Here is a 60,948-nt window from a genome sequence, read left to right on the forward strand (position 1 = left end):
CTCCAGATTTTCTTTATGATATCCTTGGATAACTCGAGAAAGGGCTGCATTTTGCAGTCACACGTGAAATTGGCATTCGTGAAATCGAATCCAAAATTAAATACCTTACCCAGTTCCCGAAGATCACTGAATCCCAAGTTTTCAAAATTTGGAAACGACATAAAATCGTTGTGCGATAGATCGACGAAACCGCCGTCACCGTAGTCCTTTGCTGTGTCGACGATCCATCCAATATCGTTCACAAGTTCCTTGATAGCATTATTCGAAAAATCCGCTGTACAGAACGGGGTATCGATGACGACATTAGTGATATCAACACTGGTCAGCGAGTTATCCTTAAAAATGATATGAAGCATCCCCAGGGACGGGTCAGAGATCGTGTTGGGTTCGATGACAGTCAGGAAGTTATAGGACAGATCCAGAATCCGAAGTTCTGTCATACCCAGCAGTGTCGAGTTACTAAGGTACGTCACAAGGTTGTTCCGAAGAATCAGCGTGTCTAAACGTTCCATACAATTTATGTTTTCCAAAGCCATTATCTTGTTCCAACTTAAATCCACTTCCACCAGGTCCCTGATCTGGCACAAGTTTCCAGGGATCTGGGTGAGAAAGCCCCTCGTGTGGACCAGCTTTGAGATATTCTGACCGAGGTCGTGGGGATCGTACACCGCCATCCCCCGGCCTCGGCGATACACATACTCTATCTCCACTCGCCGGTACGGCCATTTTGGAGAGCAGTTCCAGATCGGTTGGGCATAGCAGCTGCAGCAGTGTGTTTGTTGGTTCTTCTCTTTCTCCAGACAGGAGTTAGGACACATTAAGATTGTCGATCTGTTGTGGTTAGGCTGTTGCCAAGGAAAGCAATTACCGAACAAGCATGGATCTTGAGAAAGAAACCCATTAACCGTTTCGCCACAGAAAATGATGCAGAATACAGACCAAAATAAGTGAAGCACTGCCATGGCAAAAGTTTAGGTCTGTGATCGATCAGGAAGTGTTTTATGTCTTTATCTAGTGCATGTTTTAGTCACGTGCATGCACGGAATTGCCAAAGACACGATCTGTGCCAATTTAGACCCACCTGTAACTGTTTTATATATGATTGACAGATTTATTTGTGTACACAGTGTTGAAACACTGGCAGGTCTTAAAATTTAAATCATTTTATGTCCAAAATGAATGCTTTTATGTGATAAAATTATTTTATATCACCATGCAAGCATCTATATTTTACCTGTATATCGGATTATATAGGTATAGGAGCTTTCGTAATGTCTTGGAGGACCTAATTGTGAATTATAAATTGGTTCAGAATAAAATGTACTTAAGGGAAAGCTGGCCCTCTCCGTATACATTCATGTGGTGGGAAAATAGATGTGTGATTTAGACTGTGGAAACAAGTCCTCGCGTCACACTGTATTTCACTTTTTACTTCTTCTATAGGCCTAATCATGATTGAAGATAAAATACGACTATAACTTGCCTACTTGTTTCTTTCAACGAATCCTTATAAAGCAAAATGATACTCGCATTGTAAAGCTTAAAGTATGATTTATTTGTACTATGGATATAATTATATTACTTTATTTTGTAAAATGTAAATGTATATGTAACACCATTATTTTTGGTACAAAATTACCGATCGGGGGGGGGGGGGGGGGGGGGGGTTGTTACACCGCAGGTGAGGTATATATGTATGTAATGAGGGCCTCTGCGCAGGTAATTCCTCAAACGAATGTTGTATGTTACTTTAGATAGAGGAATAAAAACTCGTAGAACCTAGATGTGATTGATGTATAAAAAATATTGATTTGAGAATAACAAGAATTATCAGTTAATTATCATTAACTACAATGTATATATCTGCAGTTTTCTCTACCTTTAAGTCCAGTAGGAACATATTAACATATCATTCTTTGTTTCGTTTTGGTTATGCTGATAAACAATTTTTATGATAAGCTTAATTATCTCTTAAGAAACATTGTCCACGACAATAGTATTGATTTTGTCTGAAATTGGATTTTCCCCAACACAAATCTGTGCCCTCTAAACCTTTATTTTGGAAAGTATACACATTCATTCTCTGTGCAGGAACTGCGATGATAAGAAAAGAGATATATTCAACAAAATCTAATGCATGGAGAATATCATGTGTCAACATTAAAAAATAAATGTGCTAAAAATTATGGGTGTCTTATCAAAAGATTTTTGTAGGCCAATTCGACTTGTTTCTTTATCCCTTGATTATGAGAAATATCTGTGTAAATTGATTCTGTACCCCTTTAATTTAAACATTTGTTTAAAGCTATTTTAAAACCGTTTCTGTTAAATATATCCCTTGGTTATCCCTATTAAATGTCTCTCTATCCCTTACCCATGGGATAGCAGTGTATATCTGTATCCCTTTCCCATGAAATATCTGTGTTAAATATCTCTGTATCCCATATCCATCGGATATCCATGTTAAATGTCTTTGTATTCATCAACCACAATATTTGTCTTAAATAACTTTCAATCCCCTATCTATAGGCTTATTTAACTGTGTTAAATGCATCTGTATCCCTGATCAATTTTAGATATTTGTGTTAAATTCATTATGACATATGTAAGTTAATTGTGTCTGTATCTCTCATCCAAAGAATATCTTTATTTCAACCATTTCATCTATACTGCTTATCCCTGTGATATCTGTGATTAATGTCTATGCATCCGTTATCCATGAGATATCTGTGTTAAATGGCTCTGTATCCCTTATTATCAATGTGATATCTGCTTTAAATGTCTCTGTATCCCTTATCCATGAAATATCTGTGTTAATGCCTCTGTATCCCTTTTCATCAATGTGATACTGCTTTAAATGTCTCTGTATCCCTTATCCATGAGATATCTGTGTTGAATGTCTCTGTATCCCTTATCATCAATGTGATATCTGCTTTAAATGTCATTGTATCCCTTATCCCTGTGGTATCTGTGTTAAATGTCTATGCATCCGTTATCTATGAGATATCTGTGTTGAATGTCTCTGTATCCCTTATCAATGAGATATATGTGTTAAATGGCTCTGTATCCCTTATCCATGAGATATCTGTGTTAAATGTCTCTGTATCCCTTATCATCAATGTGATATCAGCTTTAAATGTCTCTGAATCCTTTATCCCTGTGATATCTGTGTTAAATGTCCCTGTATCCCTTATCGTCAATGTGATGTCTGCTTTAAATATCTCTGTATCCTTTATCCATGAAATATCTGTGTTGAATGTCTCAGTATCCCTTTCCATGAGATATTTGTGTTGAATGTCTCTGTATCACTTATCCATGAGATATCTGTGTTAAAAACCTCTGTATCCTTTATCTAAAAGATATCTGTATAAAATAAATTTTTAACCATTATCCAAGAGATATCTGCGTTAAATGTCTCAGAATCCCTTATCCATAAGATATCTTTTTTGAATGTCTCTGTGTCCCTTATCTATTGGACAGCTGTGTTGAATGGTTCTTTATCCCATATCCATGAGATCTGTGTTGTATGACTCTGTATCCCTTATTCATGAGATATCTGTGTTGAATGGTTTTGTATCCCTTATCCGTGAGATATCTGTGTAAATTATCTCTGTATTCTTTATCCGTGAGATATTTGTGTTGAATGGTTCTACATGTATATCCCATATCTATGAGATATCTGTGTTGCATTGTTCTGTATTCCTTATCCATGAGATATCTGTGTTGAATATTTCTGTATCACTTATCAATGAGATTTCTGTGTTGAATTGTTCTGTATCCCATATCAATGAGATATCTGTGTTGAATGCCTCTGTATTCCTTATCAATGAGATATCTGTGTTGAATTGTTCTGTATCCCATATTCATGAGATATCTGTGTTGAATGTCTCTGTATTCCTTATCAATGAGATATCTGTGTTGAATGGTTCTATATCCCCTATCCATGAGATATCTGTGTTGAATGCCTCTGTATATGTATTCCTTATCAATGAGATTTCTGTGCTGAATGTCTCTGTATCCCTTATCAATGAGATATCTGTGTTGAATGGTTCTATATCCCATATCAATTAGATATCTGTGTTGAATGCCTCCGTATTCCTTATCCATGAGATATCTGTGTTGAATGTCTCTGTATCCATTATTTATGAGATATCTGTGCTGAATATCTCTGTATCCCTTATCAATGAGATATCTGTGTTGAATGCCTCCGTATTCCTTTACACTGAGATATCTGTGTAAAACGCCTCCGTATTCCTTATCCATGAGATATCTGTGTTGAATTGTTCTGTATCCCTTATCCATAAGATATCTGTGTTGAATGCCTCTGTATTCCTTATCCAATAATTCTGTGAATCTCCAGTACTGATAATTACACATTTTCAATGTAGTGTATGTATGCTCTATACAGAAATACCAATGACAACGTTACTCGAGTTGAGACCCATCTTGATATATGTTTGTGACTTTTTTAAAATTATTGGATTTTTTAAAATTGTTTTTGAGGTTTTTTCTGTTTTGTCTGTTTGTTTTTGCTTCTTTTTTCCAATCTAGAACAGTTTCCCAGGTAATATGAACAACAAAGCCAAGGTCATAGAAAATGTACTTAAGGGAGAGCTGGCCCTCTCCGTATACATTCATGCGTTGGGAAAATAGATGTGTGATTTAGACTGTGGAAACAAGTCCTAGCGTTACACTGTATTTCGCTTTTTACTTCTTCTATAGGCCTAATAATGATTGAAGATAAAATACGACTATAACTTGCCTACATGTTTATTTCAACGAATCCTTACATAAGCAAAACGATACTCGCATTGTAAAGCTTAAAGTATGATTTATTTGTACTATGGATATAATTATATTTCTTTTTTTTTGGTAAAATATAAATGTATATGTAACATCATTATTTTTGGTACAAAATTACCGAATGGGGTGGGGGGGGGGGGGGGGGGTGGGGGGGGGTGACACCGCAGGTGAGGTATATATGTATGTAATGAGGGCCTCTGCGGAGGTGATTCCTCAAACAAATGCTGTATGTTACTTCAAATAGAATTTAAAAAAAAAAAAAAAAACTTGGAGAACCTAGGTAAAATTTATGTCTAAAAAATATTTATTTGAGAATAACAAGAATTATCAGTTATTTATCATTAACTACAATGTATATATCTGCAGTTTTCTTTACCGTTAAGTCTAGTAGGAACACGTTATCAAAGCTTCATTCTTCGTTTCTTTTTTGGTTTATATGCTGATAAACAATTTTTATGATAAGCTTATCTCTTGAGAAACATGTACATGCCAATAGTATTGATTTTGTCTGAAATTGGACTTTCCCCAACACAAATCTGTGCCCTCTAAACCTTCTCTGTGTAGGAACCGCGATGATAAGAAAAGAGATATATTCAACAAAATCTAATGCGTGGACAATATCATGTGTCAACATTTTAAAAAAAATTTAAAAATAAATGTGCTTAAAATTATGGGTGTCTTATCAAAAGAATTTTGTAGGCCAATTCGACTTTTTTCTTTATCCCTTGATTATGAGAAATATCTGTGTAAATTGATTCTGTACCCCTTTGATTTAAACATTTGTTTAAAGCTGTTTTAAAACCCTTTATGTGAATATACCCCTTGGTTATCCCTTTTAAATGTCTCTCTATCCCTTACCCATGGAATAGCTGTGTATATCTGTATCCCTTACCCATGAAATATCTGTGTTAAATATCTCTGTATCCCATATCCATCGGATATCCGTGTTAAATGTCATTGTATTCATTTACCATAATATATGTCTTAAAAAACTTTCAATCCCCTATCTATAAGCGTATTTAACTGTGTTAAATGCATCTGTATCCCTGATCAATGTTAGATATATGTGTTAAATTCATCATGAGCTATGTAAGTAAATTGTGTCTGTATCTCTCATCCAAAGGACATCTTTATTTCAACCATTTCATCTATACTGCTTATCCCTGTGATATCTGTGTTAAATGGCTCTGTATCCGTTATCATCAATGTGATATCTGCTTTAAATGTCATTGTATCCCTTATCCCTGTGATATCTGTATTAAATGTCTCTGTACATACCTTATAATCAATGTGATATCTGCTTTAAATGTCTCTGTATCTCTTAGCCATGAGATATCTGTGTTAAATAGCTCTGTGTCACTTATCATCAATGTGATATCTGCTTTTAATGTATCTGTATCCTTTATCCATGTGATATCTGTGTTCAATGTCTATGCATCCGTTATCCATGAGATATTTGTGTTGAATGTCTCTGTATCCCTTATCATCAATGTGGTATCTGCTTTAAATGCTTTTGTATCTCTTTTCCCTGTGGTATCTGTGTTAAATGACTATGTATACCTTATCATCAATGTGATATCTGTTTTAAATGTCTCTGTATCCCTTATCCCTGTGATATCTGTGTTAAATGTCTATGTATCTCTTATCATCAATGTGATATCTGCTTTAAATGTCTCTGTATCCATGAGATATCTGTGTTAAATGGCTCTGTATCCCTTATTATCAATGTGATATCTGCTTTAAATGTCTCTGTATCCCTTATTCATGAGATATCTGTGTTGAATGTCTCTGTATCTCTTATCCTTTATCCGTGAAATATCTGTGTTGAATGTCTCAGTATCCCTTTCCTTGAGATATTTGTGTTGAATGTCTCTGTATCACTTATCCATGAGATATCTGTGTAAAAAACCTCTGTATCCCTTATCCAAAAGATATCTGTATTAAATAAATTTTTATCCCTTATCCATGAGATATCTGAGTTAAATGTCCCTGTGTCCCTTATCTATTGGACACCTGTGTTGAATGGTTCTATATCCGATATCCATGAGATATCTGTGTTGAATGACTCTGTATCCCTTAATCATGATATATTTGTGTTGAATGGTTCTGTATCCCTTATCCGTGAGATATCTGTGTAAATTATCTCTGTATCCCTTATCCATTAGATATCTGTGTTGAATGGTTCTATATCCCATATCTATGAGATATCTGTGTTGAATGCCTCTGTATTCCTTATCTATGAGATATCTGTGTTGAATTGTTTCGTATCCCTTATCCATGAGATATCCGTGTTGAATTGTTCTGTATCCATTATCCATGAGATATCTGTGTTGAATGCCTCTGTATCCATTATCTATGAGATATCTGTGTTGAATGCCTCTGTATCCATTATCCATGATATATCTGTGTTGAATTGTTCTGTATCCTTTATCCATGAGATATCTGTGTTGAATTGTTCTGTATCCCTTATCCATGAGATATCTGTGTTGAATTGTTATGTATCCATTATCCATGAGATATCTGTGTTGAATACCTCTGTATTCCTTATCCAATAATTCTGTGAATTTCCAATACTGATAATTACACGTTTTAAATGTACTGTATGTATGCTCTCTCAGGGATGTGTATATATATATATATATATATATATATATATATATATATATATATATATATATATATATATATATATATATATATATATATATATATATATATATATATATATATATATATATATACCAATAACGACGTCTCTCGAGTTGAGACCCGTCTTGATATATATGTGTGACTTTTTAAAAATTATTGGTTTTTTATTGTTTTGGGTTTTTATTGGTTTTGTCTGTTTGTTTTTGCTTCTTTTTTTTTGGTTGCTGTTTTTTTTCAATCTAGAACAGATTCCCAGGTAATGTGAACTACAAAGCCAAGGTAATAGAAATGGTCAATGTCAGACTTTTATGACGCAGTTCATTTTCCAATGCGCTTAGTATAGCGAAATTTATATATTGGTTGTAATTCATCACCTGGCGAAGAGCTAGGAGGCGGGGGGGGGGGGGGGGGGCTTAAACTTATACATAATTAACCTTATGATCTTTCTTTTATTACCTTTTCTCAAGGTGTTTGTCGAGATCAATATTAATATTTCCTCATTCTCCGATCCATTGTAGTAAAAGAGTTAAATGAAATGGTCAAGTGTGTTTCGATGAATTACAAGAGGAATACAATCGTTCACTAGCTGTACTTGAGAGAAACATTATCTGTGATTTATATATGTTTATAGCCGTGAGACTTGTAACCTGGGTCCACTTGTGTTGTAAAACCCGCACCGTTAGTTTACCGTCTATCAACTTCCGCGTTTACGGTTATAAATTGTTTACACAAACAATTTGAATTTGAAAACCCTGAGAAAGGGTAAATTTAATATCAACAACTCTAGTTAAGGAATCTCTTTCAGAATTTAAAAAACAAAGTTTGTATGTAAAGAATATTCAAATGTATCACAGTCTAGGAAATTTAGAATTATTCTTAAACCAAGCAATCGCCATTTTCAGACCATTAGAATTAAGTCGGTCAGTTTGCATCGTCAAGAAGAAGTTTTGTTGTAGATTTATGTAACAATAATCAAACTGGGGACGAGTTTCAGTGACTACCCGTTAATGTAACGTATTATCGTCGCGATCGATTCGAAGAAAAGACTTTTAGCAACAACAAAAAGCCTCTATAATTTATCATCAAATATATCAACTCTGTATCTCTTAAAAAACTTTCATTTTGTATTTTCCTGTTCTCTAAAATCTATTAAGCTATCTTTGCTCATTAAGACTGTATACAGTGCATTTATAATTAAATTTGTTTATTTGACTTGTACATCTTATACCATTTATACCAGTGGGGTTTTTACTATAATAAACGAATGAATTCAATAGAATCGAATAAAATTTGAGTGGAGTGATACATGTACATGTAATTAGTTTTGATTTTATTTTTTTGAAGAAGGATTATGGTTACATCGATATGTATAAACATGGGTTTTGCTTATTTTTTAAAAATTCATTTGTATTAATTTTAAAATGCAGCTGCTGTTGTGTACATGCATATGCTGTTGTGTTCATATGCGAATTATATATAGTTTACACGTATAATTTTACATGTACCTTAATTCCCTATAACATTTTTGCATTAGAAAGTTATTGATTATTATTAGTTGCATGGGGTCCTAAAATTTTACTATGTGAATTTAATAAGTTTCACTCTTAAATCCGCGTATGATGTTAAAAATCAAGTTTGGTTTAGGCAGCCGCATGGTAATATTATATCTAAAAAAATATATATTGACATTTCAAAATTGCCATTAAAAAGCAAATCCAACTAAATGTTTATAAACTGATAAACTAAATTTTAAAGTTATCCAAGGTCTCTATAAAATTAAAATGTCCTAAAGTTAAAAGATGTTATCATTTTTTTCGGTTGAATGATTTCCAATTATTGCGGATTTGACCTATAATTCCTTTCCGAACTACTTCCGCGTACGTCACATTCGAGATCTCGTCTAAAGTCACGTGAACGTGTCCTTTTTCGAGAAAGTGGAAGTTGGCATCCCGGTGTAAAGCCCGACCAACTGAATCCCAAGCTAGCGAAGAAAACACAGACGGGTCGTTATATTGGGAACGACCAAGATGGGAAGTAAGTAACGTTATTCTATCAGCATCAATAATTTTTTGTTGAAATAGAATTTGAACAAGAATCGCATTGATGACAGATTTCACGTGTCGACGTGGACACTTTTTAACAATGTTTACATCAAACATAAATCGCCAATAACATCGTCTTTTTTTTTCTTTCAGTCAAATTTCTTGAGTTCGTGAAGCCGTTTTGTGCGGTTTTACCCGAAATATCTAAACCAGATCGTAAGGTAGGTTTTCAATTTTGAGTTTTGATTTTGTTGAAAATCCATATGGTGTTGCCACATTTCACAAATTTAGTGGAATTTTGTATTAGGAAAATATTACTTTACAATATGGTTTCATTTATAACAATAACCTAAAACTCATAAAATCTATCTATACACTTGACTTTTGATAACATATTTGAATACTTGTTTGATATTTTCAAAGTATACTGTATATCGGTTTATTTTTAGCATTTTGGTAATTCTATTCACTGTTCACATTACGGAGTATACAATTCTTATTACTCAATATGTCAATGATTCATATAAAATTTGTAAATTTGATTAATTAGAAGCTGTTTTAGTTTAGCAATTTTAAACTGCGTCATATGATTCAGAAATATCCCAACATAATCTCCTTTAATAGATTATAAGAGTAAGGGCATCAAATAATTTTTGTTTCATTTCAATATGAGACCCTGAAGCTGTCAATTTATGGATAACATGAAACTTGATTTCCAACATTTATTCCTCAGGGCTTAGAATTGATAAGTTCACATTTTGCCCTAGTCCTTGTAATTGGTGTAGTTGCTTGTTCTGTCAAGGTTTGAACCCTGAAGACATGCTTCATCAGGAAGTGAACACAGTCCTTCAACTCAAAGAAAATTAATTTTTTCCAGTTTAAATTAAGAAATACTTCCTACCACCTCTTCAATTAAAAGATGTCTGGAAACCTTCAGCTATTGCAATACTTTCTATCTTTCTATAAAAAAATTATTAATAACTGTTTGCACATTTATCAACTTGGAATTTAAGTCAGGAACTCTATTAGCAAAGGTTTTCATTTGGTTCAATTGAATTTCAAAACCCAATTCATACATGTGAAAGTCATTGGGATTGTTTAATTATTTAAGAATAAAGTCTTTGAAACAGACTGAAACATCTCTTTTTTTCACAGATCCAATTTAGAGAAAAAGTGCTATGGACTGCCATCACCCTCTTTATCTTTTTGGTGTGCTGTCAGGTAACAAAGTCATTTACAACCCACATCATTCAACTTGTTTTATTCATTTTCTTGTATAACATGTACAGCTTGAATTTCACAAAGTTTATTATTGTTTATATCTGTTGACAGATTCCCCTGTTTGGTATTATGTCCTCAGACTCGGCAGATCCCTTCTATTGGATGAGAGTCATCATGGCCTCAAATAGAGGTAAACTCCAAAATAATGAGCTACTTTTATTTTATGAAAGTCTTTAAATTTGTCATAAGTATTTAAATAGCACAGACCTCTATTCATAAATAATTTAAGATTTTCTTGCATTTCTTTTGTGTTTTAAATCTTGCAACTCTTGACAGACCTAATGTGAAACATCTCTAAATCTGGAAGTTCCTCTTTACATCAGACATCCTTCCTAACTATTTACCCTAAACATTCTCTCTTGTTTTGTTTTAGGAACTTTGATGGAGTTGGGAATCTCACCCATTGTTACATCCGGTCTCATCATGCAGCTTTTGGCTGGTGCCAAAATCATTGAAGTAGGTGACACCCCTAAGGACCGCGCCCTCTTCAACGGAGCCCAGAAATGTAAGCACCAGAACAGGCATTAAAATGTCTGTCCTTGGTTTTATGAAAAAGATCAGCATTTAAAGTTTAGCCATTTGATGGAACTGACTTGTAATTGAAATGTGTTTTCATTTGACAGTGTTTGCCATGGTGATGACAGTGACACAAGCCATTGTTTACGTCATGACAGGAATGTACGGCGAACCAGCAGAAATCGGAGCTGGAGTCTGTCTTCTTATCATCATCCAGGTACACATTCCTTCCATCATCTCTATTGTTATTGGCTACACACACCTTCCATTGTCTCTATTGTAATAGAGGTTTCCAATTTATACACAACTTTTCCTATTTTATATTTCTGATTGTTTGTGTACACTTTCATGCTTCACTTTACACACGTTTGTCCAATAACTGCAATTCACAGTGGTTTCACTATGTGCATATGTAATTGACAGTTGTTTGTGGCGGGTCTGATTGTCTCCCTGCTGGACGAGCTGCTACAGAAGGGATATGGTCTGGGCTCAGGAATCTCCCTCTTCATCGCCACCAACATCTGTGAGACCATCGTGTGGAAGGCCTTCAGCCCAGCCACTGTCAACACTGGACGAGGTCAGTCTGAATAATGATAGTCATAACTTACTCTCAGGGAATTTTAGCATATATCCCTGTGTTGTAGAGAATTTTATCTTTCAGTAATGCCACTTGCTTACTTGATCACAAGCTACTTTGGGACTTTATCTGGTGCATTTCATTTGTGTTGCTGTCAAATTTTTTGTTTGTCATCAAGAAAGGATTTACTCAACTAGAGAAAACCTTACTTGTAGAAATAAAACAAGAATTGACCAAATAAAATGATAAATGTTGTGCTGTCTTCTATATATCTGTATCTGTATGTCTCTAACAGGAACTGAATTTGAGGGAGCCATCATTGCCCTGTTCCATCTGTTGGCCACCAAGAATGACAAGGTCCGAGCCCTGAGAGAAGCCTTCTACCGACAGAACCTCCCCAACCTGATGAACCTGCTGGCCACCATCCTCGTGTTTGGCATCGTCATCTACTTCCAGGTAAGACTGAGACAGTATCTGAATATTCTGAGGATCTGGATATCAGGATCTGAAATAGTGTTAGGGTTCAGATCTGGATATTGTGAAAGTTACAATATGCAGCAGGGTTGTCTCTAAAAATTGAAGTAGAAGGGAGAAATAAGAAAGTAGAAGGGGATCTGAAGGTCTAGCTTATAACTAGATTGTGTTTGAAATGCAATAATAGCCGGGTAATTACGTCACTTTAGGCGGGGGAATTCCCCGCCTCCCGGGTCTTAGAGACAACCCTGATGCAGTATGTATAAAGATTGTTCTCATTCCTGATAATGTATTCTGCTGACTAGTAAATTGGTTTCAATTAACTTGGTTGGACTACGAATGTCTACGATGCATTAAATATTATCAGACTGAGAAGTGGAAAAGTACTGTAGTAAATGATTGGTTACAACAGCACTGTTTTGTTTTTCAGGGATTCCGTGTGGACCTGCCAATCAAATCTGCTCGTTACAGGGGACAGTACAGCTCATACCCAATCAAACTCTTCTACACCTCAAATATCCCAATTATCCTGCAGTCAGCTCTTGTATCAAATCTTTACCTTATTTCACAGGTATGTAAAACATAATTTAAGTGTGAATGTGACTTATTTGTTGTATGTAATCATCAAGTGGACCAATTGGACAGAAAGACATCCATCTTGTTTCCTTTAAAAGCATTTAGTAACAATCGTAAATCTTAATACTTTTCAGAATTAAATAATCAGTAATTTATTAACATTGTTTTTGTGTTACAGATTTTGGCAACGAAATTCAGTGGAAATTTCTTGATCAACTTGCTTGGAGTTTGGGCTGTAAGTAGCTAAAATAAAGGAAGAAAGTATTTCTCTGTGATTTTTGCTTTGTATTGCTGAAGATGAAAAATTTGAAAGCATTATGGCAAGATGTCAAGTGAATTCAAAATTTTTTTCTATTGTGTAACAGGATGTTGGAGGCGGCGGACCCGCTCGCTCTTACCCCATTGGAGGCCTCTGTTACTACCTGTCTCCCCCGGAGACCCTCGGCCACGTGGCAGAGGACCCGATTCATGCCGTGCTGTACATGTTCTTCATGCTCGGATCGTGTGCTTTCTTCTCCAAGACGTGGATTGATGTGTCTGGCTCTAGCGCTAAAGACGTAAGTCATATGTTCAATGGAATATGCGTCATAAGTCATATGTTCAATGGAATATGCGTCATGCGAGTTTCTTGAAAATTCTTTACAACAGATTGAAGTTAAGCATTTTACAAAACTAAGAATATTCTCAAGAAATTTATGCATATACTTAAATTCTCAGAATTTTATGCCTGTAATGCGGAGATGTTAATCAGTCATAGAGAATTTTTCAAAAACCAGAAATATTAATGAATGATAATATAGTCTTCCATCTCTGTTTAATGTAGGTTGCTAAACAACTGAAGGATCAGCAGATGGTGATGAGAGGACACAGAGAACAGTCTATGATCCACGAGTTGAACCGATACATCCCCACGGCCGCCGCCTTCGGTGGTCTCTGTATCGGAGCTCTCTCTGTTCTAGCCGATTTCTTAGGTAAGTGGAATGCGTCAAAGAAGATTCCTAAATTAGCAAAAATCTTTGTTGTTCAGTGTCATTGCATTAAAAAATCATATGAAATTGCCTCGACTATCATAATACTGTGAAGTTATTTTGGGTAAAATGGGCAACAACTTTATGAATGCCTTATAGGAGATAGAAACTGTTCATTAATTTGATGTTTTCTCTTTTCAGGCGCTATTGGAAGCGGTACTGGTATCTTATTAGCTGTAACCATTATCTACCAGTATTTTGAAATTTTCGTCAAAGAGCAGAGCGAGATGGGTGGAATGAGCACGCTATTGTTTTAGACAAACACTAGTGTTTACAGACATTAAATCATTTCTCCATCAGTGTTTTCATGCAACAATTAAAACATTTCATTTTAAGGATTTTAAAATACATTACTTGCATCACTTACTTTTATTCCTGAGTGAAGTGAATGTGAATTATTGTACAAGTTTACAAAAATTGAATTTGAATTATTCATGGAATGGTGAATATTTTTTAACAGCTGTATTTATTTTTGAATTGTACATAGTTATTCCTAGTGTTTAAGTATTTATGACATAATTTATGAGTTAAATTTGACAACAATGCTATGAAAACAGGTTTTTGTTACAAATCTCAGTTGCAAAATGAAATGGTTGTTTAAGGACATGTCGTTGTGTGAAAGCTTTATCCAGGTCAAAATAAAACTTCGTCATCAGGCCAAGGAATATTATTTCTCACCGAGCTGCGAGTCAGGCTGACAGCACAATATTGGTTATGGTGTATACGTGGTCATGAGTTAGATTTATGACTGGAAGAATGATTGTGTTTCATTACAGAATTTTTTATGTTATATGTGAGAAAGAAAATTAATAAAAATGGAGAAAAAAGGAACGATATCTTGTTTACATTTTTGCTAGAGTATTGGTTACTACTTTGTATATAAAGTTTTGATTAATACAAGGCTATAAATAACTTGCACGTAACTGCACATTTGAAAGAGTAGAAATAAATATAATACTAGGGTAATATGTGGATTAAAACAATGCCTCAAGTTGGCATTCCTAGAATAAGAAAACAAGGCATATTAAATTATTTCAAAACATTCCATCGTAAAACTAGTTCGAATGGTAACACAGCACATTGCCAACAAAATCTGATGGTTCGGTTTTTAAAACAACAAATATTTAGGTCTTTTCATGTGAATGAAATTTTAATGTTAGTATACATGTATGTACAAATCATGGAAAACAAATAAATTCTGTAGAACAAAAGCAACAGAACTGTCAGATGAGATTTCTCAGAAAGTGGTCTGTCACACAGGATGTTGTCAACAGAACCTCCCACAATGTCTTTTTACACAATGAAACATTGTCATTGCATATGGTCCTCAAAAGTTAACGCCATGAACACAGCTCCTCACTTCATGAACTTGTCCTCCTGTTCTGCCAGGATCTTGGCCGAGGACTTGGCATCGTAGAACAGTTTGTTGATTTCATCGATTTCCTCAGAGGTAATGGCGTCCTTTCCATTGATCTTGGCCAGGATGTTGCTAGGGGTCAGCAGCTGTACTGAATACCTATAATAAAAAACAGTACCGGTAAGTACCGGTATAAAGTACCTCATTGGGCATGTACAGAGTACCAGTATAAATACTGTATACATAGTTATTTTCGCCTCTTGTTATTTTTGCCCAAACTTTTCAAGTAAAAGTTTCACCCCATCTTGAATTCACCAAGACACAGTTGTGTTTAATTAAATAGAGATAATTTAAGATCAGAATTCGCCCAGTCTTTGCCCACTGACAATGAGGGCAAAAAGGTGAAAATAAAACGGGCAAATATGTCACTGTATACATTAAATAAGAGCAGGTGTATGGAACTTGTAAAGACATAAGGTAAATTTGTTCTTATAGATCATATGATACAGAGTAATAGCAAGGAGCAATAACTACAGTAGTGTTAATGTACAAGAATACAGTAAGAGGTGAAGCCTGTACACACACATTTACTGGTCTCCCAATATATTTGTAAGGTCTTAAATCTTGCATACATTGTTTTTATGTGTATTCAAAGTACATGTATTGATTTTTCATTCAAAACTCAGTATAATAATCTTGGTCTCAAATTTTAAAGGATTAAAGACATCTATTAATTACTACTACAAATATGTAATAAATATGAAGACCACAGAAAAGTTTGGGCTTCTTACCTTAGTGTAGTCTTGACTCCCACTTGACCAAGCTGAGCGAGCGAGTCGTCGTCTATCTGAATTCCCTCTGTCTGGGATCGGATTTTCAGGATCTACAAAATGGTAAAATTATCATGAAAGTATCGTAGCAGCTGAATTTTATGGGTGTAGGTAATTTTAAACATTTTCTTGGATTTCTCAAAACAAATAACCAAGTCTCAGAGAGAGAGAGAGAGAGGGAGAGAGAGAGAGAGTACATGTATAATCTTCTCCTGATTTCAACTTAAATGTCAATTCAGAGGGAGGATAAAACTGTTTTTTTGTTTGTACGCACATACTCCTTTCTTTTTGTTATTCACAGGACCATAGCCAAGATTTTATATAAACGTCTTTACCTGCACCATTTCTTCCTGGGAGTAAGGGAGAGTTCTGATGATCATGACACGGTCCAGTAAATCCAAGGGGATTCCGTGCGGGGCCACAATGTCCTCTGTACCTCTGACAAAGGAAATAAACAAACTTATGCAAAACTGTGCAGCATTAAAGGTGAGAAAGTCAAATTTCTTATCATTCAGCTTAATTTTAAATTCAGTCTGAATTCATCTACCAATATATCTTAATGAATAAAATGTTTTAAATTTACCGGTATTGGAAAAATAATCAGTGGCATAAAAATTAATTACATGTATCATCTTATCTTAAATTAATGTATAGAGAGAGAGCAATCTAGTAAATAATTCATATGATAATAATAAATATTTATTGTGTGATTCTCAAGTGTAAAATAAACTAAGTTCCTATCTAGGATGTCAATTTACCTGATGGTGCATTTTCCACGGTTGGTGGCAAATATCACAATAGGAGCGATTGTCGACTCTAAAGCACGGTGGAGGTATGTGAAACACTCGATGTCCAACATGTGAACCTCGTCTATGAACAGAACTCCTGGCACCAGTTCAGCTATACCCTGATCAATGTACTTGTTCACAACTTTGTTAATCTCCTTCCGTAATTTGTCTACAAGAAGAGAAAGTGAAATGTTCTTCCAATACAGTTTCTCCTAGTTTAAAAAGTGCTGTTCATTTTAAAGGTCAAAAAGAGGACAAGGTTTGTCCAATTTAAATCTTCAGTAAATGAGGGTGGTATTCTTGGATTACCTGTGATTTCTGTTTTCTTTGGTTTCATTAGCTGTCCCATCATAGACATGATGTCTTGTCCTCCCTAAAACCCCAATCCAAAATTCAGTTTTTATTTTACATTGTCACATATCCATACAACAATAAGTTAATATGTTGTGTAATATATTTTACTTAAGTATATGATTTTTGACTAAAAAATGAATTTTCAGGAGAAAACCCCTGCTATTTTTATTCATTTTTTCCTCACCTGTGGTCTGGCATTTGCAATGTCTAAATCATGGAGTGTGACGTCTTGAATGACCTCTTTCTTTTTGTGGACATCCCCCTTTGGGAGGGGCACATATTCCTCTGCCTCCAGATCGAATTCTGTAGCATAGCTGTCAGATCTACCTTGTCTCTGTAATAGAACCAGGACAATTGTACATGCAGGAGAATCCTGTTTTAATTTCATCATCGCAATAATGAATGTACACCATTCACAGCAAGTACCACATTGTTTTCCGTAATGTGAAAAATGGAGCAAGAGTTGATTCCCTTTTCCCACTCTTTCAGTAGTCATCATGCTCATATTCATTAATTTAAATTTGCCATACTGACCACTGAAGTCTATATATTTAAGACTCTTTTTATTCATCATTCTTATATTAAATCAAAGGTATTTTACCACATTTTTGCCTTACAGAATTCTTGGTGTTACTTCTAATATTGGAGCAAAGAGAAATAGAATTTACATGTATAACATCTGAAAACTTTCTAAATATGGGTTGCTTCAAGAATATGCAGAAGCTAACATGCATTGTCTTAAATGGCATTCACAGTATATCAATATCATTTTTAAGTCAGTTTCATTTTCCAGCATCCTATAACATACTGAAAGTGAAAAAACAAATGCAATTTTTTCCACCTACAAAAGTATCAACGTTTAAATTTATAATGTAGAGTAATACACATTTGGTCAATAATCACCTTTACTGCTCCACTGTTGGCTTCAATGTAGATTACATCTCCTACTTCTACTTTCTCTTTCTGCAGACTCTCGTATATAGATGGATCAAGCTTCAGCTGCTTCGTTCCCTTGGCAGTTTTTAAACCAATCACAACATGGCTGACTGTCTTACCATATCCTTTGGAAAAAGGAAACCAAATGTGATATAAAGGTAAAATAATATATAATTTTACATTTAATTTTTTAGGAGTATTGCCTGATATGGTTACACCAACTCATCAAGTAAAGAGTAAATATCATAGTATGTATCTATTCAAGTTGATGCCTAAAGCAGAGTTCTGAAGGTCATTGACCAATTAGCTGTCCAAATTTCTACGAACAATATCCCTTATGATCTGACAACATGGAGGCAAATTTTCCAATTACCTCCCATGGGGTTCTCTGTTTCCACTGGAGTCAGTTCTGTGACTTCTCCCTCGTACACTTCTTTGGTTTCCTTGATTCGGAGTCCGATGGCGCGGCGGAAATTCTCCATCAGAACTTCCGTCTTTTTAATTTCAGTGGAGTACACTTCACTTCCTACCATTGGACAGAAGGGCACCTTGCTCCCCAGCTCCTGAGCAATGGCCAAGGCCAGGGCAGTCTAAAAAGAATTTATGTACTAAAAACAGCGATTTTCACACTATCAGAATACAATCAATCTAACAATCAAAGTTTTAATATTTCAGCCTCAAAGTCCAGGAAACAACGCTTAAAAAATAAGCAGTTTAACAAATACATGATACATGTATTGCAGATATCCATGTTTGAGATATCAAGGTTCAACTCTATTTGCTGTATCAAAAAAGAACACAAAGACTGAATACTGGCCAGTAAAATACTAAAAACCAGCTTGATTGACAGACTTCTTCATTCTGATTGACTACTTTATATATGTTCTCTACCTTTCCTGTCCCTGGGGGTCCAGCTAAGAGCATGGCTCGGCCGGCCATCTTCTTGGATTTGATCAACTCCACCACAACACCAGCTGCCTAAAAAATAGAGTATACCATACAGTGTTTAGAGTTTACGTGTAGTATTGGTGGAGGAGCAATCTGATTAAAATTAGATTGTATGACATTGCTACGAGATCAGAGATAATTTTTCTTGATATATTAGGTTGTATTCGTTGATAAATACACTGGTGACGTAATGATTTATAGTGGAATGTTGTGCAAATTTGATCGGAAAGCTTACACATTATACTTTTATAGTTAATTTTCAGTAAAGTACCCAGTATTCAAAAAGTCAGCCAACAACAACTGGAGATAGACCTCATGGAAATCACCAAAATTGTCTTAACATCAAGCAATTCTTACAATGAGAGCATTTTAAATTATTCATTATTCAGAGTTAGAAAGGAAACATTAATATGTAAACAGTGTGATCGTTAGGCTGAGCACAGTTTTGGGTTTTGAAATGTACACAATGCATTCACCAAAATGTACACATCCACCAAAATGTACACATCCACCAAATCGAGTCATACTCTAATCATGCCCAGTCTACGATTATCACGATTATGATGTCGTACTTTATGTAAACAAGTTTTTGAATGATCTTTATTAAGGAATATCCAAGCCAAGAAAGAAAATTCTGAGATTTTGCCTTTCTTCTTTCAATACTTATTCATTTCATATGCCAGTGAATTGAAATGTTGCTACTGAATTCAGTAACTAAACAAGAGAAAAATTGTTAATATGACAGCTAGCAAACTGAGTTTTATTTTGTGTGAATAGATTCCATAATCCATTTGTTGACTCTAAATTGATAAAGACTGCGTATCCAGAGAAATGGGGTATTCTAAATGCAACATTTTCCAAAAAAAATGCTGTTTTCAACAGCTGGTATTTTTTCATAAATTATCAAAAATCAAAATTTAATAAATATGACTGCATATTTCTATTATATGTACAAAATGTCCTATTATGAAAACTGTATGAGGAGTTATCTGTACAAAAGGGGTACCTTTTGCAGTGTTTTAAACTCATCAGAAAACTAGCTAAACACTAAGGGCTGACAGCTAGTATAAGTTGTCAGCCATGTTAAAATTCATCAAACCAGGAGAAAATAGTAACTGAGTTGACATTAGTTTTTTCATTTGCATGTAAAACATTCAAAAACCTGTTCTTTGTTATCGTTTAGTCATAAACTTTGTTTTTTTTTCTTTAGTTGTTTTGTTATCGTCCACCTTTCTTTTTATAGGGCTGATAGTCCTTAATTATTCCATAGCATGTATGGGGAATTTACCTCGCCATGCTCATATGTCGCTTCAAAGCGTAGTCTAGATAAATTAAAGGCTTGTATTGGCTGTTGTTTAATGACAATACAAGAAAAGCTATAATGGAACTAGGATTTAATCACTTAAAAATATTAAAACCCCGATCCCAATAATATATCAACTTCGCTAAAAAATATCTGCATGTTCAGTCAGGTACTCAAACAAACAAATTTGTTCGTCTGTGAGATAAGTTATGTGCCTTGGGTAGTCAGGTGGACTGTTATTTCAAACACTGCCTTTTGGCAGCTGCCCGGTCGTTGGCCTACTTTTATCACCACTTAAATAACCGGATTTATCCTATAAAAACCCAGTAAAAAAACAGTTATATGATGTTATTACAGTTAATCATGATTTCTTTTCCCAAAACATACGTAAAATGGAACCATCTCCTGAGTTTGAAACCTTGGAAAGTTTTAATAGAGTTTAGAGGTTATACATTGGGAAATGCCACCCACTTAATGTTATAATTAATGTTGTCGAACAAAATAGCGGCCAATATGTTGGTGCTCAGGGGCTGGAAATATTTTTTTAGCTTTAAGTACATGTACCCGATTCAGTTCATTTTTCACTGATTTTCTAAATAATATAGATTTGTTACCATTAAGCCTTGCTTTGTTAGGCAGGTTAAAATTGTCCGCCTTTCACTGCAATGAGGATTTCTGAGGTTTTTTGTGACATATTTCATTATAAGCTAGGCACACCTGAACAATTGCACTGTAAAACATACTAGATGCTGTGAATGAAGAGCTAAGGATGACATAGAAAATTAATGCACATTTTAGCTCTGTCAGAAACTTCATATCAATGACTTCATTTGCCTGTCTCTTGCTGAGCTCAATATTGAGCATAACTTTCATTGAATTAAATGCTAACATTTGATATAATTTGCTGATTTTGAGGGGATTCTAATGATTTCCACAGATCTATTTTGGTTCTTTGGTTCTTTGTGACACTCATTTAATTGTAAGCTGTGCTCGCCCAAACGGTCGCACCGTAAAACATATAAGTCACAGTATTTTACATAGAAAATTGATGCACAATTTAGCTCTGTCAGAAACTTCATGTTGTGGACATTACAGTGCATCAGCATGTACATATGTATTTTCACCAAATAAAATGTAGTTTAGAAAATAGTTAGAGTAAAGATAATTTATTGCTCCTTGTCATTGTTCAAACTGTCTAATGTCGTTTTACTTCGCCAATTCTATTAACAAATATCTGAAATTTTCAAAAATTCTGAATTACTTTACTATTTGTAATGTAAGAAACTTCTGGAATAAACAAAGTTTGATTGGATACCTCACGAGCAAGTTCTTGTCCGACCAAACCGGCGGCGGATTGAATGGCATACCCACTTTCGTCAAGTCCTAAGCCTTTAATGTGACTATGAGAGGCTATCCTCTGTGTCTTTGTGGTACTTTTTACCTCCTCGATCTTCATTTTTCACTGTTACCGGCCAAACAAAATAAAACAAGACGAAACACACCACGCTGAATAAATCAGATCTCACAAACTCTTCATACAGTGAAAATCAACATTGGCTTTCAAACATATTGATAACATGGATAAACGATTACCACAAATTGTATCAAAATTATTACGACAATAAATATTCAAACAATTTTTTATAGGATAAACATTCAGAAATTTTCAAGATAATAAAAACACGTTTTACATTATTTTAATTCTTCCAATTACGTTTGGAATAAATACATTGGTTTCCAGCATGTTACCAGAAACTAGCTGCTCATGCGCAGAAGCCATAGAAACAATCGTGTTTATTTCCGCTAAGCGGAATTTCATGCATATTTTATGTTATGGCTCGAATTTAACGCCTAGGCTGGCCATTTACACGCAATATCTGCATAGGGAATAACTTCTATTAGGAGAGAACAAAGGTATAGTCTTTCATGGGTCATTAATGAAAAGGAAGTTGCTATAGATAAACGTTTTATCGACAAATCATTGAAGCGGGTCAGGCTATCTGTGTCAAATTTTAGAAAGATGCACTGGCTGCACGAAATACGATGCATGTTTTAAAATGGGTCCTGAGGGACATTAGATTATATGATACATGTGTCGTTATGGTCCCATCATTGACATGTCTTTGAATTATTCAATCTTCATGGCATATATATGCATTTTGGTCGTTCATGCACATTAAGTTTGCATTTTGGTTTTCATTTTACATAGGTTTGTGGTTCTACAAATCAAATATTGATAAAAATATAATTAGAGTTATAAAAATAGCAAATGATTGCAATTGTCACAGATATATGATACCAATATATATATATAAGTATTCTAACTCTAACAGGATTTACTAGCTAGGTTATCAATGAGGTGTTTTAGAAACATCGAGAAACTACTTTGAGACACAATCAAGCAGTAAAACATGTTCTGGTGTCACATCAATAATGTGAATTGCAAACCATTACTTTGAATTTTCATATAAGCTTTGACATCATTATTTTATTAACATGCATTTGTACATGTATGGTACAAAAGACATCCCTGAATCTTTCAATCCACAGACAAAGCTTTGGTAAAATTATTTTACCCTTAATTACATATAATAAAGTCTCTGATTTATATATACCTTACAGTCAAACATTATCAGACAAACTATGCAAAATGAAAAATTAATAAACTCAATACATGTATTGGATTCCTATCCTCATCAGGAAATTTGAATTTTGTATGATGTCAATATCATATTGGGTTTTTAATTATGATTATTTGATTCAAATATGAATTATTCATTTGTGATAGTTGCATGAGGTAAAAAAAATCTGAATAAGAGCCAGGAGAAACAGTTATTGGTATATATGAAAAATCAAAATAATTTTACAGATGAGTGACAAGGAGAGTGAAGATGGAAGGGATAAGGAGGAAGAGGAAGAAGATGAAGAGCCATTGAAGTATGCTCCCGCCATCAGCGCTCTTCCCCCACGGGTCATTCAGCAGGAGGAGAGTCAGGTGGAGGTGTCTGCTAGCCCCGCCTTTCAGTGTCTGGAGGAGGTGGGTACAACTTTGTGCTGAATTAAATCTGTTTTCTTCGTGTATATTATGTTATCACTTAATTCATTTTATATCTGATTCATTATCTACTGTAACATCTGTTAAAATTGTTACCTTGTATTTGACAAGTTTCTGCTGTTTACTGTAAATGCTTTTTTAGTGTGGTACACATATGCTTATATATGATAGAAACAATATTATACAACCGATGTGATAACGTGCACATGTATATATTAATAATATTTTTTCCCTTTTCTTGTTTTCCAAGCATAGAATGCATGTGTGCCTCCATAGATGATTTCAGTGATTAATATGCATTCTCCATATCTATAGACAGTGCTGTAATAAATTGATGCATCCAAATGGTGTGCTAATTTGGTAATAAAAACATCTTATGTTTCATATTACAGCTTTTCCAAGAGGGGAAACTGACAGGAACTAAAGTGGCTCTTTTGAAGTCAAAGTATACAGAATTACATGATACACTAAAAAGGTATTTCAAAAAGTTTGAATGTTTTTCAAAATGTTTAGTAATGTATTATCTTACATATTCACAGCTCTAGAAGAATCTTTTCAATCTTCTTATGTTTTTCATTTTTTTCAGAACAAGAGAAAATGAAACAAGTTTATTGAAAAAGGCCAAAGAGTTTACAGTGACTCTTGAGAAACAGAGGAGTGAACTAGAAAAGGGAGACAACTTCCCTGCGGGCTCTAATGCTAATGAAGTGACAAAACTCAGAGAGCAATACCTCAAGTTCAGGAATGAGACAGAGAAGGCTGAGGATAGGAAATACCAGGTGGAATATAGGCTGGAAATGTAAGTAATGATTAGTCAAACATAGACATGAGGGAATTTATCTATCAAATGACGAGGAGATGCAATGAAAAGGGACTTGGAATAATTCTTACACAATGCATGTACCGGTATATGCATGTATTTATATAAAACAGCATAAATTTATTAACTGTAGCTTCAGGATTTTATAGTTTGGAATATGCACATGATGAATAAATTATTCACTACCTATGAAATACTGTCTAAAAATTGTTATAGAATATATTTATCTTTATCTGTGTCCATTTCAGTCTCACTGAAGAGAAGAAGATCATGGAAAGAGAATATGCCAGGATGCCCAAGCAAGGGGTAAATTTCAAATGACAATACAATGTATATACAGATACATTGATAATTTATGTATACAGACATCTGTTACCTTCAATTAAAATTCATAACTTCATTGAATTCATCCATCACCACATTAAATATTGATTACTGGTTTAAAACTATTTAGTCATCTATTGCCTTAAATTCAAATTCATGAATTATCCATCACCACATTTTGATATTCTCAGATCTTTTGTTGCAGGAAATAGAAAAGAAGATCAAGGAGCTACAGGCCGCTTGCGAGGAGATGAAGAAGGAGATCAACAACCGTCAGCTGGAGTCGAAGACTCTGAAGGAGGATGTAGAGAACACGAAGCGAGAGAACCTCCTCGAGGCGAAGGAGGTAGAGAAGTCTCAGGACGAGATGGAGAAACTTAAGGTCAGGGATAGAGACAGGCATTAGTATAATAACAGTACACTATGTACATTATGTGTATAAAGACTGTTATCTATTAATAAAGTATACCTGTACATGTGTATGATATTGCTATAGATAAGGATTACATGCAATTTTACAGGCTGAGCTAGTTCAAGTCAACACACTTCCAAACCAACTGGCCAAAGAGGCAGACAAACTAGCCCGGCAGAAAAAGTGAGTTATGTAACCATTTTCTTAATTTAGTTTAATATATAGTATTATTAAACAAGGTGTTCATGGAATAATAAATTTGTAATTAAAAGAGAAAGCATGAATATGCCTGATTTTTAGATATTTGAATAAATTCAACATTCCTTTTGTTACAATAGTGAGATAGACAACAGAATTCGAGCCATGGACTCCGAGTACCAGGAGGCGTTAGAGATGGTCCAGACATTGGAGAAGAAGCATAACGAGATGGACGAGGAGCGTTACGAGATCACCAACGAGCTGAAGAAGCAGCAGGACTTGCTGACTCAGCGAGAACGCGAGCTCGCCGAGCTGATGAAGGATTATGAGTATGCCAAGGATAAGGAGGCTGTGCTGAATGCTGACAGGTAATCATGGGGGTGGAATACTATAGATTCTTATTTTACACATGGGGTGGAAAAGTTAGTACAGGGTTCAGGGTAAACAGAGTTAAAAACAGTCAAACCATACCAGTGATCTAGATACTGCATTCATTTTCTGTTTTAGATTTACATGTATATAGTATTACAAAAAATCAAAAACGGTACATCCAGCAATTGTTTATAGTGGCGATAAAAAAGGGATTTCAGCGATAACTAATTTAACACAGCATATTATTAAAAAAAATGGGAAGTATGAAAAATTTTGTTTGTGTAGAAGTCTGTTCACTTATTCTCAATTTTCTTTCAAAACAGAGCTACCTTGGACATGAATTTGAGACACATACAACTGGAGAAGAAAAATACCCATGATGTGTTATCACGTAAAACTCGTGAAAAAGAGAGGGACTTACGAGCCCTGAAAAAACTAGAGCTTCAGATGAGAGTGGCAGAGGAAAATCTCGCTCACACAAAAACAATCCATGAAAAAGTGTTATCACAAGTGGGAGGAATGCCTAAAGATGATGGCAGTTTGCAGAAAAAGAAAGACGATTTAGCCAAAGAAGTGGAACAAACCAAGAGGGCATTAGCCACACAGGTAAGCCACAGACTTAAAAAGTGTCATTCAGTAAGAGATGATTTTTCATCTGTAGGTGTTGAATTTTAATTGACATGTAATATCCTGATTGTAACCACTGATGTATCAATTTCAGAACAATTTGACAGCTGTAGAACACGTGAAGCTAGAGAAGAGTGCGGCAGATGAACAGAATCTGCTGTACGAACAGAGTGACCTCCGCATAGAAGTGGTGGAGCTCACTCGGCTCGCTGCCATTAAGGTGAGCAGTAGATCTACAGGCTCTCTAGCCTCGTGATTCAGAAATCTTGTTTTACATGAAATTTTTCAGATTTATCTCCCTTTGATTGCATTAAGATTAAGTGAAATAATAGTACTTTAGAGTTTTTTGTTTCAATCAACTGGATGAAAATATTATAGGTAAAGAAGCTCAAGTAGGGTGTTTTCATATTTTATGTACTTATTATAGGCTGATGAAAGAGAACAGAAGGCTCGAGATTTCATGAGGGCAGAGATGAGGTACCACAAAGCCCGGGAGGATAAGAAGACCAAGGAATTACAGATAGTGGACCACAAGAAGAAATACCAGGAAATGATGATCAAGTGAGTGACTCAATAGTGAAACATCAGTCAGTGATTAAATGATGAATTAGTTTAATATAAACCAGCTTTTGTTCATGTCCAAGAAAAGTTTGCATTGCCAAGTTTAAGGTTTGCAATTATTTCTCACAGCAAATGACTTAATATTTACCGGTATTTATGATAGATTATTCTCTTACTTTGGTGTCTATGCAAAAATTATTCACTGTGAACCAGTTTGTTGCTTAAAAATTGTAAAATAAGGTCATTGACAATAAAAGTTGTGTATTGTATCACAAAATATCACTGACATTAAAATAATACATTGTACAAATTATATGCTTTATCTTTGGGATTTTTTTACTCCAGATTAAAAGACTTTGCCAAGCTGTATGATGTTATTAAGAACGAGAGGAACAAGTGTGTGAACCTGATCCAGACCAGCACTCAGAAGGCTGCGGAGATGAAGGAGAAGATCAAGATCCTGCAGAATGAGATCGAGATTCTACGCACTGAAGTCAGCAAGAAAGACAAGTCAGTACTCGATCCTGTGTTGTGTGTTGTATGTGTGTTGTGTCTATCAATCATTATTTTCTAATTCAATTTTAGTATTTATAGGGTACAATAGTCAAGGTTCAAATCTCCTAAAATGAAAAGCTCAGTACACTGAAAAACAGAAAACATAAATTCAGATATAATTGAAATTCAATTATTATAGAAATTTGGGATTTTTCTTTACCAAATAATAGTTTATGGCTATAAAAATCTGAATTTAAATTTTTTTTAAGCATATTTACTTTGATGGGTGGTAATATGCAAGCATATATTTCAAACAATCATGATGTTATAACTCTGCCAATAAGTTTATACAGACTTAAGGTCATATGTAACATAATCAGCATTATAAGTGATTAGATATGTCAACATAATATACAACCTGTTGTAAATTTTAAGAAACTAACTTGTTGTAAATTTTAAGAAACTAACTCATACGGTTATTCTTCTCCTAACAGAGAACTTCAGAAGCGGCGGCTGAAACACATGCACAGCATCGTAATGAGGGACGGTCTCCGTAATGAGGTCGCCAAGCAGAACGCGATCTACGCCGAGATGAAGTCGACCGTGGAGCAGCAGAAGATGGATCTGTCCAAACTGAACATGATGATGAACCAGGGCGAGGACGAGAGCAGCAAGCTGAGGGAGCGCTACTCTGTGGAGGAGAAGAAGAGGAACGACAGGTGAGAAAGCCTACCTGTGTACACCTGTGTTATCAACGGTCATCATGTAGCTTTATTTAGTGTATCTTTATTTGACCTCAAGTCTTGTCAGAGTACAATTGCTGAATATGAAAAAAGTGAAAATGAAATATTTTTGTGGCAAATTTCTAAGCTTATTTATCTAATGATAGCAATGTTTGAAGTATTTAACAGTTGAAGAGTTGCCTACCTTTATCAATACTGCAGTAGGTTTTTTTTTCACTTTGTTTTGATAACTTTTCTCTTTATACAGAGGCTTGAGGCTTATCCAGAGAGAGGAGGAAGTCTGCATATTTTATGAAAAAGTAAACATTGAAGGTAAAAATTTTTGCAAAAATATTATTCTTTACCTGAATTTAAAAATGCTCATTTTTAATAATGATAAACAAACATTGTTCAAGTAAAATAGTTAAACTATGAAAACTAGCAATTCATCAATATTTATTTGATATCCTTTAGAACAAATGATAAGAAATGGTAATGTGGACCTACAAGCCAGAGAAGAGGAGATTCGATTCATCAAGATGGCTCTGAACGAGGAGAAGAGGAAGCAGGAGTTGCTATGGAAACAGCTGCCCAACAAGAGGTCCCTGGAGGAGGAGTTGGTGACGCTCCAGATCCAGTTACAGCAGTGTCAGGACCGGATGTTAGAGCTGGAAAAACAGCTGGAGGATCCGTACGATGAGAGCCGGGTCCGCTATCTGGAGGGGAAAGACCTGCCGCCCGCCAAGCTCCAGGACAAGATCGAAGACGTAAGGACCACCTATCTTATCATTATTAGCTTTATGCTTTAATGTTATTATTTCTTTGAATGATTTCTCATGATTGTTAGTGAATACTGAGCTGATCAAAATTGCATGGATCACACATTATAAAGAGATTGCATGAAAATCAAAATTTAATGATTTTAACAATTACAATTGTACATTACAGAATTACATATATTTAAAAAGATTGCATTAGAATTAAAATTTTATGATTCCTAACAGCTTGAGGCTAGGCTAGCAGAAAAAGAGGAGCACTTGTTGGAGAAGGATTTGATATTTGAACAAGTGAACCGCCTGGTGGACAGAGTAAAAAATAAAGCAGAAGGAGGAAAGGAGGATACGTTAGAACTCGCCAAGAAGGTCAGTATGAACGGGCTCACCAGCTGGCTTATCACTATGTGAACAGTATCGTATAAAGGATTAATGATCGACAAAATTAGTATTCATGTATTTTGAAATAATTACAATGTTTTCCAACCACCATCACTTGTTTGTCAACTTGATCCCTGTACATTTATACTCGGCCTTACTCCTCTAGGTGTGGACTACAGTTCCTATCTGTTTATATCTTTAAATTTTTTTCATTTCCACTAATCATTATGATGAAGTATCAGATAATGAATGCTCTGATATTTCCATTTCAATCTGCTATAAATATCATGTCTTTTGTTATAAATATGCCAGGCACTCTTAGTTTCTTTCTATGGATTTAACAACTCTTACTTACATGTACCAAAACTTTCGCCATAAATATAATGAATGAATTTTTCTATTTCAGTATGAAAGATTAAACGATAACAAATTCAATTGTCTGTGTTTTAGGTTAACGAACTTCAAGCGAAAATTAAAGAAACGACACGTAAAATGATGGCTTTAGTGTCTGAACTTTCAATGAATCAAGCGAACGCTTTAAAATTACAACAAAATCTAAAGGAGAAAGAGGCGGACTTAGAACAGTGCTATATTCGTATGGAGAAAGGAGAGGCGCCTAGTGATGAAATTGCAGGGGAATGGTTCAAGATATTACGAGACGAGGATCGAAGATCAAGAGACAAGGAAGAAATCAGAATGGTATGTCTAAATTCTTTGATGATTTTACCGGTACAAATATTTAAACTTACAGTCTAATTTGTTGGGAATGCATTGGTATCAAAGGAATAAATTGTATTCATATAGTGGAATGAGAAAACTGGTGACATTATTTGACATATAATTAAGCAAGTTGGGATGATCTCATTTTGTGATGCAGTTTAATTTGGAAGATTGATTATCATGATCTGGTTTTGTAAAGTAAATATTTTTAACAGATTGATGTAGATGATATTGTTTTCAGACATAAAATTTTTGGCAGATTGGTAGACTGGTTATGACAACCTTATTTTGTGATGCAATATTTAATGACCTGGTATATGTAATTATGATTTATAATACATTGTTTTGTTCGGCAGGCTGAGGAGGAGGAGGAACAGTACAAGATCGCGGGCGGCGTGACCACCACCGCTGAACCACGACCAAACGCTTACATCCCCGACGACGACAGTGAACTGCCGATCCCGAGGCCTTATGGGAAACACGCTCCCTTCAAACCGGCAGAATCTGGATCCACCATGCGTCACATCAGAAAACCAGTGCCTAAGCCTATTGAGATCTAAACAATCTAAACTGAACATGTGTTATTTATTATTATTCATGTGTATCAAGTACTGTCAGAACAGTTGGCCTCAAGTGTTCATTGGTATATTGTATGGTGGTTTCCAACTTTGTCAAAACACACAGATGTGTAGAAATTGTACATTGCCAATTTTAAAATAGAAAACTTGAACCACTTTGTACAGAAGTCTGCATGCTAGTGATCTTGATGTAGAAAATCATGTACGTCAAGTCTGTGGTCTGTTCACTTCAGACAGAAAAATGGACCAAGTGTTAAAGTCTCTTCATATTTGTTTTGATGTTTGTGTATAAATCCATTAAGGTATGTACTGTGATATCTTAATTTTATATTTTTTCTTCAATGTTGAACAATAAAACATAAAAATACCTGGATGTGTGCTATATGTCATCACTATAATGTTGTTGGGGGGGGGGGGGGTGCAAATTATTGCAGAGACTGAGACTGTGTTGGGGGGGGGGTATTGCAATCAAGTGTATCCTGTTTCACAGACTAAAGTGTTAAGTACCAGGTACCGGTATATATTCATTTCTGAATATAGGGAAAATTAAGGTAAAATATGCCAATTTTACTTATTAACATTTTTTCCTACATCTGATAATCATGAAATATTTATTAGAATGAAAAGCTAATTAAGAAGACAGCTAATTAGTGCACATGCAGTACCAACATTGTCAGTAGAGAATGAAAATGTCTGGAATTCATTAATAAAAATTCTCCTTGAATGTGTGGAATAATTAATACGATTATAACAAATATTATTACGATAACATGAGACGGGTTATATTCACAGTTGTAATCCCCAGAGGAAACAACGCAACAAAGAAAAGCCTTTTATTTTAGTTCCGTATTCTATACAACATAATAGAATTATGTATGAAGGATGTTGAATGTCAAACACTTATATCCTTAGAAACAGCCACTTATTTTCTAGGATGTTATAATATTTATATTAGCCGAATATTACACAGGTCAGGGCACTTTAATTTTCACGTTCCACAAACTACTACACTGGCGTCGGAAGCAAATTGAAAGTGGGGGGGGGGGGGGCTAGACTAATTCTCAGAAATATTGAGAAAAAAGTAATTCCCAAAATCATGGAAATCCTAATCGGGGGGGGGGGGGGGGGGGGGGGGCTAGTATGCTTCTGAATCCAACTTCTCAATCTTTTAAGGTTAATTTAGGAACAAAAATCTTTCCTGCGAGAAAAAGTGGGGGGGGGGGGGCTGAACCCTCTATCATGCTATGTTTCTAATGGTTAGGTATAACTTTGCAAAAAAAGTGGGTTAAGCCCCCCCCCCCCCCCTGGGGGCTGAAAAGGATCGCTAACGTAAAACTTAATAACTAAATGGTACCCCTGCCATATATTCCTAAAGGAATTTATTTCTATTTTTATTTTTTATCTTTTAGTCTTGTTCGTTAAAGTCAAAGTGTCAAAAATAATTTAATATATTGTTCATGTAAATCTAATGGGAATTAAGAATCAAAAATATACACATGAATATTGTAACTTTGAGAGTTTTGTTCATCAGTTATGTGCCCCCCCCCCCTAAACCACATGCTTCTTAATTGCAAACAAGTGAAAAGCTGTCAATGTGACAGCAAACCGGGTTTTCTTTTATGTGAACTGTATCCATAATCCATGTCAACCCTTATCCAGTGAAATGGAGTACCCTATATGCAACATTTTGCCAAAAAATGACTAAGTTCAAAAGCTGGTATTTTTTCGATAAATTATCAGAAATCAAAATCCTACCAATATGCACACCTCTGATATAAGTACAATTGATCTGCAAAAGAACAACTTCCTATCTTGAGAACTGTAGGAGGAGTTATCCGTACAATGAGGGTACCCTATATGCAATATTTTGCCAAAAAATGACTAAGTTCAAAAGCTGGTATTTTTTCGATAAATTATCAGAAATCAAAATCCTAGCAATATGCACACCTCTGATATATGTACAATTGATCTGCAAAAGAACAACTCCCTATCTTGAGAACTGTAGGAGGAGTTATCCGTACAATGAGGGTACCCTTTATGCAATATTTTGCCAAAAAATGACTAAGTTCAAAAGCTGGTATTTTTTCGATAAATTATCAGAAATCAAAATCCTAGCAATATGCACACCTCTGATATATGTACAATTGATCTGCAAAAGAACAACTTCCTATCTTGAAAACTGTAGGAGGAGTTATCCGTACAATGAGGGTACCCTTTTGGAAGCCGCCCGCCCGCCCGCCATTTTCACCATTTTAAAAACCGGATTTTTCCGTTGGTAAACCCGGTTAAAAACTGCAATTTAATACCAACCGAGGCAACAATAAATAACGTAGCCAATTAAAATGAAAATATGCATACATGTAGGTGCATCAGAAGGTATGTTTCATTTTGAGGTGGTTAATAGCTAATTTGATTAAAAAAATATGCTTGGAAAAATCTAACTTTTATACTATAATGAATTTATTGGTCATTTTTTAAAACCTAATTAGGTACATGTGCCACATATATAATTATGCATAATTAAGTTTGCGAAAAAAAGCGAATATAAAAATATCTAATTGGGATAAACTATAATAATGAGCGTTTTCCAAGCATTAGATACACCCCTGCGAATGTGTTCGGAATGTTTTCTTTATCGTTGCTAAGGAAGAAATAAATCCAGAGGTGCTCGAATGAAAGTTCACGAGACTTCACCGATATTTGTTCAGTTCCTGTGAAATTTCGAGCGGAAGTATAAGTGTTCGAATAATATTCTCAAAATACGTAAGTACTGGTCGTTTTTCATATCATATCCTACTTTGATTTATGTTAAAACGGGAAAAGCTTTCAAGTTGTATGTCTTATTTTACCATCTAGCAGTTATTTATATTAAACGATAATATTCAGAACAGAGTTATCGTTCGTGTTCAAACACGTGTAGAGTGGTTGAAAATATAAACATTGGGTTGCTTAATAAAATCATAGCCATGTTTGATGCTTGTGGTGTGCAATACCATGTTTTTAAAAAAATAATGGGTGACTTTTTTGCATTAAAACTTAGTATATCAAGCCATTTTCAAGGAACATTCTGCATAAAATGGTATAGTCTGTTTCACTATTGATGTTATTACTAGGTCAGGCGTGGATCGAAAATTAATCCTCAGGAGGGATCTTTTTTTAGCATGTTAGTTGTTGCAACAGCAGACAAAAACTAATTTTTGTATAGTCACATTTATTTTTAGAACACATTTTATTCACCAATCAATGAAGATAAAGTTTAAAATCAATAAACCTCTAGATTTTAGATCTGACTACTAGAACCTAGATACTGTGAAATAGACTTTATACACGAGGTACGATTTTTACTGCGAAACTGAAAGGGTCAAATTAAACCACGTGGTCTAAAATTTGAATGACAATAACATTCGCAGGGGTGAGATAAACCAATGTGAAAATATGAACTTCGAGATAGTATAGTGGGTAAAACTCTTGATTAAAATAGGGAAGTATATTTATATCATTTATATATATACGATATACGTCCCTGATTAAAAGCAGTCATTGCAAACATTTTGGAAGTTTTTCTTTTATATTTCAGGATGACAATGTCCCATGGCATGCTTCACTTGGAAAAATGAATATTATCATTATATATTTGAAAGAGTCGGGTACCTAGAAAATAATGTACGCGTGTCACTATTGATAGGTATACAAGTTATTCCCCTTGACTGGAACTCTTCCGCTTCTCTCTGTTTCAACATGACAGGATTGTCGTATTGACTGCTGGGTAAACAATCGGAGAAAACAACACAGCAACATGAATATCTTCATCTCAGGCTTTGCCTTACTAAGCGTACTGTGTGCAGTGTTGTTTATTTACACCAGGACAGCTTTGACAACAATAAGCGATGCGGCCTTCAAAAACTTCCAACGTGTGTACCTGGTCGTCTATCTGCTCGCCATGGGTGAGTGAACATGATTACTGCAGTAGCCCATATCAATATTTAATCAAATGATTAACGGTGGCAAATTAGGCTCGGACATATGTAGAATCGGGCAGTTGATACAATTGTTTGTTTTTACTGGGTGAAGTGGGCTTCCAGCTGTTATTTCATGCTACATGTAACTTGAGCTTCTGGTTTGAACATATTTTATTGCATTAACTGATAAACATGTACAAATGGTTCGAACACAAGTTCTAAGCTTCTGTCTTGAAGCTTGAGCTTCTGTGATCCAATTCTAACTGTTGTGTTCATCCTAAAAATGTATTCTTTAAAAAAAAAACCAAACAAGTGGACTAGCGTAGCGGGTGAAAGCTATATATTCCTGTACAAACCTTTATAGAAACTGCCAAAATATGTCGTCTATTTATATTTTACGTATATTTGTGAACTGATCAATGAACCAATTATTTTAAAGCAAATATAAATTATAATCTTGTATAAATTAAAGACGTACCTTATATTTGTACCTTTACTTTGTACATATATACTGTTTGAAACTAAATGCATCAACTAAATACTTTGTAAATTAACTCTACATGTTAAAGACTAACAAATAAAATGCACAGACAGTAAATGTATATAATAATATTAGTACATTGTGTATGGATACCAATGATAATATGAATCTTGAACATTTTCACTTGAAAGTTCCATTTGTGTCTGTATTGATTTCTGCAGTTTTCCATATCTCATGCTGAATGCTCATAAATGATAAATAATTGCACAGCAGTAGCCTCATAACTGTAAGGTTATGCCAGGTAATTCAATAACTGTTTGTAACATGCTGTTTCATCGGCTAGTTAAATCAAACTTTTACAAACTTGCATTAAACTGTTTTGATGACATCACAATTGCTCATCCTTAAATAACATGTAATTAAAATCTGCTTTAAATTCATTTTAAAGGACTATATATGGTTTGAGCCTAAAATGGCACCCTTAAATGAATATCGTCATTTTACTGTAATTCTCTGTTTTATTTGTACAGATATACATTTGAAGTTTCTTCATATTTTTCATGTTGATTGAAGTGCCCACAATTTAAAAATGACATCATAAAGTTTATCTTTTCCTGCTTTTCTCGCATTTTTAGCATAAAATGGCTTGTTTTCAAGCAGTAATTTCTTTAAGAAAACATTGAGCGATTTCTCGAACAAACAAAATATTTCACCAAAGATTTATCTCTCCAGTACTTATAAGTGACAAAAAGGTTGTTGTTGTTCAAAGAGTCACTCTGTATTCCCCATTCGTAAAAAGATAAGAAAAATGTCAATTTTTGACTGATTTTGATTGAAATATAAAAATAGCATCACTTCTGACGTCATATACTGCCAGTGAGTGCATATAAATCAAATGAATAGCTGAAGAACATATTTTATGTCAACTCTTCTAAAATATGAAACTACAGATTAATGAATCTAAACACTTTAAAAAATGACAAATTATGGGGGCCAAATCTGACCAATATCATTTATAGTTCTTTGTTCAATTTATTCTTAAAGGGGCATGGTCACAATTTTGGTCAAATTTTATTTTTCTGTTTTTATTATTTACAATGCTTTAGGAATGCATTTCTAATGATCAAATGAAATTTGGGTGCCCGTCGATGAGTTTTAAGCAAGATACAGGGCTTACAATTCTTCGTCATGTAAACAAGGCTCGTGCCCTGTTTTTGTTTATATAGCTTCAATATACCAGTTAAAAATCTTTTTAAAGCTGGTTTGTCTATCTTATTATTCATTTTAAGCATAAATAAACAGTTCCTAACGATTAACGCATTCATTTTAGGTCTAAAACTGGAATTTTTACTTCAACGTTCAAAATGTAAACAAACGCTTTGTTTACATAGCGAAGAATTGTAAGCTCTATAACTCGCTTATGACTCATCAAATGACACCCGAATGTTGGTTGCCTATTAAAAATGCCTTACTGAAGCATTGTAAACATTAAATTCGAAAAAAAAAATTTTGACCAAAATCGTGACAATGCCCCTTTAATAGTGAAGCATTTGTCTCAATTTTCATTGATAGATAATTAAATTATAAGGGATAACTTTAATAGCTGAAGAATATATATTTCTATAACAGAAAAAATTCTGTCTCTGTGGCATTTCAAACCTTCAAATTGGTGAAGGCGTTTGGTGTATGGTTCCAACTCTCTATTAACCATATAATGCCTCTAATAACCAATATTCCTTAAAAAAATTGGCATGACAGTAGTTGAATTTCATGCTATATGTAATTATAAGTAAATTGCCCATGTTTTGTATGTAATACATGTACTATGAAATCATAAGTACTTGACATAATTACATGACACAAGTAACATCTTGTCACAGGAAACCTGAAATTGTTATAATGAGCTTTAACATAGATTTAATAATATGTACTATAATCCTCTATAGGAGACTGTGTTATATAACTTGCTGATCTAGACTTCCTTTACCATTGAATGGGTAGTTGTTACCTGGAAAACTACCGCCATTTCTATGTGATTTGATTTTCAACCATTATATGTTCAGAAATTATCCATCTTTATAACTAACGATAACTTGTAAATATTGAAATTCAAATAAGACATCAAGAAGACTAATATTTTTATAGCAGATGTATATTTTTGAAATAACAAAGTAAACCATACAATTTAAGAAGTGTACAGCCAGACCTGGGAAAATAGTTTCTAACAACATTACATTAAGTTTCCGGCTATTTCTTCACACAGTGCATCCAGCTCTTTATCTATCTGGTACACTACAGCTGGTGCACTTTACTAGCATTGATGATAAATTGTCCAATCTAGGATCTACATACAAAGCCAGATACTGCAGATTTGATTAGAGCTGACTCCCCCTTTTAACTGTTGTTAGCAGTAGTAGTTTATGGTACAGGAATTGTCCGTCTGTAGGCAGACTCTAGAGTTATCAGTGAATTTGGGGACTGTATCCACCGCACAGTTGTTCCACAATGTACAACACTCAGTGTCCTAGCTATACACTGGAGAAGTCAGCTTTTCATTCTGTGTTTTACAAACATGGCTAAAGAGGTCATAAATCTAATTGATACAAGTACATCAGATCTGATTAAAAAAACATTTCTTGCTTTCTTTTGATTTGTTTAAAAGTTTTTAACTTACATCTATTTATTGATGAAATTAATAAACTGATGTCTCAATTCATAGTTGCTTTGAGAAAGAAATAAAAAATATAATGCTGTCAGAGGGATTCTAGGATGTGTTATTTTCTGGAGATTTTGAATTGTTGTAGAGCTAAATAATTGTTATATGGCTGTATAACATCAATGTGTCTGTGTTTACAGGTCTCGCTCACTCAATTGCTGTCTGTTGCACTTTAATTAAATCATCAATCAAGACATGTTGAATTCTTTGTTATCCAGGCTAATGATAAATATTTTCCATATGTTGATAATGTATGCAGAGTAATAATGTAAATTTATTCACACTCTGTCACGTAAGACATGTTGGGCAAAGAACAAGATAATATTGTGAGGTACCGCACCGCTTATAATTCATCCAATATTGTCATGTTATAGGATCCTTTAGTACAAACAGGTCCTACAGGTGACATTTTACCTTTCATTGAGTAGTTATGTACTTACACATAGAAGTCCCACATATATAAGAAAAATCTCTTAATTGAGTAATTTTGAATATCTAATATTTAAGTCCAAATTATTGTCAGACCCAGGAAATGCTCTTGAAATAATTAACAGAATTGTGCATATATATATATTCTCTTTAATCACATCTAAAACTTAAAAGTAACAAAAAGAGAGTTTTATAAAATGTTAGTACAAAATCAGGAACAGGTGCAATGCAAGCATTCTACATGTAATTACAAGTCAAGGCTTTTAAAAGGATATATTTACATTTTCCAGTGTCTTTGCCTGTGATAACACTACGTATCGATTTTGTACTATAAAACCCATAACATCAAATTGGGGTGCCAGCGGGGTTTGCTTCTTTATATTTAAATATTTAATCGTACAATGGCTTAAAATTATATAAATATAAGTAATAAGGAATCATTCTTTGAATATTATGAGGTGATAATTTCGGTCACGGCGTGATCAAATCTATTCTAAAGCCCTTCATGCTTTATTGGATTTGATCACGCCCCGACCGAAATTATTACCTCATAATACTGAAAAAATGATTCCTTATTCCTTATGTATTAACGATTGCAGCTGCGTGTTGTATACTGAGTAAAACTGGTTCTGCCACTGAGAGAACCAGTTACATGTAATGGCCACCAGAATGTATAATTATATCTATAGATATCTACAGCTGCTCTGAATCAGAGGCTTTGTATATAAAAGCAAGGATCGGTGATTCTTTGCAAGAAATAAAGTTAATCTAATTGTCTCTTGGTCATTGACATATCCATCTTAAATAACAACAATCAAAGGACAAATGACCCATGATGGTGTTTTGGTTCATTCAAATTGCTTAATGTGAATGCTGAGCAGTAAGTTTTGATTTTGACCTTGCACTATAACTTTTATTGGACCTTAAAATTTAACCTTGACATCTATAGTATATCTCAATTAATGCTTCAATGGACATTGAAATTAATTTTGATCTCTATCTAGAATATATTTCTCAATATTTTGGCAATTGTAAAATATGTTGTATAATGAGAATACTGTTGGTTTCAGAACCTGTGTCTGATCCTTTTGACATACTTGTCAATAAAATATGTTCAATTTACATTTCAATATGATTTAATGGACTTTGACATTCACCCTCACCTTGACATTTTGTGTCTCTCAATGTCACGATGTACTGTAACATGAGCATTGACCTTGACATTAAAGTTGTGTTCATGATTGTACTTGCTGCTTTGATAGCCAGAGCCTGGATACAGGGCCCCCATGTGTATGCCCTCTATGACACTATACCAGTACTGTTACTTGTTGTATAACGTTGTATATTACAGTGTATTTCTGTTTTGACAGCGGGGGACTGGCTACAGGGCCCCCATGTGTACGCCCTCTATGACACTATACCAGTACTGTTACTTGTTGTATAACGTTGTATATATGACAGTGTATTTCTGTTTTGACAGCGGGTGACTGGCTTCAGGGCCCCCATGTGTACGCCCTCTACGACAGCTATGGAATGTCCTCCCACCAAATTGAGGTGCTGTTTGTGGCGGGGTTCGGATCCAGCATGATCTTTGGGACAGTGGTCGGATCTTTCGCTGACAGATAGTAAGCATTAAGCAAGCACTTGTTATATTTCTAGATGATGTATTTTTGCAAGTATTGTATTCAGCTTTAAAGAATCTTGAATATAAGTTGATTATCTTCATGCAGTGAAGACATATTGAATCCAGTTTTACAATATTGATTGTTTTAAGTATTCATACTCTTTATATTTTCCAGTGGTAGAAGAGCTAACACCATCGTGTATGGAATTTTATATGGAGGAGCATGTATTACAAAGGTCGGTGAAAAAAATTTGAAAAACACTAACTTTTGACGGAGAGATTCATACGAAGTGCTCAGATTTCATATCCTCCAAAATTTCTGATGGCATGGGGGGTCACAATAAACATGTTTAAGTTTACTACATTATAATTTTGATTTGACAGCACTTCAACAACTTCTACATCCTGATGTTGGGGCGATTGCTGGGAGGAATAGCCACCTCCATCCTGTACAGTGCTTTTGAGTCCTGGATGATCTATGAACACCACAAGGTGGGTGGAGCAAGGGAAGTTATCTCCCTTTTAAAAAAAATTATTAGAATTATTTTTTTGGAATTTTAAGAGGACAAAAAATGTCTCAACATTTATGATGTTTATTATTTTTATTTGAATTTGATGTTTTATTTGTTTTAGAGAGGATTTGATCAGGAATCTCTTGGAAACATTTTCAGCAATGCTGTGTTGGGGAACTCCCTGGTAGCTATTCTAGCTGGTCTAGTGGCTCAAACCTTCGCAGACAACTTTGGATTTGTGTATGCAGAATTTAGTTGTCTTCATTCCAGTGATTTTTAAGATAAATGAAACGATGCATGTGTATTGTAAGGAAAATATAGTAAGCTTCAAAATGTGCATCTCTGACCCTTTGGGTTTTTTGCAAAATCTAAGAAGTAATTGAGGTGATCATGATTTTCTATATTTAGTGCCCCATTTGACGTTTCCTTGGCTGTCTTGACATTAATGACCATTATAATTGTGTTCACCTGGAGTGAAAATTTCGGCGACAAGACAGGGAACTGGAAACAGAACTTCAGCAATGCTCTATCTGCTATACGCAATGGTGAGTATTGTTACTCCTATGTTGAACACAAAAACTTGGTCAGTCCTCCAAAATGCAAGCTAGTAAGTTGCAATTAGCACTTAATTTTTATCCTCTATTACTTGTTGTCTGTCTTGAAAATGCAGAAACTTGTTCAGTCTAAAGTTACTGTTCAAGTTAACTGCAATTTCTGCTAATTTTTTATGGCTTCATTGGTTGAAAATCATGTGCAGGTTTAGGTATTAAGAGTTGGGCCATCAGTGTATAAAATTGTATTGAAAATGGAAGAAAATATCCCTATAAGTACAATACAAGGCAGTATTGTATTGAATGCAGGTAGAGATGATATAGGGCACTGGTCGTGAGTAATGAAGCCTACTATGGTGTTCAACTGGGGTATTTACACAGTCTAGGTAACATTCAGACTGTTCTGTCTCTGTCTCCCACAGACACTAAGATCCTGTGCCTGGGTCTGATCCAGTCCCTGTTCGAGGGATCCATGTACATTTTCGTGCTGGAGTGGACCCCTGCCCTCACCCCTAAGAGTACCTCCACAGAAAAACAAGAATCCATTCCTCATGGACACATCTTTGCAGCATTTATGGTGAGTAGATTGGATGAATCTGTTGTCTCAGGTCTCAGGATAATCCAATTTTTTAGCCTATAACATGAACCACACATTTGCCCATAGTAACATTTTAAATTGTTTTTTGAATGGTAACTTGTGTGAAATCTCATTTTAAAATTTGTAAGCATTTCTAAAAGAAAATTATTTGAGAGTAAACTGCAATATATGATTGTGCTTTACGATATGAATGACTTGAAAGTATTTTGATGCAAACTTTATGCATTTACAGTACCTTGATTTTGATTTCAGGTCTCAATAATGATAGGTTCATCAATATTCAAGCTGTTATCCAAGTACACCAATGTAGAGTCCTTCATGAGGTACAGTGAACGATTCTATTGTCTGTAGTCTGTTCTCAGCTGTCGTCTGTCAAACAATACTTCAGTGCTAATGTAGTGTACTTTAAGTAAATCAATGGAAAATCAATAAACAAAATGAACTCATTTGATCTTATAAGATGTTGCTGCATAAAGATACTGGAAAATTCGCAAACAATTTCAGAGTATCTTATGTTTGTCAAACATGCCAAACTCAGGAAATATTAAAGAGAAGATTATCGGCATATTTATAAGTGTTGAGGAAATCTGCCACTAAAAAAAAGATAGCTTAAAAAATGGAAAATGATGAGACATGACAATGTATTTACTATTTTTATAAAGAATGGAGGGCCAACAAGCCGTTCCAAAATGTTAGAATTCTGTGGTTTCCAACGTTATATACGACTTCATTGTATACAGTATCACTGTTCTCTGGTTCACCGCCTGTTTTTTACTGTTCCATAGTTCGATCACCTTTTTATTTTGTACCTTAATGTTTTTTATTTTGTAGGATAGTGTTGTTCACTGCAGCTGTTTCTTTAACCACACCAATTATATTCAAAGGAGTAAGTAATTTCAATGATTGCAATATTCTTATCAAGAAAATTAACCATGAATTCTGCAATTTCACTTTTCTTAGGTAAGAAATTTTAAGACATTTTGAAAATTGCAAAAAAACAACAATTGAATGCTTTCAAAATCCATTTTGCTTTCTCAAAATTGTGTAACTTGTGGTAAATTTGTATATGGCAGATGTCTCTCAGAATGAAAGCTAAAAAGTAACAAATAATTCTGAACTTTGTTTGACAGAACCAGGTGGTAGTGTTTGCTGGTTTCCTGGTGTTTGAATGCTGTGTGGGTATTTTCTGGCCGTCCCTGGGACAGATGAGGGGAAAATATGTCCCTGACGACCGTAAGTCAATGTTGAAACCTTTCAGCATGTCTCCTTCAATAACCACTCCAACTCAGTTTTGTAAAAAAAAAGAAACACAAAAATTTCTCATATTTAATAAGAGTCAGGAGAAATGACTTTTCGTGTAGATCAATTAGTTATCGGACACTTGTTTTGCTCATCTTACCTTGTTCTGTTAATGCACGCCAATTGATATTTAAATAATTTTTAAAAGTGATAAGGAATGACATTCGTAAAATTTATGTTCTGAAATTCTAGTTAAATGCTTTCTAGCATGTACATTTGCACTATACATTAGATATTTACTGAATTTGATGTAAAGCTGTTAATGTGTTATTTCATTGTTAAGAATACCACCTATATGTGTATTTATTCTTAAATAATACTACTCATAATTTACAAATGTTTATTTTTTTTCAGTGCGATCCACCATAATGAATTTTTTCCGTGTCCCATTGAACATGATCGTCGTTGTGATATTGTTACAAGTAAGTGTTGGGGTGATAGCTGTATGGTGGTTGTCCATATTCTGGTCTTCTGAGTATGTTGATTAACTTTGTTTATAAAGAAATTTCAATTTAAATAGAGTAGAACATAATGAAGACCTAATGAAGGTTGTGTGTTTTCTGCTTTTTGAATATTTGCTTAGTGCCTTATGATGCACTGCATACAAGGAAATATTGGCCCCCGTTTTATTTTCGCCCCTTTCACCCTCTTCGTCAGTGGACGAATTTAAGACTGGGTGAATTCCAATGTTTCAAGTTATCTCTATAATACACAAGCGTGTCTGGGCAAATATAAGATGGGGCGAAACCGTGTGCAAGTGTTGAAGGGCGAAAATAACACGGGGTGAAAATAACCCTGTACACAGTATTTCAAGTAGCAGTACTTTGCTTGCTGTGTACCCTGTATTCTCTGTATAAAGATGCGCTGTTCTCTGTTCCAGAACCTGCAGATGAAGGTGATCTTTGAGTGCTGTGTGGCCTTCCTGATGTTGGCCACAGTCTGCCAGCAGTGGCTGTTCAGGTAAGAGCGACAGTCTACTGCTTGTACACTTGCTTACACATGTCTTAATACTCTGTGCAGTACTCACGGCCTTTTGAATCTGCTCTCTTAGATCTGTAGTGTTGTGCAGTTTTTCTAACTGATTTTTCACCAATGCTTATCCTTTCAATAGAGACCTATCAGAAGTTTTGTAAAAAATATTTCAATATCAAGATGTTGGTTATATTCCCTCTCTCTGAATCTACATGTTATTCTAAACCCTATCTCTTGACATATTCTTCTTTACCTGGGTGCATGTTTAGGGTTTTTGTGGGTCTTTAATCATATTACCTATTGAATACCATAGATGACCGACTTCTAAATTTCTAGTTAGAATTATATGGATTTAGACTGTAAATCAAGTATTATGCACAATCATGCGTTAAATATCTGCAAGATTTGCAAGTATATGCAGACCGCAGTCTGTATATGGATATATATTGCTCATGGATACAAAGCACATTTAGAAGTAAATGGAATTCCTACTTCTTTGAGGCAATTAGTCCTCAGGGACATTAGTCTCAGCCGGTCGTTAATGAATAAAGCATGACAATTGATAATACTTGGTTTACAGTAGGTATCTTAAGATCGACTCTCTCAAATTTGCTGACTCACGAAGCTGATGGCACTGATTGCCTTTGACACATCACGTACATGAAACATACTTGTAGCACCTCCACTTAATAGAAAACAGGATGAAAAATTGTTTATATAGTGTGTGACCATAAGACACATAATTTTTTTTGGGGGGGGGGATTTTTACCATAAGTTTACACCTACAGTGAAAGATAATTATATGCATCCAATATCTAAATAAATTCAAGAAATTTATAGTCTCAGTTTCTCTAAACTGTTGCTATGCCTCGTCTTGTCTCGCCAAGTCTTGAGCATGAGAGTCTTGGAAAAGTGAGACTTTAAGATTCTTAAGGGAGACGTGCGTAATGTGAACCTTTCATTATATCTTTGATAAAATTAACCAAAAGAACCAAATTCCTAGTAGGGCTTGCTCCTCCACTGGTCCTAGCAAATGATATATCGATGGGTTTGTTTTGTTCTTTCAGCATGGCTAAAGAACAAACAACCACACAAAGGGGAATAATCCATGCTTGATCATAACTCAGAAATCCACAGTGTGCCGGTAAATTGCTTAAATATATACAACATTCATGACTGTTACTAGCTTTAGAGTTTAAAATTTATTGTCAGCGAGGCATGAGTCAGCAAATTGTACCCATATCATCTTTTTATCCATGTCATCTTTTTATTTTCTGGAAATGAAATGTTCAAACTAATTATTCAATGGTACTGGAATTTGTGAATTTCTTTTAACAGAAATTAGATTTTTTGTTCAGACATTCAACATAGCAAACATTTTGCATTGAAATGAATTTCTTTTCACTAGTTTTCATATTTTCTTTCTATTTAACTATTTTGAACATTTAATTTGGTCATAAAATATCTGGGTCATTATGGCATTTACAGACCTATTTTTTGTTAGATCAATGTAGCTAGTCCAAATATAATTCTAAAAAGCACTGGAAGCCTTAGAAATACTACCTGTAGTATGTCATATACTATGAACCAACTTTTTTTTGTGTATGAGAAATTTTTGCAAGGTTCGCGAGAGCCTCTTTGTTGCAAATAATTTTTGCTGGGAACATGTATTTATGGTATGGTTGTTATAACAAGTAACATAGCACATGTTTAGATAAGGCTTGGTCGCAAAATTTTGTCAGCTCGAACCAATTTATCTTAGGTAAATTGCAAAATTAAGTTGTCGCTATTAAATAAAAGTTGGTTTACAGGATTCATATTCCAGGTTATAACATATTTTTTGTTGTGCAATATTGTCTGAAGGACTTGGATAAATTGTAGCAATTTAATATGAAGGTCTTGCAGAATTAAATGTCTACTCCACATTAGTAATATTATTAATTTTTTAAACATGCCAAGATATAGATTAATACATGTAATGCTCCGATTTTATGACTCACAATGTAGATGCCTTTTTGTTTCCTATTGATTTCAGAAGAGTTAGGTACTTAAAACAGAATGAATGATTGCAAGGTATAGCATTGGTTAATGGGAACCAATCATCAGACACACGAGGTCTTGTGGCACATATATAGGACAAGTTATAGATCTCGGTGAACAGAACTGCATGAATATCCTAGGTTGATAGAGAATGGGGAAACAGTATTTGGGATTGGTGAAATTCCTCTACAGTGTGTAGATATTCAGCATGTTATTAAACTGTTGTGTGTTGAGGTTGTCAGTGGAAGAATTGGTCTGCATGTGAACGTAAAGATGAAATCTAATCTAACTAAAGGCAAAGTTTACTAACAGCTTGTGGACAAACCTGAGGCTTACAGCCCACCCTCTCGTGTAAATCCTTTTTAAGGTACCATAAAGAACTGATTTCCAAGTTTGTTTTTATGTGTTAACACATGCAACCCTTCCCAAAAAGAAATAAGCAATATCTAGTTTCGACCAGTAGCTCAGTTCTTTGTCTTTGTGTATTGTTTATCAGAATGCCAAAGTTCTATAAAGTATAGTTTCTTGTTTAAAACTTATTCACTAAAGTTTTCTCAAAAATCATTTATCAAGCGCTTGTTTGAAATGAAAGAACTTCTAAGTTATTTATATAAGGAACGTTAATCAAAATAAAAATACATATACATGTAACTATGTAATGGAAATGTTGTGTTATTGTCCATTTGTTGAAATCAATCAAAACCTGTGGTTTCTGTACTTCAGAAAAGCCCACAGTAGAGATGTTAGTTCCTAGTCCTGCCCCAGGGAGCAGGTGCCCCTAACTGCCCTGTACGGCTGATATGTCACAGCATTGGTGATACATGTTCTTCCTCAGACATGCAAATTATATGCACTGGATCAGTAGCAACGGGATTGGGGGCTTGTTTAATTTTTTTTTTTAATTTTATGTATATAAATATAATTCTATGACAACTCATTATTTAGGTTTTGGAAATTAAGTTTTAACTCATGTATATATTTTTTATTAAAAAAAAAAACAACTCTGATTTTATGTTAAAAGTTGTGATAGTAGAATCTTTACACTATATTCTTACAGCTCAGCTCAAATATCTCAGCCAATGGAAACCAAGAAATCTCCCTTACCAAAGGAAGCGGAGGCCTTGCTGACAGAGAGTGAGAGCATGGCCTGAACCAATCAGCTTTGACCTTACAGCTAGAGCGAGCCAATGGCAATGTTTGATAGAAAAAATCCCTAATTTTTTAAAAATAGTATACTTTGATACATATAGTTATTTTGGATACAGCTGAATTGGTTTATTTGTTAATTAGGAGCTCATTTTGTATTTAATTTTTAACAATTTGAAAATTATAACCTATGGAAGTTAAAACAAGTTCAAATAGAGGATTCTTCATATTTTGATCTTTAAAGAACCTTATTCCAATAAATCAAGTACATGTATTACTAAATAAATGATGGCTTGATTGATTGGTGGAAAAAATGGCAAAATATTTAATATTTTAATTTTATTATTGAATCCTTTTTCTAAAAAAGGAAGTGTAATGTTCAACTTTCCAAAAATCAACATGGGAATATCATACAAAATGCGCATTTTATTTTTACAACTTTTATTGATAAAAAAGAAAATCAGTCATGTATATTTATTGTAAAATTACTTTGTTTTTTTTTTTCTACTTAACTTAGACGCTTTTTTACTGATATAAGATGTATTTGTGCAATCTACTTGTTTAAAGTTTGTGATATTGAAGTCTTACTACATCACATTTCCATTAGTTATAGAGAAAATTGTTCATTTGTTAATGGAGTAAAATTGTGTCCATCATTGAGGTCAAACCACGAATCTCAGATAATACAGAGCCACATTGATTTCAGTTGTAAGTCATTCCATCAAATTAGAATGATTTGTGCGAGTGTTTTTATATGTAGAGAACGTGATAACAATATTGTAGTTAGAATCATGTTGACTTTTTGTGTTGGAGTGTGATAACAGTTATCTTAGTGAATTACTACAAGTAAGAATTAACAGTTGTACGATTTGTTCTGGGAGAAGCTATTTCTGGATTTTATTGATAATCAGATTTTGGTGTTTGTTATTTCTAAATGTTTGAGGAGAACTCCTGTTTTGTATGAATGCATTGCTGTGTATGAAATGATACGTATGGACTAATGTTCATTTTACTCGGTAATTCTGTAAACCTTTGGCTTGATATATTGACAGGGTAAAAGTCCTGGCCAAAGTGATCAGGTCTATATTATCATTCATCTGACAATGGAATCAATTCTGTATGTGTGCTTACCAAGTATGATGAAAATCAGATCCTTGGATCCGCTCCTTTAGATCGTTACTACACAGATCTATGTGAGCGGATCCAAGGTGCTGATTTTAATCAGACTGTGTGCTTACAATACCGTAATCCCAATAATGTATCAGTATGCATAATCTTTCATATTAAATATAAACATTCATAGTTCGTATTATTGATTATACATGTATGTACAAGTATTAGTATTTTACATGCATCTGATGCAAAATTCAAATACACATGTAAATTTGTAATATTGGGCTCAATCACACAGGTACCCAGGTTAACGAATGAGCTCAACTGCTAATGAAAATATTTAGATGTATGTTATACATCATCACAAGCAAAAATCTTGAATAATGATCACACAAAACATAAGAGTCAATATTGAAAATTCTTATTCAGACTGAAGTAATTAACAATATGTTGTGTTTGCTGAATTTTTTGTGTAGGGTACATGATATGTAATTAAATTAAATAAAATTACACACCTATATTACTAAAATTCACTCTGTCATGTTGTAAATTTTGATTGACATAAATTTAGTAAATCAAAGAAAACAAATTATTTGTAACCCAGCACTACTTACAAAATCAACCTCCGGAGCTGTCTGTTAAAATGTCTCCCCGAGTTTTCCGACTATCGTCCTATCGGGACCAATGTACAGGTAACAACAATAAGGACTCATGTATAGAGGGTTTATTTTAATCTGTATATGTAGAAGTTGAGCTCTTTCATAACCCGGCATATATAAAAAGTATTGTGCAATTTACAAGTGACTGAACTATTAATAAATTACCATTATTAAATGGTCAAGCAGAGAAATTCACTGTCAACTGTAAATATTTATTATTCAGCAATGAATTTAAACATGTTTTTCATACATATCTGAATGTATTCTGATGGTGTCACAAAGGGGTCAAATGTTTAGAATTAATTACGTAAACGAAGCTATTTTGATTAGTATGTTTTGTTTATGTATTATCTTCACTTGTTTGTATTTTGTTAAGTTCATTGTCAGTTCTATGTACCGGTATTCACTTGTTTGTACATTATTTGAGTTCATTGTCGGGTTTGTCCTTTCTTTAATGAAAAAACGGACACCTGTAAATTAATGTACATGGGTTTGTAAATCTGTTAGTCTCCAGATCATATGTTTTAATAAACACATATAACCATTGATTGGCATCTTAATGTCTTATGTACTCTTGTAAAAATAATTTCACAAAGATAGGGATATTCATTTAGTTTAGACTCATTCAAATAGTCAAAATCAATAGCTATTGTCATGCTCCAATTTCATTTCTTCACAGCATTTCTTATTCTCCATGAATGAGTTTATTTATCAATAAATGTAATATGTACAATGTACATTACCTGACACAGTGTACAGTTTAACTTCGATATCTCGAATACAATAAATTGTAAAAGTGATTTTTAAGTCCCAACCACCTATTTTTCGAGTATTTTACCCTCAAAATCTCCAATTCTCAGATATCTCAAAGTTTTTTAACAGCCCCATCTATTTCGAGTATTGAAGTTTAACTGTATCAATATATGAATGATTGTATCATTTGTATTACCAAACTTTGTGTGTTGGTTTAACAAATCCATGGCAAAGATATAGATCTTGTATGTACAAATTTGCTCTTTATATGAAAGTGTATTAAATTTTGCACAAGTTCAAATATGTATGTGACATCTTTCTGTCAGCTAAAATCTTATATTATGTCCAAGAGACTTTAAAATTTAGAAAGAAAAGTTTTGTTTAACAAAAGTATATATTTTCTATTATTAAAATTCATGAAAAACAAACGAACAAAAACAGTTGAAACTAATTTATTTGAAATTTACAATCATTTGAGATTCAAAGATCCAATGATACAAATAAAAAATCATCTAATACTTTTGAACTTGGTTCAAAAATTAACATAAAAGCTACCATACTAAATACCAGGTGACCTTGGACACACAAACATGTAATACATAATTTTATGTACATGTATAAGCAAAATAACTTCTGTATAATAAAACAACAAATCTGTAGCAACAAAAAAAAAACCCAGACAGAATGCAAACAAGATTGAGCACCAAAACTAGCCATACATGTGTACCGATAGACACCACTTTACATGTATCCACACATACCCTTTTACATGTACCCACACACACCCCTCTAAGTATAACACATGATTAGTGTAAACAACACATAAAATTATTTGTAAAAGTTTTAATATCGATGGGTTAAGATTTTGAATATATACACATTATATGCCGTACATGTACTTAAAATATATTACAAGATCTAATAGCCTTTGAAAATTACCGTAATTTTTTTTTTTTTTTAAATTTTACCGGTAAATGCCCTTTTAAATAGTTCTTTTTATTAATATCATCATACTCTTTTATTCTCATAAAGATCAAGTAAAAGGAGATATAAATGGATTCGGTGCAATAGTATATTGACAAGTATAGTAAGATCAAACGGTCACAGTCAATTGACTATGATAACAAGAAACATGTGACTAGGAGCCAGAACCAGGTACTGTTACCTGTGCAGTAAACTAACTTTTATTCGCCTGCGATAAATTTTCTCGAGAGCCTAATTTCTTGCTGTGGACTAGTATTTGCCTATACTTGTAATAATCAAAGTACTGAAGAACTGACGGGAGTTGATTTTGTCGATGTTTATTCATTTTAAAATCAATGATATGTTATTTTGCATGACAAGTACATGCATTTTCTAATTTGAAGTAGGTACATTTTTATAATAAGAATTTTTGGACTTTTTCGATAAGAATGTCGAGAAACCCCCATATGAATAATGTTAAATAATATTGTAAGATAAAATTAATTCATTCAAACTATGTATCATAGTATTAGTGATAGAAATATTTCTCGAAAATTGTATGGATCCAAGCAATATTGAACTCTAGTCTCGTTCAACCAAACGCTCGGCTGACACCGTAAATCTCCGACAAGGATTTACGGGGACAGCCGAGCGTCGAGTTGAACGAGACTATATTTAATTCTGGCATAGGAATACATACGACTACAAAAAATATTCAAATTGTTCGTACCATTTAAAATCTGACTATTTTCAAGGTATTTATAAATAAGTTTCCTTGAAAAACAATCCTTTAGCATACATTACATCGAATTCATCAATTATTTTCAAGAACTAAGTCTTGTCAGCAGGAATGATTTGTGCTGAGGTCCAAACACTGTTTCACTTTCGGTTTGTCTGAGTAACTGCATAGGAGAGTTGATTAAAATCAACTCCCAAAAATAACAGGTGCCGATAAGGCTTAATGGGTCGCGAAAATTAGTCGCTGCGAACCAGTTCATCTTGAGTAAATCGCGAAATAAAGTTTTCGCAAATAATAGTTGTTTTACAGTTTACGTGTACAGTAAATAAGCTGTGCTAGGCTGGAGAATTACTACCAGCGGTTAGACAGTATGCTGCACAGGTAATCCCCTGTAACAATATAAATATAGCATCAAAAGTCATACAACGAAAGCATAGCTACAAGTGGTAACAGTGGCAAAGCAAAATAAATGTACCCCGGAAATGCGAAGCTCATATATTTCAGACATCCAACAATTGAAGGCACTTATTATATATATAAGCTGTTTGATGTTTTTTTTGGCAATGTTAAAATGTGCAATATGGTACGATCAATGACAGAAATGTGTGGGATAATCATGTTCAAATTATTGCGCAAGAGATTCACTTATACATGTATCTTCTTTAACACAGGACAACCTAACCAGGTTTATTGTCATGGCAAAATGCATTGATATGGATTTCAATGGTCATAAAGGTGACAGCTGGATCATGATTTTAAAATGAAGGTACCAGTTTAACAGGTACATGTATTTAAATTTTTCTTAAAATCAAAAATAGAAAAATAATCATGATGTTTCCTAAGAAGTGCTGTGTTTCAAAATAGTATTCCAATTTATTATGCTTGACTGTGACCATTTTAATTTAATATATAAACCTTGTTAACAACAACATACATGTACATACAAAACAAACTGAATATCCTTCACTGATCACAGATAACTGATATATAGAGAGATTCTACTACACTCACTGAGATAACTGATATATAGAGAGATTCTACTTCGCTCACTGAGCAATGTTTAACATAATACTACATACATTTAAATGCAAAAAAATCTTGCTTGATTCATGAAATAAATTGACGACGGATGTACCACATACATTTAAATGCAAAAACAAATCTTGCTTGATGAAATAAATTGACAATGGATGTACAATGTTAGTGACTTAAAATCAATTGGCATTTGATGCTCTATCACATTTTTAAGTAGACAGCATATGAATAAATATTCTCCGATGTTTTCGTAAAATAATGGCAGATCTTGGTCTCATGTTTGTATGAAATAATGGTAGATCTTGGACCATTTGTTTGCAGTTATTCCTCACCTAATTGACTACTTTGTTACATTGTATATATATAATTATAAAAATCACAAACATTTTGGCATCTCTTAAGGAATATGATATATAATGGTAAAGTTAAACTGATATTTCTACTGGACTTCCACACACTGGCAGTACGGTCCTATTGTCTTACATTATGGCTACCTTCTGATGTTAATACAGATCTTTAACAGTGTGAATTCTCATCCAATGTCTAAACCATCAGGTGGAATATGTAGGTTCCTAGGATGACCCAGTGACTCAGAAATCCGAGATCCGACCACTTCTGTAGTGTGTGGGACATGTTATAGCCCTGAAATATCAACAACAGAATCATTATATCACACACCACTTCTGGTTGTACAGAGTAAATGGGTTCAGTGAGACGCCTACATCTAGATGAACGTGTCCGTACACGATTATCTCTGATTCTCACTTCCTACTGAATTTGTGCACTTGTATTAAGCATGTGTATACCTTTCTTCTCGAAATGGCTGAGTATAATGGTACATGTTGGGCATTGATAAGTTTCACATAATTTTCTATATAAACAAAGCCAGACAATGTCTTCCACATAGAGAACAGGTCTTTCCACTCCCCCACATAAAAAAATTCATCCTCCCAAACATAGAACCAATAACCCCCTCCCACACACAGAACACATATCCCCCTCCAACACACAGAAACATATCCCCCTCCCACACATAGAACACATATCCCCCTCCCACACACAGAACACATATCCCCCTCCCACACACAGAACACATATCCCCCTCCCACACACAGAACCAATATCCCCCTCCCACACACAGAGCACATACCCCCCTCCCACACACAGAACACATATCCCCCTCCCACACACAGAACACATATCCCCCTCCCACACACAGAACACATATCCCCCTCCCACACACAGAACACATATCCCCCTCCTACACTTATAGAACACATGTCCCCCTCCCACACATAGAACACATATCCCCCTCCCACACACAGAACACATATCCCCCTCCTACACTTATAGAACACATGTCCCCCTCCCACACACAGAGCACATACCCCCCTCCCACACACAGAACACATATCCCCCTCCTACACTTATAGAACACATGTCCCCCTCCCACACACAGAACACATATCCCCCTCCCACACATAGAACACATATCCCCCTCCCACACATAGAACACATATCCCCCTCCCACACATAGAACACATATCCCCCTCCCACACACAGAACACATATCCCCCTCCTACACTTATAGAACACATGTCCCCCTCCCACACACAGAGCACATACCCCCCTCCCACACACAGAACACATATCCCCCTCCTACACTTATAGAACACATGTCCCCCTCCCACACACAGAACACATATCCCCCTCCCACACATAGAACACATATCCCCCTCCCACACATAGAACACATATCCCCCTCCCACACATAGAACACATATCCCCCTCCCACACACAGAACACATATCCCCCTCCTACACTTATAGAACACATGTCCCCCTCCCACACACAGAGCACATACCCCCCTCCCAAACACAGAACACATATCCCCCTCCTACACTTATAGAACATATGTCCCCCTCCCACACACAGAACACATATCCCCCTCCCACACATAGAACACATATCCCCCTCCCACACATAGAACACATATCCCCCTCCCACACATAGAACACATATCCCCCTCCCACACACAGAACACATATCCCCCTCCTACACTTATAGAACACATGTCCCCCTCCCACACACAGAGCACATACCCCCCTCCCACACACAGAACACATATCCCCCTCCTACACTTATAGAACACATGTCTCCCTCCCACACACAGAACACATATCCCCCTACCACACACAGAACACATATCCCCCTCCCACACACAGAGCACATACCCCCCTCCCACACACAGAGCACATACCCCCTACCACACACAGAACACATATCCCCCTCCCACACACAGAACACATATCCCCCTCCCACACACAGAACACATATCCCTACCACACACAGAACACATATCCCCCTCCCACACATAGAACACATATCCCCCTCCCACACACAGAACACATATCCCCCTCCCACACATAGAACACATATCCCCCTCCCACACATAGAACACATATCCCCCTCCCACACACAGAACACATATCCCCCTCCCACACACAGAACACATATCCCCCTCCCACACACAGAACACATATCCCCCTCCCACACACAGAACACATATCCCCCTACCACACACAGAACACATATCCCCCTACCACACACAGAACACATATCCCCCTCCCACACACAGAACACATATCCCCCTCCCACACACAGAACACATATCCCCCTCCCACACAAAGAACACATATCCCCCTCCCACACACAGAACACATATCCCCCTCCCACACAAAGAACACATATCCCCCTCCCACACATAGAACACATATCCCCCTCCCACACATAGAACACATATCCCCCTCCCACACACAGAACACATATCCCCCTCCCACACTTATAGAACACATATCCCCCTCCCACACTTATAGAACACATATCTCCTTCCCACACACTGAACACATATCTCCTTCCCACACACAGAACACATATCCCCCTCCCACACACAGAACACATATCCCCCTTCCACACATAGAACACATATCCCCCTCCCACACTGACCTTCTCTGCCTCTACACTGCTGTCAAACATCAGTCCCAGGTACGCTAGGTGAAAGATGGTCAGGCAGCCGAAGGCCAGGTTAGTGATCCAGATGTAGGGGTGGTTCTGTCAGACACAGAGGCAGGTGTTATACATAGCAAGATGTATATAGTGTATCTTTGTCAATACATCATTCATATCAACACTGACATCTGACATTTGTATAAACATGTGTCTGTAGGTGATACATTCAATAATTATATTTTACAATAATTATTACAAAAATTTTAATTGAAGCTGAATATCGCTCGTAAATAGGCACAATCTGCCATGTTTCTGTCTTATCATCACTATACCTACATCCCATATATAAGCCGCAGACCTCTTAGCACTTTAAAGTATTTTGCTGTAGAGGTTTCACCTGTGTGGACGTACTATTTTACTTGGGTCGCGATGAAATGATTAAATTTTATGCACATTTTTCAAGCCAAGAGAATATTAACATCAAATAAACAGGTCAATGCACATAAATAGGAAATAGATGCATAAAATCCAAAGACCATGAAAAGAATACATGTACTACACGTCGGCCATGGGTTTCAGGTGCGCAATCTGGTATAACCACATTTAAAACTGGAACTGTTTTTAGATCATGCAAAACAAACTTGTTCTTACGTTTTTGTACGTGTGGGGGCAGTTTTCCCGACAGGACCTAGCCTCCAAACAAGCATCAAAGATCCGTGACAACTTCCTTCTAAAGGCTAGATAAATAAACGATCACCCATCAAACTACCCAAGTAGGTAAGAATTCATCAAACAATTTTTTATGCACAATGATCACTTGTTAATCAGTTGTCAAATTGATCTATAATGAGAAAACCTATTCATTAATTTTTGTCTTCTATGATTTTCATGACATTAAACTTACTCATTTCTACATAGGAATAAAATCCAAGAGATAAAAGAACGGCTGCTAATTGAAAATTGAGACCCTGAAATGATAAATGAAATAAACTACACATTTACATGTACAAAGCCCTTATTGGAATGATAGTGTTTTGTGTGGTGAATGAAGACTACTGCCAAGTATGAGGAGTTCACTAAGGATATATGGTTGAAAGCTGTAGTCCAATTACACAGGAATCAGATAATACAGGCCTAACTGCATGTGTGTGTGTGTGTGTGTGAGTGAGAGAGAGAGAGAGAGGGAGAGGGAGGGGAGAGAGAGAGAGAATTATTTTGTACTATGTAACAAGAGTAAATTAAGAAAATTGAACCGTTCATTACTGTGACATTTGATATGACATAGAGTGTAGATATATCTAACTTCAAACAACTCACGTGAAGCAAACTGCTGGCTATGTAGGTTAAGATGACTGCTAAGAAAGTTCCATGAGGACGAGCTATTTTGAACACATCTAAATAAAAAAAAAAATAATTATGATTTCTTTATTTGAATTGTGTAATCAAGATTGAATGGGCTTGGCTAGATAGATATGTCTAAAGCAGCTTATTCCATCTCCATGTAAAAAAAAAATATTTAAAGAAATTGTGAATTGCATCACAATTTGTATACACAACTACATCACAATTATCACACCAAACTTAATGTTAGAAACACAATTCCCAGTTCTTACAGGTTTTTAACCAGTTATGCATCGGTAGATTCCAGTTAGTCACGACCTCCACCAGTGACCTTGGGAGTTCCACAGAAAGGGGTCTGGTCACTGTAACTCCACTACAAGCATAAACAATCAATATATTTAAACGTGTTCCACTCGTCAGTGTGAAAAAATGATTAACATACAGCTGAACTTCAGGTACCTCAAAAAACTCAAATAGCATGTATACATTGAGGAAATTTGGAGGTTCAAACCATTTATTCTTTAGGTATTGTACCTCAATATCTTAAGATTTCTTAAGGCCTTTGGTGTTTGGGATAAAGAGATTTGACTGTATATTTGTGGTTTTAGGCTGTACCTACTATCCTATGTCACCTTTAGTTTTTGGGATAATGAGGTTTGACTATATGTTTGTTGTAACAGTCAGTACTTACTATTCTATGTCACCGGGACTGATACCAGCCAGAGCTGCTGTAGTTTCAGAGACAAAGCACACAAAGTAATGGCTGAATCTGAAGGACTGCGCATCTCTGTAAGCCCGCACCCACCTACAAACAAACAGACAGAACAATGAATGGGCATCTCTGTAAGCCCGCACCCACCTACAAACAAACAGACAGAACAATGAATGGGCATCTCTGTAAGCCCGCACCCACCTACAAACAAACAGACAGAACAATGAATGGGCATCTCTGTATGCCCACACCCACCTACAAACAAATAAAAAAATTTGCACCCATTTACAAACAAATAAAATAAACTTTGGCATCATTTGCTCAAGTCACACTGCAAACACAAACAATTTTCAGTCTGTACAGTTTTTAAAGAAAACCAACAACAAATTCCATCACTGTGTGCAGATTGTAAAGGAGAAATTTAACTCTAACTTGTAGTTGCCATCCAGAATGATCCATGACCCAAAACAGGTTGAGAAGGACAGGCAGAGGATGGAGAACACACTGGATTTTATCACCTTTGTCATCCACTCCAATGACTGTTGAATGAACAAAAAATGTTAACATCCTTCTTATTTATATTGACAATAAATGGTTGTTTTACTTTAAATAGACTATTTACACACATGGATAATTTAATACATAGAGTCATGAAGCCTCTCTGTCTTTCTCTTTTTCTCTCGTCATTTCTCTAGCTCTTTTTTTTCTCTTTTTCTCTCTGTCACTTACAAGGCACTTTGATACATTTGTGGAGTAGATGCTTTTAAAATCTTGAAATGATATCCACGGTCCAAATATCACATTTCCTGCATTAAATATATAGGCCATGTAATCTGTGACTGATGGAAGGGGCATAACTCCTGATGAGATATCAAACCCAAGTCCGATAACTTTCATAGAAAGGATGATCTGTGCACCTACAAATATATTTTCATAAATCTAAACTATGTGATATTTTATCATGTAATGTATAATGATACAACAAGCACTGCCTACATAACTCATCCCCATAGTTCAAGGTCAGTTATACATGCACAGGTAATTTAGTTACATAACATTGAAATTCATATGTGTGCAGTATATATGAATTTACAAAATATAAGACCCATTATACAGAAATAAGAAACCTTACAAAAGTTTTTTTTTCATCAATACTGTAACTATGTAATCCCTAGGCACACCTTGCAGGATAGTGTTACTTACATCCAGTGCCTGAGAAAAACATGGGCAGAATAAGCGGTAATACAATGGCAGATGAAATTTGACCAGGCTGTTTTTGATGGCTCAGTGCTAGTAATGAACCTGATAAGAACTGAGTGTTAAACTCACTTGCCCCGTACTGGTGATAGTCATCTAATGAGCCTCAACATCTGGGTGACAAAGTAAAAACCAAGAACTAAATAAATGTGAAACTTATGAGGAACTGTTTACCAGAGCAACTATCATTTATACATTTTATGGCAAGTATTTGTGTCACTTATGTTTATGGGTCAAGGGAAACATTCTTCAAGTATGAGAATACTTAAACACACAAATGCATACACAGTAGCTGCTGTACTTTAAGCAGACTTCTTAGTCCGGCGGTTTCAATTCTAGTTTGATTGAGTATAATAACATTCATGGATCTCCTCATTGAGAGGTGTTTTCATTGCATTAGATAATGACAAGAAATGCAGTCATCCATTGAGCTTTTGCTGGCATTCTCCATCAATATACAGTATCACTAATGACAGCTAAAACACTCATCAACTTAAAGGTAAACCAATGTTCTTGTAGGGTTCTTAAGAAACAAAGTTCAGCATGTAGTTGTATAATATAAAGGTCCTAAGTACACTGTACCGGTACTAATGTATGCTGTGCATCGTACTAACAGAAAGAAATACACACCTTTATATATTATTTCCTACCTCTAACACTGTGCCAGGCCTTTTCTTCTACAAGAAACAACTCACTGTAAATGGACAGAAAAAGAATTCACTAAACAAAGGTTTTTCTTATTATCTGCATGAGTGAAAACAATTAACAAAACAGTATTCTAATCAATATACTGGACATTATGTCCTGTAATTAATTCTTTCAACATTTGTCTCTTTTAGGATCTTGTTTTTAAGTAAATCGTACCAAACAGAGTATTTACTGGGTTAAGATTTTTTTAAGCATGCAAATTTTCTTGTCTTCTTTAAGGTCTATTGGGCTATATATTTATGATTATTACCATATCACAATAAACAGAAATATGAATACTGCCACAGCTACTCCAGACCCATTCTGACACTTCCATGAAGTCAGGAGTAGGATAACATACACTGATGCAGCACAGACAAGCAGGTAGACAATGTTGTAACCAAAGAACATTTGTAGAACTACCAGTCCACCCATGCTGATACAGAAGTTTAATAACCACCGGGGAATTGGGGGCTCCGCATCATCAGCTAAAACAAATTAATGACTATAATTGATACAGTGCTGTCAAAAGTGAAGTCATCAAAATTTTACATGCCTAGTATAGTTTTTAAGTGGGTAATTTTGAAACTGCCAAAACTGCATGTCATAAATGTCTCTTAGATTGGTTATGCATCCACAAAATAACTATCCATACTCCATGTACTCTAAAATCATTTTTTTTTTTAATTTGTACTAATATCCATGCAGATAAAATCAATATCAAGGCACTTTTAATTTAAAGCCATAAAAAACTTTTGAAAAAAAATATATTTTTTAAGTTAATCACCAATATAAATAATATGATCTTTCATCCCCTTTCACCATCTCTGATAGCACAAGCTTTAAATGAAAATTAAGACATTGAATATTTCTGGCTATGATACATACGGGAGTACCCCACAGCACAAACTATCCTGGTGGTGATACACAGTAGATAGAGTGGGGCCAGCATGTGGACGGTTTGCTGCAGTGTGGGGTAGAGACAGTTCTCTCCCAGCTCCCACAGAGAGATCCGGCCATACTCCATCTCACTGCCGTAATCAAAGTCGCTGTACTCGGCCAGCATCTTCTCCAGATCCTCATCATCATACATGGAATCATCGTAATAATCGTCAAACGAATCATCATATTCCATTTCTTAATTGTTCTTCTATGATGAATAGACAGTGAATTGTTTATATGCTTATTTGCATCTTGCTGCAAAAAATGGAGACAAATCAAGGATATGTTACCAGCTGATCGAACCGTGTTCGTTCTATTTATTCTAGGTACATAATTAATAAAATAATTCTAAAACCAAACAAGCTTGACTAAGCGATTCCCAACTCTACAGCTCTCTACCCTGTTTAGAATACACGTCAATTTTAAAGCAAAGTATACCTGTCTCTGACTAAAAGTCGTTCTAAATGCAATGACTTTAGACAGCCAGTATGCTTTAAAGGCCTAACTTCAAGCTAACATAATTGATGTCAGGATAAACACTCATAATAAAAATAATTTTCTTCTTTTGATGCTTATCACCACGAGATCAATCATGTAGGAAATGATATGATGGTCATAGCATAAAGAAAGATATCCGTCAGAAATGTTTTTCCCGGAAAACCTAGGTCGTACTTTGCAATAATTTTTTATGGGTATTTATGTATTTATTGTACGTGGGGGTCAATGCTCGGATATGGGAGAGTCCTTGGGAAGGGATTCAGACCCCCCCCCCCCTCCCTGAACAATTCAAACTTATTAAAATCATATTGTAAAGTACGAAAATATGCCTCTCCCTGCAAACAAAACTATCTCTAGCCCCCGGAAATTTTTCTTGATACATATTGGCAAAGTAAAATGGAAATCACAGCATG

At 34.9% G+C, this 60,948-nt stretch overlaps 6 protein-coding genes across 11 annotated transcripts in view; 3 read left to right on the forward strand and 3 right to left on the reverse strand.

Annotated features, from left to right (window-relative positions):
• Positions 1 to 818, reverse strand: part of LOC105317763 (protein toll-like) — a 2,328-nt gene extending 1,510 nt beyond the window's left edge. The window contains exon 1 of the mRNA XM_011414495.3: positions 1 to 818. This exon is cut by the window's left edge and continues 1,510 nt beyond it. Coding sequence (XP_011412797.3) covers positions 1 to 818 — 818 coding nt within the window.
• Positions 819 to 9,345: 8,527 nt separating this feature from the next.
• LOC105317754 (protein transport protein Sec61 subunit alpha) lies at positions 9,346 to 14,777 on the forward strand. Its single transcript, XM_011414482.4, has 13 exons — positions 9,346 to 9,486; positions 9,648 to 9,715; positions 10,650 to 10,715; positions 10,827 to 10,905; positions 11,149 to 11,280; positions 11,399 to 11,508; positions 11,715 to 11,868; positions 12,164 to 12,324; positions 12,773 to 12,913; positions 13,097 to 13,153; positions 13,284 to 13,475; positions 13,742 to 13,889; positions 14,088 to 14,777. Exons 1-13 carry the CDS (start codon positions 9,480 to 9,482, stop codon positions 14,201 to 14,203), a joined length of 1,431 nt encoding a protein of 476 aa, XP_011412784.1. The 5' UTR covers positions 9,346 to 9,479; the 3' UTR covers positions 14,204 to 14,777.
• A 300-nt stretch (positions 14,778 to 15,077) lies between these two features.
• On the reverse strand, positions 15,078 to 22,012 carry LOC105317753 (ruvB-like 1). Its single transcript, XM_011414481.4, has 10 exons — positions 21,778 to 22,012; positions 19,103 to 19,189; positions 18,585 to 18,801; positions 18,179 to 18,336; positions 17,460 to 17,609; positions 17,231 to 17,294; positions 16,892 to 17,090; positions 16,469 to 16,571; positions 16,095 to 16,186; positions 15,078 to 15,462 (listed from the first exon to the last, which is right to left on the reverse strand). The coding sequence occupies exons 1-10, from the start codon at positions 21,916 to 21,918 to the stop codon at positions 15,303 to 15,305; spliced, it is 1,371 nt and encodes a 456-aa protein (XP_011412783.3). The 5' UTR covers positions 21,919 to 22,012; the 3' UTR covers positions 15,078 to 15,302.
• Positions 22,013 to 22,235: 223 nt separating this feature from the next.
• LOC105317755 (coiled-coil domain-containing protein 146) lies at positions 22,236 to 30,871 on the forward strand. Its single transcript, XM_011414483.4, has 18 exons — positions 22,236 to 22,376; positions 23,332 to 23,499; positions 23,910 to 23,992; positions 24,104 to 24,316; positions 24,586 to 24,643; positions 24,867 to 25,043; positions 25,183 to 25,256; positions 25,412 to 25,639; positions 25,967 to 26,249; positions 26,365 to 26,490; positions 26,698 to 26,831; positions 27,177 to 27,341; positions 27,821 to 28,045; positions 28,317 to 28,381; positions 28,523 to 28,815; positions 29,053 to 29,190; positions 29,653 to 29,901; positions 30,279 to 30,871. The coding sequence occupies exons 2-18, from the start codon at positions 23,332 to 23,334 to the stop codon at positions 30,480 to 30,482; spliced, it is 2,883 nt and encodes a 960-aa protein (XP_011412785.1). The 5' UTR covers positions 22,236 to 22,376; the 3' UTR covers positions 30,483 to 30,871.
• A 3,278-nt stretch (positions 30,872 to 34,149) lies between these two features.
• LOC105321140 (molybdate-anion transporter) lies at positions 34,150 to 49,147 on the forward strand. Of its 5 annotated transcripts, none has more exons than XR_002198783.3 (14): positions 34,150 to 34,444; positions 39,566 to 39,710; positions 39,885 to 39,945; positions 40,094 to 40,201; positions 40,343 to 40,461; positions 40,630 to 40,766; positions 41,195 to 41,349; positions 41,623 to 41,693; positions 42,202 to 42,256; positions 42,501 to 42,603; positions 43,024 to 43,091; positions 43,550 to 43,629; positions 46,405 to 46,495; positions 46,739 to 49,147. XR_002198783.3 is itself a non-coding variant. In XM_011419358.4 (14 exons), exons 1-13 carry the CDS (start codon positions 34,297 to 34,299, stop codon positions 44,755 to 44,757), a joined length of 1,299 nt encoding a protein of 432 aa, XP_011417660.1. In that variant the 5' UTR covers positions 34,151 to 34,296; the 3' UTR covers positions 44,758 to 44,785; positions 46,739 to 49,147. The 5 variants fall into 5 exon arrangements, 4 of the variants coding, with proteins under 4 accessions (XP_065937010.1, XP_011417660.1, XP_011417663.1 ...); XM_011419358.4 differs by lacking the exon at positions 46,405 to 46,495 and adding an exon at positions 44,709 to 44,785 and having other exon boundaries at positions 34,151 to 34,444; XM_011419361.4 differs by lacking the exon at positions 46,405 to 46,495 and adding an exon at positions 45,677 to 45,714 and having other exon boundaries at positions 34,151 to 34,444.
• Positions 49,148 to 49,788: 641 nt separating this feature from the next.
• Positions 49,789 to 60,643, reverse strand: LOC105321139 (protein-serine O-palmitoleoyltransferase porcupine). Of its 2 annotated transcripts, none has more exons than XM_066080936.1 (13): positions 60,476 to 60,643; positions 59,984 to 60,245; positions 59,367 to 59,583; positions 59,059 to 59,102; positions 57,881 to 58,068; positions 57,584 to 57,690; positions 57,131 to 57,244; positions 56,712 to 56,812; positions 56,416 to 56,492; positions 56,003 to 56,066; positions 55,750 to 55,835; positions 55,096 to 55,200; positions 49,789 to 52,731 (listed from the first exon to the last, which is right to left on the reverse strand). In XM_066080936.1, exons 2-13 carry the CDS (start codon positions 60,228 to 60,230, stop codon positions 52,633 to 52,635), a joined length of 1,449 nt encoding a protein of 482 aa, XP_065937008.1. In that variant the 5' UTR covers positions 60,231 to 60,245; positions 60,476 to 60,643; the 3' UTR covers positions 49,789 to 52,632. The 2 variants fall into 2 exon arrangements, with proteins under 2 accessions (XP_065937008.1, XP_065937007.1); XM_066080935.1 differs by having other exon boundaries at positions 59,984 to 60,292.
• Between the last annotated feature and the right edge of the window lie 305 nt (positions 60,644 to 60,948).

The sequence above is a fragment of the Magallana gigas genome, chromosome 4 (genome assembly GCF_963853765.1).
Source record: "Magallana gigas chromosome 4, xbMagGiga1.1, whole genome shotgun sequence".
Lineage (NCBI taxonomy): Eukaryota > Metazoa > Mollusca > Bivalvia > Ostreida > Ostreidae > Magallana > Magallana gigas.

Excerpts from the sequence above, each read along its gene's own strand:
- LOC105321139 (XM_066080936.1), bottom strand. The coding sequence starts at position 60,230 with ATGGAATATGATGATTCGTTTGACGATTATTACGATGATTCCATGTAT. Across the intron at positions 57,691-57,880 it reads CAAATGTATCAAAGTGCCTT|TCATTGGAGTGGATGACAAA; the intron begins GTAAGTGACAGA and ends TTCATTCAACAG. Across the intron at positions 52,732-55,095 it reads GCAGTGTAGAGGCAGAGAAG|GGCTATAACATGTCCCACAC; the intron begins GTCAGTGTGGGA and ends TTGATATTTCAG.
- LOC105317754 (XM_011414482.4), top strand. Across the intron at positions 12,914-13,096 it reads ATCTTTACCTTATTTCACAG|ATTTTGGCAACGAAATTCAG; the intron begins GTATGTAAAACA and ends TTTGTGTTACAG. Across the intron at positions 13,890-14,087 it reads TGTTCTAGCCGATTTCTTAG|GCGCTATTGGAAGCGGTACT; the intron begins GTAAGTGGAATG and ends TTCTCTTTTCAG.
- LOC105317753 (XM_011414481.4), bottom strand. The coding sequence starts at position 21,918 with ATGAAGATCGAGGAGGTAAAAAGTACCACAAAGACACAGAGGATAGCC. Across the intron at positions 17,610-18,178 it reads CCAACAGTGGAGCAGTAAAG|AGACAAGGTAGATCTGACAG; the intron begins GTGATTATTGAC and ends GTTCTATTACAG. Across the intron at positions 17,091-17,230 it reads AAAGAAAACAGAAATCACAG|ACAAATTACGGAAGGAGATT; the intron begins GTAATCCAAGAA and ends CTCTTCTTGTAG.
- LOC105317755 (XM_011414483.4), top strand. The coding sequence starts at position 23,332 with ATGAGTGACAAGGAGAGTGAAGATGGAAGGGATAAGGAGGAAGAGGAA. Across the intron at positions 26,491-26,697 it reads CTCGGCTCGCTGCCATTAAG|GCTGATGAAAGAGAACAGAA; the intron begins GTGAGCAGTAGA and ends TACTTATTATAG. Across the intron at positions 28,046-28,316 it reads GAGAAGAAGAGGAACGACAG|AGGCTTGAGGCTTATCCAGA; the intron begins GTGAGAAAGCCT and ends CTCTTTATACAG.
- LOC105321140 (XM_011419357.4), top strand. The coding sequence starts at position 34,297 with ATGAATATCTTCATCTCAGGCTTTGCCTTACTAAGCGTACTGTGTGCA. Across the intron at positions 34,445-39,565 it reads CGTCTATCTGCTCGCCATGG|CGGGTGACTGGCTTCAGGGC; the intron begins GTGAGTGAACAT and ends CTGTTTTGACAG. Across the intron at positions 40,462-40,629 it reads GCAGACAACTTTGGATTTGT|TGCCCCATTTGACGTTTCCT; the intron begins GTATGCAGAATT and ends TTCTATATTTAG.